General features: G+C 32.1%; 3 protein-coding genes and 1 pseudogene across 3 annotated transcripts; 1 reads left to right on the forward strand and 3 right to left on the reverse strand.

Annotated features, from left to right (window-relative positions):
- The first annotated feature begins 7074 nt into the window (after positions 1-7074).
- LOC132953035 (uncharacterized) lies at positions 7075-8160 on the forward strand. The gene has a single exon (XM_061025584.1). It carries the CDS (start codon positions 7075-7077, stop codon positions 8158-8160), a length of 1086 nt encoding a protein of 361 aa, XP_060881567.1.
- Positions 8161-8488: 328 nt separating this feature from the next.
- Positions 8489-10164, reverse strand: LOC132952315 (uncharacterized). Its single transcript, XM_061024590.1, has 2 exons — positions 8645-10164; positions 8489-8586 (listed from the first exon to the last, which is right to left on the reverse strand). Exons 1-2 carry the CDS (start codon positions 9248-9250, stop codon positions 8503-8505), a joined length of 690 nt encoding a protein of 229 aa, XP_060880573.1. The 5' UTR covers positions 9251-10164; the 3' UTR covers positions 8489-8502.
- LOC132952316 (uncharacterized) lies at positions 9505-10147 on the reverse strand (annotated as a pseudogene).
- Positions 10165-16099: 5935 nt separating the features above from the next.
- LOC132952327 (uncharacterized) lies at positions 16100-23176 on the reverse strand. The gene is made up of 7 exons (XM_061024606.1): positions 23023-23176; positions 21909-21938; positions 21078-21119; positions 20037-20075; positions 18661-18687; positions 18114-18149; positions 16100-16336 (listed from the first exon to the last, which is right to left on the reverse strand). The coding sequence occupies exons 1-7, from the start codon at positions 23096-23098 to the stop codon at positions 16284-16286; spliced, it is 303 nt and encodes a 100-aa protein (XP_060880589.1). The 5' UTR covers positions 23099-23176; the 3' UTR covers positions 16100-16283.
- Between the last annotated feature and the right edge of the window lie 48913 nt (positions 23177-72089).

Genomic DNA, 72089 nt, shown 5'->3' on the forward strand with positions numbered 1-72089 from the left:
CTACCTTTATCGAAAAAAAAAATATTTATAAGAATTAAATTTTTTGAGCGTTGGAAGTTAAAATTTATCAACATTGGATATTCACTGGATTTCTCATGTAGCAATTTTCTTACTTTGTTGTAATTCAAAAACAAATAACTGTAAATAAATGAAAATTTCACTGAAAGTTTATATTTTCCTTTTTTTTACACCATTACATTTTGAAAATATTTTGCCTCGTTTCAAGCTGTTTACAGACAATTTCAAATTAAAATATTTTTTTTTTAGATTCTGAGCGAAGCGATGAATGTATTGATTTTACAATGATGTGTGTTTTTTTTTTATTATTTTTTTTTTGTGTCTGTCGTCACCTTTTAGGACAGTAAAAGTGCTTGGATTTTCTTCAATAGTAACTTTTCTGATAGGAAAGTGAATCTAGGGGGGTCAAAAGTAAAAATTTCCCAGTAGTTTTCACATGCGACGTGAAAAACAAAAGAAAAATTAAGGAAAAACAAGAATTTTTACGCAAAATCTGTTTTCGAGAAAATCGATTTTGGTTTTTGGTGTAACTCTAAAACAAATGACCGTAGGGACATAAAATTTTGACTGAATGTTAATATTAGCATTTTCTATACACCATAAAATTTACAAAATATTTTGACTCTTTTTGAGCTGTTAAAGGCCATTGTCAGTTTTCAATTTGTATAGTTTTTTTTTCTATAAATATCAATAAAATTATCTGTTGAGTAATAAAGCTTGAAAATTTAATAGAAGGCTCCTAGGTTATTGTTTCAAAGGCAGATGAAAAAAATTAAAAATCCTTAGTCACAGTTTTTATTTATAAGCATTTAAAGTTCAAATTTTGACAAAATACGGAAAAATCACGAAAAATAGCAAATTATTTTGAGTTGAGAATTCATAAAAATTTTTCTTTTTAAATCTAAGATTTGAAAATATAATATAAGATTACTCATAGGTTTGTCCACCTTTATCAAAAAAAAAATGTCTACAATAAACTTAAATTAAATTTTTATGGGCGTCTGAAATTTATATTTTTACAACATTTGATATTCACTCGATTTCTCATGTAACAGTTTTCTTATTTTATTGTAATTAAAAAACGAATGACTGTAGATACTTGAAAATTTCACTGAATGTTTATATTAGCATTTTCTATACACGATAAAATTTTGAAAATATTTTGACTCTTTTTGAGCTGTTTACGGACGTTGTCAGTTTTCAATTTTTTTAGTTTTTTTTTCTATAAATATCAATAAAATTTTATTTCCTGGGTAAAAAAGCGTGAAAATTTAATATAAGGCTCCTGATATATCATTCTAATAGTAGTTAAAAAATATTAAAAATACATATGCACAATTTTTTTTTATAAGCATTTAAAGTTCAAATTTTGACAACATTTATCAAATTTAAAATTTATTAATTATTTTGTGTATAAAATGTTTAACTTTTATGGCTAAGGATTGAAAATTTAAAACAAGGCTCCACGTAAATAGGTTATATATAAATTACTTTATTCACAATAATATCATCAAATGTACTTGGTAATATCATAGGCTGACTGACAGTAGTGGCCCACTTGTAACCTACTGTACAGCAGAGCGACATCCACTTATCCACCTTTTTTACTATAAATGTCAATAAAGTTTTATTTATTGGGTTAAAAAGCGTGAAAAACGCAAGGCTCCTGATATATTGTTACAATAGTAGTCGGAAAATATTAAAAGTACATAAGTACAATTTTTTTTTAAGAATTTAAAGTTAGATTTTTGACAACATTTATTAAATTCAAATTAAAAAAGGTGGATAAGTGAATGTCACTCTGCTGTACAGTAGGTTACAAGTGGGTCACTGTAATGGATGGCGTTAAATTTGAATTCAATGATATAATATCATTGTATAAGAAAAACGATTCTGAGCGAAAACGGTCAGTCAGCCTATGATTTTACCAAGTATATTTGAGTGTATGTTTTCCTATCAGAAAAGTTACTATTGAAGAAAATCCAATCACTTTTACTGTCCTAAAAGGTGATGACAGACACAAAAAAAAAAAAAAAATAAAAAAAAAAACACATATCATTGTAAAATCAATTCATTCATCGCTTCGCTCAGAATCTAAAATGATTTTGTAGTTAAAAATTTATAAAATTTTCAAATTTTATAACTAAAGAACGAAAATTAAAAACAAGGCTATATCCTAATTCGATTAAGATTTAAATTTTTTTTTATAAAACCTTATCTTGTGGTATTAATAACATGATAAACCCATTCACTGATATATTATACACAACTATAACAGTCATAGTCGTCGCTAAATTATATATACCCCACCGTCCCCACCCCACAACCTCTTAAGAAACTCAGAGACGTTCGCCTATCAATCACCCCCTTCACCAATATATCATACCGCAACCACATAAAAAATAAAAAAATAAATTAATTAAACAATTAAACACTATGGATTAATCGTATATTAATCGACATTTAATTTTTTCAATCTATTGACTGTAGCCTGTAGGTAGTTACATCCAGTGGCGGATTGACCAGGGAGGCGAAGGGGCAATCGCATCCCGGGCCCTCGGGCCTCGATCATGTCATATTAGTAAAAATTATTTATAATACATAATATTAAATATAATGATAAGACACCGTTCATTTACTATACATAATATTTACATACAATAATGTTGTCACGGGCTTTTAAATTTGAAGAATTCTATAAATAAAATATTATTACATTATAATCACCATGGCTAAATATATAGGTATGATTGCAACGGGCATCGGGCAGTTGGGTCCCCGCCTGATAACAGCCAATTTTATCAGCATTATTAAAATTGAGTGATAAGCACTTGTCCAAATATGGTATGAGTGGTTATGCGGCGGTTACTCTGTGGTTAGGTTGCAACATTGTGATACGCAGGTGTCATGGCCGCCACTGGCAGTGAATTTAATCACTTCGATTTATTTGCTTTTTTTATAACAAAACCATACAACTTATTAATTGCTTGGCTAAATAAATCCAAAAATCACTGCCAGCCGAGATTCCTTTCCATGTTAAAACATGCAATAATTGTACATGCGCAGCCCATAACGAAAATGCGTCTCAATGCGATCATACCTATATATTTAGCCATGATAATCACTAATCAGTGCGCCCGAAACCGTCTCCAATAATATTCGTCTTATTTTTATCGTCGTTTGTGCAAACTACTATGTAGAGAAGAGAAGGTGATAACACTCCGCGAAAAAAGTGGCACAATTTTTGACGGCACAAATTTAGTTAACATGAATACCGGTAGGCACCGCCACATTACTCGAAGGCCGGTTTTATCAATTATTTGCTATTATGGTGCATTAAATATAGACCAAACTAATGCGTATTATATAAATATATTCACGAATTCAATAAAATAAACATATAGAGGTAGACTTTCCAGTAACAAATAGTATTTAAAATATAAATCCCTTCCCAATATTGTTCAAAATGTATTAGAATAATTGTAAGAACTATGACTGTCCATTTAAATGTCTACTATTGAATATTTAGTTACCAAACAATAAATATTATATTAAGTTTTAAAAATTATTTTAAAAGTTTAATAGGTAAATTAAATAATTAAAAATGCTAAATAAATGCTATAAATGATTTTTTATAAATTTTAAGTAGGTAATTACTTAATAGCATTACTCCACAATAATATAATAATTATATAGAGTATTATTATTATTTGATACCTAATAATAATAATTTATACACTTAGATAAATTATTTGTACATAAAATTATTTTAAGTAATTTTCAAGATACGGATACTAATACTTTAAATTTAAATAACCGATAATCGAATAGTAATCGACTTAAAAATCTATTGGCTATAGGTACATTTCAGTTTTTCGGCTTTCTCAACAATTTTAACCCATTGAAAATTAAACCTCAAAAAATCAAAACTACTATACTTATGCATATATAGATACTTCCAAACATATAAACATTAATATATTTATCGATACATATTATACGTTTAATATAATGTAGGGGAGACCACGTCCATAAAAGTTGACCCACTGACTTTACACGATCCAAACCTATACCAAAATGTAGCAAATAATTAGCAAATTTAGGATAAATAAAAAAATAAAATTATTTAGCAAAAATAGAATTTTTAAATGATAATTCCAAAAATAGATTTGTTACTATTTGCACTTGATCCACCTAAATCAAAAAAATTAACTAAAATAACTTTTACAAAAATAATTTGCTAATTTCTAGAATAAATTTGCTAAATTTTGGTATAGGTATGGATCATATCATGTAAAGTCGGTGGACAAAATTCACGGACGTGGGGAGACCCGGTACAATATTGCAATACGGGCAATATTAAGTTGTTCAATAACCAATACAAAAATCTCAAATAAATATAACAGTGGCCCCATGTATAACAATCAATGTTTTCTTATCAAAATTATGATAACAAAATAACCGTTTGAAAAAAAAAATTAATATCGTAAAACGGTAATATCGGTAAACGATGTATAGTCAATAGATTGAAAAGTCGATTAATATATACGATTAACCGATATAGTGTGTAATTATTTTATTATTTTATTTATTATATAATTATATTTTTTATGTGGTTGTGGTTGTGCAGGGCTGGCATTTGAAAAAAATTCTGTTTTATGTTATTTACAATTAAAACGTTACGCAATTTTTGAATTTATCGTTAGTAGTAAGTGGGTCCATAGAGGTGACACTCCACTCCACACAAACTCCACCGCCACACAAACTCCACCGCCACACATACTCCACCGCCACCGCCACTCCACCCGGGGCGACCACCACCACCACACCACCGTCACACACACTTCACCCGGACCGACCACCACCACCCCACCTGGCAGTTCACCACTCCACCACGGCAGACCGCCACTCAACCCGGACCGACCCCACTCCACCCCCGCCATACCACACAGCACAACCCTATCACGCGTTATCACAATACAATTAATATGTGTACGTCAGAAAGTAATTATTTAAAAAATATTCGTGTATAATGTTCTGCTGTCCACCCCCCCACTACCCCGGCAGACCACCACCGCCACTCCACCCATGCCGACACCACTACACCCCGGCAGACCACCACACCACACAGCACAACCCTATCACGCGTTATCACAATACAATTAATATGTGTACGGCAAAAAGTAATTATTTAAAAAATATTCGTGTATAATGTTGTACGTATATGATAATATAACGCAAAAATGTGTCCACCGACTGTTTACCTGCAAGGTCGCCGCTAAATGACCACTCCTTTCAGTCTTCACCCTGTTTTTGTATAATGTTTAATATAACGTAAACACACACATACTTTTGTCCGACGACTGTACCCTAACCTACAAGATCACCGCTGAATGACTATTGTTAAACCAAACATTTTAACACACAAGCGTATAACGTGTTACAGTCGTACTGACCTACATAATATTGTTCGTCTTAAAAAATGATCGCATCAGACAAGTGAGTAGAATCGGTATCTACCCTGAGTCTTTTGTAATACTCAGTGCAGACCAAGGACGATACGGTCATTTGATTACATGTGTCAACCCCTACCAGGGATGTTTACCCCTTCCAGGGTAAAAGAGTCTTTTTTATAATAATAATAATCACTAAAGACCCAGGACAAGTCAGTCTGTCAACTTGTACACTACCATTCAGACGTTATATTTTTAAAAATGTTTAAATGCAACGAGTGTTTATCCATTTTCTCTCGGAAAGATAATTTAACTAGGCATTTAAAGAGTCATAAAAAAAAAAAAAATTCAAATGTTCGGTTTGTGGTGTTTTATTTGTTCAAAATAACAGTCTTAAAAGACACACGAAAAATATGCATGGTAATCTACGAAAACATATGAAAAAAAATAACGGTAAGTACATGGTTATAACTTAAAAATATTTTGTACCCCATCGATCATTTTTAAGGAGTTGTGTTTAGGCAATACGTAGTTATTCAACCTGTATCATTTTTAAGGACCTTAGAAAATTATTTGTAAACATTTACGTAGTAGTAGTGTTCGGGGTGTATATTTTCTTTTTATTAATATTATTATTATTTTCCTAGATGATATAATGTTTGAAGACGACGAATCGTGCGCTAATGTCGACTTTCAATTATAACAGAGATCAGAAATATAATACTACAAACTGCGGACACTTGTGTTTAAAATTTTTATCATGTACACGTTGACGTTAAACGGGAACTCGAGCGAATTGTCATGCGATATTTTTCCACCACTAGAAGTAGAAAACACAGCACAAATATGTCTTTTGAGCTTACAGACAAATAATTCGATACCAAACATCGAACCCGGTTGCAATACTATCGGTTTCCGAAATATCATCAGTCAAAATGATTACGTTATCATACCTACGGGGTCGTATGAGTTTGATAATTTAGAGTCTTTTATACAAAAAAATGTGCTCGAATATGTCGATTGGTTTGAATTAAAAGCAAACAATACCACATTAAAGTGTATGCTCTCGTGTAGTCATGATGTGGACTTGGGCGTCGAGAATAGCATAGCGAAATTGTTGGGTTTCGGAAATGTTGTATACACCACGGGTCTTAATCATGAATCTGAAAGTACGGTCAAAATAATGAAAATCAATAGTATAAAAGTAGAGTGCAACTTGATTACTGGTTCATTTTGTGACGGAGCACCGAGCCAGATCATACACGAACTCTATCCAACTGTTCCACCAGGCTATAAAATCGTCAAGGTACCTAGACATCCAGTTTTTTATGGTCTCAACACGACTTCAATATCTAGAGTAAATATCGTATTAAAAGATCAGAACGATTGTCTAATAAATCTACGCGGCGAACCAATTACGATTCGCTTGCAAATAACGCGTGGGTATGGCACTCAAATTTAACATCAATATAAAAAGAGCTACAATCAAAAAACCCATCAGTATTGTATCTACAGTCAAGAAGTCAACATCCAAACCGAAAAAACCCGAAACCAAACTCACGAAAAATAATTAAAATTTTCTTCGTTCCTTGAAAATGTAATCATGGATGACTCGTATTTAGACGTAGCAGCCGGCTATGTCGACGAGTGTAAAATAACACAAAAGAATTATCATTCGTTCACCCCATATTCAAATATGTCTTTTTCTAATAACGATGAAATTAGAATAAGTGTTTTAAACATGGATTCTTACACTTTTCCGTGTGAGAGTTATCTGTACATCGAGGGAAAAGTAAATAAACCTACCGATGCTGTTGGAGACGTTAGTTTTTCGAATAATGGATTGGCGTTTTTATTCTCCGAAATGCGATACGAGATAAACGGAGTAGAAGTACAGAAAATAAAATCACCCGGAATTTCGTGTTGTTTGAAAGGTTACTGTTCATATACTCCAAACGACTTGAACGCGCTGGAGAATGCGGCTTGGGGGTCGTCGTTGGGTAGTAACGATAATAATAAAAATTTCATGGCCAACAATGTGTTTACCGGCTGCGTTCCACTGAAACATCTATTTGGATTTTTTGAAGATTACAAAAAAATATTACTTAATTGTAATCAACAATTGATTTTGAATCGCTCGTCAACCGATTTCGACACATTACACGTTATTGATAACTCTGAGAAAAATAAAAAAATTACCGTCGAACTGACTAAGATATTATGGAAGATGCCTATTATCAAAGTTAGTGATAAAGAAAAATTAAGACTGTTAAAAATATTGGATTCTCGTAAAACGTTATCGTGCGCGTTCAGAACCTGGGATCTCTGCGAATATCCAGTGCTACCTAAAAATACTTCACATTCGTGGACTGTAAAGTCTAGCAATTTACTCGAAAAACCTAGATTTGTATTGATAGGATTTCAAACGGATCGAAAAAATAATATAACACTCGATGCCGGTCGATTTGACCACTGTAGGTTGAAAAATCTTAAGGTATACTTAAATTCTGAAGCGTATCCGTACGAAGATTTCCGAGCAGACTTCCAAAACAAACAAACTTCGATACTGTATAAAGCTTACACAGATTTTCAAAAAGAGACTACTGCGAGCCGTTACTGTCAAAACATATTTATCAAAACCATGTACCAATCGTCGTTGTCGATCTATCGCATCAAAACGACAATGTGAAGTCGTCAACCGTGGACCTACGTATTGAATTTGAGACTGATATTACCATACCTGAAAAGACTGCAGCCTATTGTCTCATCTTACACGACCAAATTATAACTTATAACCCATTTAATGGTGGTGTAAGAAAATTGTAAATAGTTTGTAAAATAAAAATACTTTTTTTTAAATTTCATGGTTTTTCTTTTTATTATATAATAAAATATCATATTACAATAAAATATTACATTATGTTTTAATACAAAAATAATGACATAATAAAAAAAAAATAAAAAAAACAATATTGTAAATATAAAGTTTTATAAATTATTGTCAACAATATGAAAATTACATAATAAAATATTATAGATGAAAACTTAATCTGCGGGTTGCTTTTGCCCTTTTACGTGCTAGGAATTCCCTCGTCGTCAGCCTGTTGACTTCAGGCTAAAAAAAATTTGTTTTCTTTAGTGTAAAATAATATGTAAAAATAAAATTGTATTACCTTAGTTTCGATCGAAGAAGATAACCAACCCCTTGCCAATTGTTTGACTGCTTTAATCTTCAAATCTGCTATTAAACAAAGACCAGCGAACGGAAGTTGTTCTTTCAATTCTTGGACATCGATACGGGTCAAATAATCTTCAACATGGTTTATTTTTGTATCTTTGGGTAACGGCATTTCCTTTCCAAGATACATTGCAATTTTACTGGCCTGATTTAATGCAGTAGACCGTGTGTATACATTTTTCATCTGAATGACTTCTTCAATAGCATCACTTAATTGCAAGATCCTTGAAACATTCTCTTTAGTTAATTGCACATCTTGATCCTGTTGCAAACACTTTATTGAGAGAACGTTGTCACCGTTGTATTCTTCTATTGATATCAATTTAAACTCCTCCAACAGTAAATGAGATGGTAGTAAAAAATGTATGTTGTTAAGAGCTATATTTAGAGATTTATATAATTCAACACTCATTTTAACACACTGCAAGTTATTTGAGACGCATATAACGCAATTTAACAAAAAATCAGGATCTAATCCTATATTTATAAAAATATTGCTATCAACAAAAAATGTAGTACAATCGATCAGATTATTAGCCATTTTTGTTATGTACGTTCACGACTGTCTCGAAATAAGTTAGTAATAAGGCACACGCGACTCGTTTGACGGAAGACTCACGACTGTCTTGTGGTGTGATACCGGGGCGCTAATACCGCTAGTATTAATGGGGTGGGTGTATTTAGATAGGTGAATCTCAAGGTGGTCCCGCCCTTTTTATGGGCGGGAGTAAAAACATATATGATTTAGAGAAAAAAGATTTTTTTATTTTTTAAATATTATACAAACTGTATATATCAAAACAAATATTGAGAAAAACAATTGTTTTCGTCTGCTATAATATTGTCGGCTTCTATTGGTGTCATCGCTGAATAATATGTCTCGAAAAAATCCTAAAAAATTAATACAATTATATTCAAGGTTTCAAATGATTATAATATACTTTCTTTACTTTTAAATTTTTTGTTTCGTCTCTGGCGGGGGCGGGTCCATCGTATTCATCGTTCACCTGATTATAAAGTATATTTATTATTATTATTATTATTATTATTTATAAGATTACCGTCTTCTTTGACTGTTTGCTTGGCCGAGACATACAACTCTGAGTAAACGGAGGCGAGAAGAAATCTTCCGGACCGTAATTTTCTTCGACACCCTAATTAAATAGATATTTTAGTATAATTAAAATAAATAAAAATCACGCATTCATACTTTTCATGATTTATTAAGTTTCTCCATCCAACCGATTGCTAGTTGGTCAGTTGCAAGCAGTTTTATCTGATTTATAAAACTATATTTGTTCTTCAGTACATGTTTAGATATTAATTCAATTTGAATTCCTTTGATTATTGCTACAAATTCTTCGAGTGTCGCGTCTTTTTCAATATTATAATCATTTTTAAAATATTCCGTTATCTGATCAAGTTGTAATAGAATCATTGGCTAGGTTAGACGGGGTAGGGTGGGGGTTGATGGTGGCGGTGGTGGTCTGCCGGGGTAGTGGGGGGGTGGACAGCAGAACATTATACACGAATATTTTTTAAATAATTACTTTCTGACGTACACATATTAATTGTATTGTGATAACGCATGATAGGGTTGTGCTGTGTGGTCGCCCCGGGTGGAGTGGCGGTCGGTCTGGGTGGAGTGGTGGTGGTGGTCGGTCCGGGTGGAGTGGCGGTGGTCGTGGAGTATGTGTGGCGGTGGAGTTTGTGTGGAGTGGAGTGTCGCCTCTATGGACCCACTTACTACTATCGTTATTCAGAATTAAAACGTTATCCAAGTTTTGCGTTTATCATTATTTAAAACTAAAACGTATACAAGTTTTGCGTTTATCGTTATTTAAAATAGTGTTAATATCTATAAAATTGAAAAATAATAACTAATTCGGGTAGGTAATGGCCCGAATACGAAATATAATATAATCAATTCTTAGATTGTCGCATGAAATAAATGTTTCTACAAAACCAATAGATTTATACCAATAGAAAAAATAGATTTTAAAATATTTCGTTTTGCGTTATTTTTTGGTCAATGATATTCTATAAATTACGTTTTGTTTAATGTCTAATGATATATAATATATTTTGTTAATCGTTATGTTTTGTTTTGCGGTACTTAATTATTGTTTTTGATTATCGCTTTCCGCTATAATTACGTTTACAAATTTCAATCGTTTTTTGTCAAATACGTTATAATCATACGTAATGACAAAATAAATGTGTTGTACGGATAGGCCCATAAACAGCGCGATATACACCAGCTGTAAAACCCACCTTCGCTCAGGAAAAAATTAAAAACAAGTGGTAAATTATAACAGTGTTTCTTGGTTTTAGTGTACCTCAGTAAATTTCTTAAATAGATTTTCATAATCAGTATTTTAAAATTATTCGAAAATACATTAAAGCCCAAATTGAATTAAGCTGATGCATTCGAAAAGTCAAAATTGAAAACTTCCAGAACTTTTCCAAACCATTTAGAAAACTCTCCCAAAAAAACTAATGGAAAACAGAGAATTTTTACGCAAAGCCAGATTTAGACAAATTTGATTACATTTGATAAAATTCGATAGACACATGCAATATTCACCAAATATTTATATTTGCGTTTCTTATACATCTTACAATTTAGAAAATGTTTTGATTATCATCAAAAGACTTGAATGTTTAATAGGTTAGGTTTAAGTTTAATAGGTTCCTCATAAGCTTTTGTTAATGGAAATTTAAATATAATTTGAGCGTAAATCCACAAACATTTTTACGAGTGCCTGAACTTAGAATTTGGCAAAATTCTTTAAGATAACGAATATTTCCAAATCATTTTGAGTTAGAAGCTTATAAAAAAATATCTATTTATATCTAAGACTTAAAAATTGAATATAAGATTCCCCCAGTTTTTCTCAATTTACAAATAAAAAAGTTTACTGTATTTATATTGTAATGAAACGCAATTGGTTGGTATTAAATTGTTTTTATTTATTGATATATCATGTTTTGAACCAATGTGCTCATCATCTTCGTTTTGTATAATTCGAATGTTTTGTATAACAATAATTTATGAATTATATAATATATATAATTATGCCTTAGGGCTGACGGTATTTTTGGTATACCATAAATACCGGAATACTGGTATTTTAAAGTTATTTTGGTTAACGGTATACCATAAAAAACCGAACTGTTTCAGTATACTAAAACCGAAATGATTCGGTATACCTAAATACCGTTATGGTACGGTTACTGAAATAATAAATACAATTTAACTAGTATTGATATTTTTTACTTTTATTGTTTCACATTATATACTTTATTATATCCTATAATATATAATATTGCCATTGATAATAGAAAACAGCTTTAAAACCGTTCATTCGGTTTTTACGGTATAACGTTTACCAAAATACCGTCATCCCTAACCGTACAATATCGGTATTTAGGTGTACCAAATCATTTCTGTTTCGGTACCTATACCAAAACATTTTGGTTTTTTGGTTTACCGTTTCAAACCGGTATTGAAATCAATACCGTAATACCGAAAATTATTTTTAATACCATCAGCCCTAAATTATGTAGATGGATACACGATTTTATTATACGCAATAAAATTTTCAAAATGTTAATATCAATCTAAAAGCTATCACTTATTTCTACCATGAATTTATTCACACTGTTCCATGATAAGGTAGTATTGACTAGGTATTATAAGTTAGAAAATATAATATAAACTATTATTATAATAATCAAAATATTCATTAAAATTATAATAAATGCAAAGTTTTTTTTTTTATTTAAATATATTCAATCTGTTTACAAAATAAAAACAATAAGCAATAAGGAGAGCATAGAAAAATATATACAAAGATGAATCACGTGAAGAGGAGACCGTTCATTAACAGAACCTCAGATAAATGCAAAGTTAAAAAATTAATAAACCCATCTTAAAAATAATATTAAAATAAGTTACTTTAATACCGATATCAGAAACCATATCATGATTCATGACTTAATATATTGGTAGGTACTCGATATAGGCTGACAGACGTTCCTCGATCAGATTTATTTTTCATATACAATGATATAATTATACCTATCACTGAATTCAAATTTGACACGTCATCCACTGAATCACGTTCACCCCCCTCCTGACTGTATTCGGTGTAGTGGTGTAGTGGTGTAGTAGGACAACTTCTACGAATACATTTTTTCTGAAGCGGATATTTCCCCCATTTTTATTAAAAAAGTTTACAATTTAATATATTATGAATATAATATTATTCAATCTTTAATATAAAATTTTTTTTTATTGTATATGTTCTAATTTGGTCTAAATACAGACAAAAATTCTAAATATTTTCTTAAATATAATAAATTATAGTTATTTATTTTTTAACATTGTATACTTAAAATGACAATAACATTTCTAGGTATTAAAATAATAATAAAATAAATTATAATGTTTAAAACAAATATTATAAATTATAAATTCAGTCTTGTTAAGTATCCGAATACTTGTATTTAAATACTTTTCTAATACTTTTTGACCATTGTATTTTAAATTCTTAAAAATACTTTTTATTTGTATTTTTATTCTAGAATAGGTACCTATACTACCTAGTACCTACTACATACTTTTTTATTATCGTGGTCTACCTACTTCAAATTCCAATTGCTTATATTTCGGATTGTACTATTTTAAATTTTGTTTCTAGAATATTATTTTTAAATGATTCTTAACTTCTGATAATTTATAAATAAGGTTTCGTTAAAATACAAGCATTATTATTATTATGTTCCTAGTGCCCAACTAAAATATACTTAAATTTAAAACCATTTAAAAAATAATTGTATCTTTTTTTTATCTTTATCTTTATCTAGATAAATATGAGTTAAGTTATCTTTTATATCTATCTAGATACATTTGAGTTGCATTATATTTATCTTTATCTAGATAAAAAAGTACTTATCTAATCTGAACACTGCTACAGACTACAACCGGGGAAAGTCTACCTTAAGTGGAAGCCAGAGGTAGTACAAGCTACCCGACCCGTAACGACACGCCAGCACGAGAGTACCCCGTGTGGCGATTTGGCGGGGGAGTATTACACGGTACGCAGCGGCAACCAGTACAAAGTACAGGTACCGCAGCGACCAGTCTACATTTTCAACCGCCACCACTGGCTACGACAGCGCGACACAGTCGACTCTCCCACCGCGCCGCAAAGGCACAAGGCAGGACGGGAAGGCAAGTCAAGTCGCGCAAAGCAAGTACCTGCCGCCAGTGGCAACTCTCTCGTTTACCGACCGTCTTAACGACATCTTACCGCCAACGGCCATACCACGTTGAATACACCAGTTCTCGTTCGATCACCGAAGTTAAGCTCTCGACCACAACGTTGATACATAATATACTAAATACTCGACCACACAATACTTGTATTATAATACTATCACCGTCAGTAGTATACCGGTATTCTTATTACACCCGAATAAACGTCCCTCGTGGACTATTTATTCTAAAGTTGTGTTGTGTAATTTTTGTGAGTGTCGCCTTTATCTTGAGACTACAGACAGCGACCGACTTACCACGGACAGCACCTACAGCACTCCACCGCCGTAACCGTGTCACAGGTTTGTGAAGTGTATCTGTGTGTATAGACATATTGTATACAAAAACCAACTATGGTTGATTTAATGAAAAATGGTAGGAGGTCATAGGTATCAATTCTTTCCACCAAAGAGGGATTGACCATCGTTGTTTCACAGAAAAAAACGCATGATAATACAGCTTGTGTCTATTAATTGTTTTAAATAGTGTGCACAAAATATATCATATGTGTTGCACGGCGAATTGTATAGGCAAAAAAGGTACATTAGGAAAGTCTTCCATATTGTGTATAACTACATTTTAGCTAATCGCAAGGATTATACTCCAATCCGAAAAAGTTTTTACCACGCCAGTCACCACTATCACCCAAATTCACATTTCTTAGATCCATTCGAATTCGCGAAATAACCTTATTTTCTCAATGAAAAATGTATGATAGGTACACATTTTCAACAGTTACAGGGAGATTTTTAAAACGGTTAACGCCTAATTCAACTTTTACACCGATATTTTGGTGGGGAGAATTGACGTAGGTACAGTTTTCAATAATAAAATAAAATTACTAAAACTTTGAAACGGAGATCAAGTGTAAAATTCTGAATTCACCATAATTCTTAACTCGTTAAAATATGTAAAAAAAAAATCAAAATTAGTTATAGCCTTACAGGCGTTGAGTGCGTACAGTTAAGTACAGTGTTGTGCTTTGTGCGCATGCATATTAACGTAATATCTCAAACTTTATCTCTGCCCTAAGCAGGGGCTACCCGAAGGACCAGTCGATGATGCCTGAACACAATTTCTTAAATTGATGGCCTATGTCACCACTAACGCAATAGGCAGGCGTCGATCTGGACGACCTGGGCGGTCTCCCACACAACGTACGTATGAACGTTGCTGGCGGATCTACGCGGGGACGAATGACGGCACCGAACGTTGACAATAACCAGCTGGGCAGCCTCCCACACAACGTACGTATGTACGTTGCTGAAGGACTTACGCGGGGACGAATGACGGCACCGATGCTGACAATAACCAGATGTCCAGTTCGACGGCGATAATAATAATAATAATAATAATACACAAAAGACTTACGATTGAGTGTTGGAGATTGTAGTTTTAGTGAACATATCTCAGGATTTATAGCAACACACAATATAATAATCAGAATAATAAATATACAGTCGGCAACCGTGTGCACCATAAACTAGTATAAATAATTTTTGTTAGCTTTATTAGCGGATCATACATATAAATAAATACTAATACAGATCGCTGTATTAGTGGATCACAACATATTAAAAACCATGATCGTTTTTATTTTAGCGGACCAGCAACAACAAGAGACGAACTGACAAAAGAATAACAATAATAATAGTCGGGCGTTGGCCGCGTAGAGAAAAAAAAGCAAACTTTTAGAAAGATAACAAATATACCTATCTGGGGCAACATGCCGACAGATAATTCATATGACAACAACACAAAAAGAATAAATAAATATAACAATTTATTATAATAATTCACAATTAACGGAATGAGAGGTATGTATGAAGAGGAAGCTGATAGAGACAGGTCGTCGTCGTAAGCACAGAATTGCATAACGCGATGCGCTAATTGCTTGGCGCGAACAGTAAGGATATCTCTAAAATAATGATTTACGCAAATTGTTTTTCTGCGGCATTATTTTAACTCGTTATAATACGTATTACGTATGTTTCAAAAATAAAATTTAAAAAAACCGTGGGTAGGTAAAGTGAATTTATGCGTATTTTTATACAAAATTAACTGATGTAAAATTTAGTTTTATTTATTCATAGATTGTGAAATTTAAAGTTATACAAAGTAATATGTTAGTTACATGTGCACGTTTATAAAAAAAAATAGTAAGGTGTAATTTATTAAAGCTATTTTTCTTACATTCATTCATCATAATTATTAAAAGTAATCGCAAGTATAGAATAAAAAATAATTATTTTTATAGATTTACTGGAAGTCGTCCACAAAATAAATTTGGAGCACACGTGGGATCTAAAAATAAAAATAAATCAGTTTTACTTAATTTAACTCTTTTTTTTAGATATTGGGTATAGGGAGAGTCTTATATATTGGCCCGCCACCTAAATTGGACCACCTGAATTATACCTGGTTGTTAAACATAAATTATAATAAAAACATTTATACATATGTTTAATACCGTTGTATAACGTCTTTGGGGTTATAACATATTATTATTATTTACATTTTTTTTTAAATGCCCTGGGGCTTTATATTATTTAAACGACCCAATATGTTTGACAATTATACATATTTTACATACTAGATATAAATTATATATATATTATAAATTATTCATTGATGGAGTCACTTGACTTTTAACTAATATTTGGCAATTTTTGCACTGTGGAACTTCTTTATTTTTCCTTGGAGGTTCCACTATTATTATATTATGATAGCACAAGTGTTTAATATCATAAATGCCTTTGTTGTTTGCTTGTGGCCCCGAATCTACGAAGAATAATGGAAGCCTTGCAATAGTTCGAACACTAAGCTTATTGTTAGGGTCGACTTTTTTTTCAATTTGAATGTTCGTAACATTATGTACAAAATTTCCTAGCTCGGATAATTTGCTTTTAATGTCACAGGGGTCAGTTTCAGGATGTAATCCACGAATGACCTCCCGAAACTTTTTTTCTGTTTAAAGTTGGTATCTGTGATACTCAACTTTTTGCTCTTCTAATACTTTTATAGTTCGTCGAAACTGGAGTTCGTCACCTGTTAGTATCTAAATTTCACCATTAGTTAGTTAAAGTTTTCATTTGTTGCTCGTGTCCTTCGGCTTCTTAGAGTTTTAAATTAATCATTAATTGTTTAAAATCATTTACACCACATACTGTTTTTGGAGGTGGTTTATGGATTTTTACAGAAGTTTTAGCTACTTTTTTCGTCACTTTGATAGGTTTTTTAGGCGAGCTCAAAATTTCTTTGGAGTTTCCACTGTTCATTTCCTAAATCTGAAGTTGTAATTTATCATTGTTTAATCGCAATTCCGTTACCATATGTTTCAAGGTCGCATTGTCGTTTTGTATTTGTGTCCAAATACTAGCATCAACTGTTATGTTATGCGGTGGATAAGAACTGACGTCCATATTTGTGTAATTTGGTCAGTTTGAGCGTGACCCACTTAAAATATATTTGTTTATAAAAAACTTACCATCCGTCCGACAGGCCGTGGTTTGCATTGTAAACATTAGCAAAAAAATTGTAATAGCTTAGTCAGCACTATTTCGCGAACTGCGAAAGCGAAACATACGTGTTGCTTGTACGGTGTATAAAACGCAACTATTATTTACATGAAGACTAAAATTAAAAGAGACCGAACTCATACGGCCGTCCACTTAAAAAAAACGTCTCGTAATTAGTAACACGATGAAGTGGCTGCATTGCAGTCTCTAAGGTTTCTACTTTAACCCGTGTAGTATAGAAAGCAGTTCAATGAAAAATATAATTGGTCTAAATAAAGTAACCGGTTGCCTAATTTGGATCAATTTGTAAACATTTTACACTTGACAAATAAAATAACTGTCAAACAGTTGTTCACATGCTTGGATATCGTTTAAGTGCAGTTGAATAATTATACATTTAAATAACTCTAATACTCCCAAATATCAAAAGTGGTCCAACCTAGGTAAATCTCTCCTAATTATAGAACAAATTATTGGTATACTTAGTGCGTATTTGAATGAACTATAAAATATTCTATTAATTGTCAGATTTATGGAATTAAATTAACAAGTCTATTAATTACTTAATATTTGATCACTCAAGTAATATTTTACAACGTCTGAAAAAATTTACAATAGCTTCGGTATAGGTACCTATTTATTGTTATTTTATTAGCATAATATTTTCTATTTAGGTTCAAAGGCGTAACCAGGATTTTACAATGGGAGGAACGGGGTTAAACAAAGTAAATCAGGATTTGATATTCGTTACCTTATACTATAGGCCGTTATTACAATATCCCGTAACCGTAATAACCTATGCAAAATAATTTATAATACGCTAATTGTTTCTTTTAAACGGTTTTCAGAAATATCATGGTTTGTACTTTGCTTTTTATTATATAATATTTATACCATAACACGTCCAATAGTATGGGTGGGGGGGGGGGTCTGAAGCATCCTTAGCCCCACTCTCTGGGTACGCCACTGTTTCGATGCACATCAATATATAATATACATGCATTATATACGCTTTATAATTTAAATATTTATTGTATCGAAAAACAATACTTTAAACAATAATCATAATCATTGTCTAAATAATATTGACTATAATAATTATTTACTCACCAGTGCATGTAGGGCATTGTCTTTGGGCTATTCGAGTAATATAAGTGATAGAATATAAATAAAATAGATTATACTAATGTCTAACATATCACATTTCTACTAATTATAATAGTAAGTAAGAACATATGTAATCAATGATAACCATTAAAAGAAACTAAAAATTATGCGTGGTTACCCTTAAGCTACATAACAAGATGAAAAAAAACACCCTCCAATGCCCAAAGAATTTAATCATGTATCTGTATATGCCCAGCAACGGGGGAAAAAGATCGAAGAACTACTCGGGAATAACCGAGAAAGAAGTATTACCAACTTTGAATTTGATTGATAGTGCCTACTAATCGGGGTGATAGGCCACTACATACACGCACCTGACCGACTAGTACTACACGCCTTCCCATGCGATGACGACACTATGGCGATGATGGGAGGTGACGTACATGGGATTCAGGACAATGCAAGTTAGTTACGAGGATCAGGAGCCCTGTGGTCGATCCGGTTTGGTAGGTTCGGAAAGGCTTCGGTCAAGAATAGGATAACTCCATTTTTATCAAAAACCCGTTTTTAATGGTAGAAATATCTATATTTTGGTATCAAAATCAGAAAAATCGATTTATTAATCCCAAAGAAATTACAAAATCAATTATTTCCCGCCAATAGTGGTAAATGAGATAATGGTATTTCTTTTGCTCGTCCTGAACAATTGATAAAAATGGAGTTATCTCGTTCTTACACGGAGCCCTTATTATAATAGATGGGAGCTTACTGATGAACTTAAGGCACAAGGTAAATTATACATATAACAGCTGTCGGGAAGTGGTGGTTTCTTGAGGTGACAGAAGTTCGAGGGTGACGCTGGTCTCGATGTCCAGATGGCCTCCCAGACAACGCGTACCTGTTGCTGGTGGACTTACGCGTTGCCATTCTCGTACGGATGACGTGAATTCGAGGACAGCGACCCACAGTAATCGGGAAACGCTGGCTAAGTTGATCAGATGGAATGAGGTTATATAAGATGGCAATAACTTATAAGACCGGGTACTGGATCAGAGAGTTCTTGATTTGCCCTCACAACAATTAGGTATAATTATTGAAATAATAATAATAAATTTATGATTTCTTATCTGTTTTATTGATATATTTTACTAGATGACACGAAAATGCGGAAAAGGTCTTTGTGATTATGCAAGTAGTATAATATTATCAGGTAGGCAATCCACCTGTGGTACATCGCGGAAATCACGTGGTGCGTACGTCTAATTTAACTCTAATAGTATTGAGAAATGCAAAAAAAAATGAAGAATAATACCAAATGTGACATGTATATTACAGCTAGATATAAAATATAAAGAATGCATAATAACTGTAATAATTACATCGCACAGTCCAATTAGGTCTATTCAGGTATTGGGTACCTTAAAATGTAGTTATAATTTAATTATGATAACTCAGTTATTGTAAAAAATCCTGATTTCAGCCCGTTGCAAGGAATGCATATGAATCACCCAAAATGAGGGAAATTTAAGTTTGATAGTTACCTTAATAGTATATGTCCTTGTGTCTCTTTCTATTTACCTTAGAAGGTGAACTATGTTGGTGAAAAAAAAATAAGGAAGAAGACGCCAAAACTTGAAATAAATATAAATCACTAATTTACTTTTTTTGGGGCCAGTTACATTAAATTGGGCCACTAAAAGTTATTAGGTATCAGATAAATTCATGATGTGTTCCTCGCATTATGCTGAAATCGTTGATTTTTCAATTTACCAATGTATTATTTTTATATTTAGGTAGACAAAATATGTAGAATATTTTAAGTATATGAAGTATATTAAACACTGAATGACATACCTGTGGTGGCAAACATTTCCAATTTTATGAGTAAATTCTCCCGGGTCAATAAAATGTTTACTTGAAGAAAATGTGTAAGCTCTCACGAGCTTATTTAAAATTATGTCATAAAACATAAACTATACAAACCAGAAAATAGCGACTTAAGTTTATTTTAAATCTGTATGTTCATATCATAGTAAAAATTTATTTTCAATGTTAATTTAATTTGAAATTAATTTAAATTATTATTATCTTTATTATTTACTAGAATTTAAACAATTTACTTTTTTTAATGAAACTCAATTAATGTGTAACAAATTTTAAATTGTATGCTCATATTATTATAAACATTACTTTATTATGACATAACAATGTTATTACTGCTTAGTTATTATAGACTCCACAGAGTTTAGATGTACCCTTCAGGTAGTACTTAATTAGACCCGGGAAATTTAAGATATGTGCCCATCGGGTAGTAATGGATTAGACTAGAGAAAGTTTACAGGTCATTAAAATCGGGAGAATTTATAATCACCCTGACATACTATTAAAAATAATTAATTTCTAAGATCTAAATTAAATACCATCCTGTGAAAGATATATAAAATTGTCCGTAAGCATTCCATCTGTAATGATAATATAATATTTTAAAAAACAACGAACATTAACAATATTTTTTAAATTATCAACTGGTTTATGTATTATAAATTTGTTATGTATTTGATATTTTAATGTTTATATAACTATCAAATTATATATGTGTAAAAGTTAAATTATTAATAGACATATATAAATATGTTATACCTACGCTAAATATAATATACTGATATTATCTTATACAGGTAGGTATTTAGTTACAAATATTAATTTATTAAAAAAGTTTATTTAAAAAAAAAAACTGTATTATTTAACCGTTAATATTTTTATTATTGAATCCTGTAGTTACGGGCAATAGTATTATTATGACGTATTATTGAATTATATTTATATATTAGTTTAATCATTTGTACGTTTATTGATTTGCTTTGTATATTATTGTTTAATATTTTTAATTTTATTTATTTGTCCGAAGAGAAATTGTCCCGTTTGGGGAGTGTACGTTCTATGATAAGGATGAGAAGGCACGGTGGGGGGGGGGGGGGTGACGTCCTGAAGTCGCAAATACTGTTTCTAAGTACACATGTTTGAAAAAAATATTTACAACCAATGATTGCAACTATTACAATAAAATATAAATTTATTTATTTATTTATAAATCATATTTACATAAAATTAAAGTACCTATCGAACTTACTTTTATATTAACAACAATTATAATACAGTAGAAAGTGATCACATTATTAATAAGGTACTCACTGTATAAGGTAATGTGAAATGTGTAGGTATGTTGTTAAATAAAATATAATAATACTTACCGATGCAGTTTTTTCGAGTATATTGTGGATCTAAAATAATTTATAGTTAATAAAACATGTTATATTTAAAAAATGATGGTTGGCTTTGAATAGAACAAAAAAACCAGCTTTCAATGTATTAGGTTTACTTAACATATTTAAATTTGTGTACAGCAAAACGAATTTTGCTATATTATTTTATTTTATTACTAGATTGATATATCCAAATATTATGTATAATAATATTATCTAGGTCAACTTATATGCTTTTATTGATATTTAAATATTAACGGGAGTATTTTAATATTGCAATAATTTGGAATATTATAACTAGCTTAAAAATTAAATAGCAATGGAATCCATTCGAGATACTTATAGTCACCTAGATTCTGACCTTAATGTTCGGCAATGTGTAAATCGGAGTTAACAATAGATAATTAGTTTTGCTGAACTTAAATTTTCTGTCGTAGGTGCCTACGCTTGTAACTAATCAAGGAAATGAATGCGGGTGAGTCATTATCTAAGTATGTTATAAAGTAAAATATTATAATAACTCATATAAATACAATAAATATAATTATTATTATCATTATTATTTAAAATATAATATATTATAAAATTTATGAAACTCTTATGTTGTTCAATTTTCTTTAAAATTATAAAATATACACAGTTTTATACTGTGGATACAATAAATTGGTGGTTATTGTTTAGATCGGGATATGATATTATTAAGAAAACATTATAACAATTAATTTACGTCTAAATATTATTATTAAAAATAATCATAGCTGCATATAACTTAGTTTCTAAGACAGACCATTGTACCTAAATTACAACTTTATGAGGGTATCAATTAACTCTACAGTTGGTTGATATAAACTATGTTAATCAACCAAAAATACTAAATGTAATCATAATACTGTCTTTGCTTATAGATTAAAAATAATTTAATTCTGTTAGAAAATTGATTCTCTTAATTAATATTATTTGATTTTTTTTTTTTTTTTAGTATAACAGTTTATGAATTTTGAATTATGATTACAAGTTTGTAATTTATACCTATGATTTTACATTAATATTAATCTGTGTTGTATCATGTAAAGTAAAAAAAAAAAATATATAAAGTACTTACTACCACTAACGTATATTATACAACCTATAAGATTTAACATAACAAATATAGTCAACATATTAATATTTTTGACCATGTTTGTAGGTACAATAAATGAATATTTTTCAAAGTTTTGAAAATAAGAATAATATAAAATATTTTCTTGCTTTGGTATTTATAAGGTTATTCAGTAAACAAAACACGATGACATGACGTGTATTCATAAGGAATTGAGTAAACGAATCTATAAAATATTACGTAATGATAAAATAAATGTGTTTTACGGATAGGCGATATATAGCAGCTGTAAAACCCACCTTCGCTCAGGAAAAAATTAAAAACAAGTGGTATATTATAACAGTGTTTCTTGGTTTTAGTGTACCTTAGTAAATTTCTTATATAGATTTTCATAATCAGTATTTTAAAATTACCTGAAAACACATTAAAGCCGAAATACCATAATAACTTAAGTTAATACAATCTGGCTGCGTTACCTCACATTGACAGTGTAGTAAACCCAAAAGTCATTATATTATTTTAAATAAAATGAGTAAAATAATAAATTATACATAGTATAATTTATGAGTAGAAACGTAGGTATTAATATAATCCTAAATAACAGGAAACATAGAGCAAAGGTGAAAACAACAAGTTGTTTTACCGAGTAACAAAATAGTGCAATTCAACAATATTAGGGATGTATTAATACCCACAGCTATAATACGATATTAAACAATATCACGTAGAATAAATTATACATTTAGTATAATTTATAATGGGTAATGTAGGTAGTGATATGCAATGTAAAATAGGCCTAAATAACAGGAAGCGTGGATCAGAGGTGAAAACAACAAGTTGTCTTACCTAGTCCCATCATAATGCAATTTGACATTACTAGGGAAGTAATATTAGAATATAGATATCACGCCACCAATACGTCATTGTTAGAACCCGCATAAATACGGGTAGAGCACCTACTATTACTTAGAAGATAGTCAGCCCTCGTCGTAGGTCTATCAAGCTTACGACAGTGCTTATAGTTATTATGTAATTCAAACTTGTAATAATAAAGTGTTATGTAATTGTCATATTTAAAAAGTCTAAAAAGTGTTATTAATTATTTACCTATCTTTCTCAACCACGACTCAAGACGACAACGGACGTGCTACGTCGTTTAAATAATTATTGTATTAGTGTTCAACGTGTCCTTCACGGCGATCACTACACAAATTTGGTGTCAGGTGTGGGGTTTTTCGATATCGAATGAAAAAAGTTGATTTTTCCATATAAGTAATTCGAGACCCACCGACGAACCACGTTCAACGTCATCAATAGTTTCACGAATCTATTATAATACCTGCGCGCAGTAATTGCGTGTTACAGGTCAAAGCCGATGAGAAAATACGGTCTAATTTAGTAGCGATTAAAAAATATGCTATAAACGACGATGTTATAATAGCAAATAGTTTAAGCCCGGTGCGCGACAACACCATAATAAGTAATATAATTAACATATCCGAACAATCATTTATTATTGACGAATTAACCACGAGTAATTTGAAATGGGAGCCATATACGGATAAGATTCTTTTTATTAATGGGGATCACGTGCCGGTAGATAGGAGTCACCCGGGTCGAATAACATTATTAAACGATTCAATTAAAACTGATCATTTGAATAAGGAAGAAAAACAAAACATTATAAGCATTTGTAATGAGTATTCTGATATTTTCCATCTAGAGGGGGACCTATTGATTGCAACGGACGTTGTAACCCATAAAATTAATACACCACGGTTAACGAAACATGAGATTACGACCCAAATGAAATTCACGAACGAAAACAAATTTATTGTAGTTAATAAAGATAATCGAATAACCGTATTGTATAAATTAAAAGAAACACATTTAACCGAATTAACGGGGAACAGTTTTTTCTAGCTATAGACGAACTAAAAACATTTAGCGAAACGAATGGAATAAATCAATTTTCCATTACTCGTTTTGAGGGGTTAACGACACTTACCAACTTTGAGCGTATTAGAACCATGTTCAGGTACGTGTTCAAGGGAACCGAGGTATGTATAAAAATCTATACCGAGCAAAGCTGGACCGCAGAAGAGCGGGAGCGTATCATATATGAATATCATAGCACTCCGATTGGGGGGCAATCTGGTGTATCACGGACTGTGAAACGGTTACAGATAAACTACAATTGGAAAAAGTTAAAAAAAGACGTTAAAAAATATATTAGGAATTGTGACATATGTCAAAAGAATAAGTCGCATATCAGAACGAAACAACCTATGATTATCACCTCGACGGTAACAAAACCGTTCGAACGTATATGTGTAGACATAGTGGGTCCATTACCACCCACGACAGGGGGAAACACGTACACCTTAACACTACAAGATGAATTATCACGGTACTCGCTAGCAATGGCGGTAGTCACCACTGATGCATCTACGGTAGCGCAAGCATTCGTAGAACATTTTGTGGGCATTTTCGGAATTCCGACTTCGATACTCACCGACTGTGGTACTAAGTTTTTATCGGATATTTTCAAAAATATGTGCAAGCTATTAGATATAGAAAAATCTAAAACGACGCCGTGGCACCCCCAGACGAATGGGTTTCTCGAACGGAGTCACGCCACTTTGAAATCATATTTACGTAGTTTTGTGAACAAGGACAACGATTGGGATAGGTTGCTAACATACGCGATGTTTTTCTATAACACAACAATTCATACGTCAACCTCGTTTACACCGTACGAATTAGTATTCGATCGGAAACCGAATATTCCGTCGTCATTTCATAGGGAACCCGAAGCACAATACAATTATGATAATAACGTACTCGATTTAAAACAAATTATGCAGGAAGCGCATAAACTGGCACGCGCCAATTTAGTTAAAAAGAAAGAAAATAATAAGCATTACTACGATAAAAATTCACACGCAATTAATATACAAGTAGGGGACAAAGTCCTAGTAAAAGAGCATAACAAACGTAACACGTTGAGTATAAATTGGACGGGGCCATACGAAGTACTCGCAGTACACGATAACGAAAACATTACTATTAACAAAGGTCGTAAGGGTTACCGTATACATATTATAAACAATGTTAAATTGTTTTATGAAACCGAACTATGAGGAAAGCTATTCAATTTTTTTGCATAAAGTAGTAATAGATATATACATATTAGTAGATATAGGTATATATATATAGACATGTTTATAAACATAAAATACACATAGACAATACAAATACGTGTATCTAGTTTTATTTTAATTATTATTTTTTTTGTTTTATGTCCAATCCAGTCAGATTATTATGCAGTTAATAATTGGCTGTACACTGGTGATGTCACAGTTACGATTCTCAGACAATCAATTGCCACCAAGATCCGGTATCTATTACGAAAATATAGGTCCAATTAAAATTATTACTAACACATGGGATTTGGTATTTTTTCTTGACACATCATGTTATACTGAACAATGGGACGTAATTGAAGACCATATGCACAAATTACAAACCCTATGTACCGAACTCGACGCGTACGGCACTACGTTAGGAGCATCAATAGGGTGTGAACCTTTATTAAGCCATGCGTTATTATTAAATAAAAAAATACTACAGCGTAAGCAATTACTACTAGACTCCGTCGAACTTAGGCGTCGCCGGGGGGTAATGCAATACGTTGCACAAGCAGCACAGGTACTATATGGGTTGTGCAATTGGGCATGCATAAAGAAATTTGAGTCCTCTATAGGTAAACTACGAGAAACAAAGGGGGGCCCAATAAACCTAGTAGACGAAAATCTTAGAATTTTAAAACTACAAGCGGAAACGTTCGAAGAACAATTAGGGTCACTAAAACTAACAACAGCGAATTTAGTTAGTTTAACCAATGTCACTTTCCCGGAAATTAAATCGAATAAGCGATTCATAATAGTTAATCAGGCATTGGTAATACAAATGATGCGGGTAAACACATTCGTCGAGATATTACAAAGTGCTAGGTCAGGACAAATACATCCGAGTTTAATAAGTGCGAAAGATTTACTAGAATAGTTTAATAACATTAAACTTATTCTACCTAGTGGGACCAATATGCCACTCGAGGTGCAATATAGCAATGTTTACGATTTAGTAAAGCTTGCAGATTTGACGGTATATTCTAATAATAATAACTGTTCGATCCGTTTGATAACAGAGTTGCCGCCGTCGGTGGTCACGCTCGGCTGACCGCCGCATCAACCATGTTCGTGTGCGCTGCGCGCTGGCAGCCGCAAGGTTGGCAATACTATCGGTGACCGTTACCGGTGCTCGGCGCAGGCGAGCTCGGTCGTCCGCGCCACACTCTCCGTCTTAACGGTTTTTCGACAGCTCGTCGATACGTTTGTGCTCGGCTCGCTCGCCCGTCGGCCATCTTTTCCCGTTTGAAAGTGCGACGAAAAACGTGGTTTACCATCTAAAGGTTGTTCGGCCGATCAGCCGTTTTATTGTGTTTGTTCTTTTTATTGTTTGTCGTCGTTCAGTTCTGAACCTCATAGTCGGTAGATACACCGCGTATCCGTGTACGCAGCCAAACACTCGTTGCTCCACCAAACGTCGGTGCACGCGTTCGTACCGGTGTTTAAACCTCCAGAATAGCAGCTCCGCAACTCCATGACAGCAGCTCCGCCATCGTAGTTCATCAGCTCAAGACATCTGCCAGGGAGGCAGCTCAGTCGGTGTTCCCCGTCCCCCCTGAATTTAATATTGTATGTAAAAGAATTGTTTGTACCTACTGCTCGTGTTGTACAATAATACACATAATATTGATAGTTAAAACACTTGTTATCATTTGTTATAATAATTGCCCTACTCTACAACAACCCTGAGGACCTTGTACCAGGCGATATCCGATCTTAAGGATCGTCGGGTCAACAATAACATTGTTTTTATTTTAAAGATTCCACTAGTGTATCAACAAGTTTATATAATTTAATACCACTTCCAGTGTGTATTACATATAAGAAAAAGAAATGTATGTATATTAAACCTAAGCACGATTTTTTAGCTGTAACAAAATCAAAGGAGCTCTACTCGACTTATGACAATTTTAATCCCACCATTTGTAAACCTGTCCACGAATTTTTGGTATGTCCCGAAACGCACCCTTTACATTCTAGGAGTATGAGACCAGTGTGTGAAATACTCCTAATGCAGGAGCCGCGAAAGGTACCAGACAATTGTGAGATACGACATATCGAAATGGCAACAACAGTGTTCCACAAATTAAAACAAAAAAACGAGTGGTTATATGTTACAAATAACGATTCATTATTCGTCACCTGTGATGGAGACCAAGAATCAAAGAACCACATATTAGAAGGAGCCGGGATAATTTCATTAAACGAAACATGCCGGTGTTATGCGAACCGAGACGTTCTCATTCCAGGACGCATAGCAGGAAAATCTCAGTTTACTGATTTCATGCCAACATCGGTCATCAGAGACAGAGAGGAAGACAACAGCCAGAGGCAGTATGCCAAAACAATGGAGGCACATCATGTAAAAACAAACCAAATGCACGACATGAACGCAATAACTTATACTAAAGAACAAATCACGAACCAACGACAACATGAAGACCGTTACGATCAAATCGAACCAAAAATATATATATATGTCGTAATTGGGGAGCTTCTATAATGATTATTATAACAATAAACATTATAATCGTCTGGTTTGTCAGACAGGAAACGACAAAAACACCACCACCCAGACCATGGGAGTGCCCTATCATGATGGAAAATAAATGGACACAAACTCCAACACCAGAATCAACAGCGGAGGTCACCAACACAACACCAGAAACAGTAGAAGTTGTTCCAGAGGAAGTGAGCGTAGTGTCCAACCTAATCTATCCCAAATTAAAATTCAACATGAATTAATGGGGGGGGGGGAATTTCTATAATATATTTTATTTTATTTATTTTCTTTTTTTGGAAAGTCAGAGACTTTCATCTTAGAGGGGAGAGATGTAGTAAACCCAAAAGCCATTATATTATTTTAAATAAAATGAGTAAAATAATAAATTATACATAGTATAATTTATGAGTAGAAACGTAGGTATTAATATAATCCTAAATAACAGGAAACATAGAGCAAAGGTGAAAACAACAAGTTGTTTTACCGAGTAACAAAATAGTGCAATTCAACAATATTAGGGATGTATTAATACCCACAGCTATAATACGATATTAAACAATATCACGTAGAATAAATTATACATTTAGTATAATTTATAATGGGTAATGTAGGTAGTGATATGCAATGTAAAATAGGCCTAAATAACAGGAAGCGTGGATCAGAGGTGAAAACAACAAGTTGTCTTACCTAGTCCCATCATAATGCAATTTGACATTACTAGGGAAGTAATATTAGAATATAGATATCACGCCACCAATACGTCATTGTTAGAACCCGCATAAATACGGGTAGAGCACCTACTATTACTTAGAAGATAGTCAGCCCTCGTCGTAGGTCTATCAAGCTTACGGACAGTGCTTATAGTTATTATGTAATTCAAACTTGTAATAATAAAGTGTTATGTAATTGTCATATTTAAAAAGTCTAAAAAGTGTTATTAATTATTTACCTATCTTTCTCAACCACGACTCAAGACGACAACGGACGTGCTACGTCGTTTAAATAATTATTGTATTAGTGTTCAACGTGTCCTTCACGGCGATCACTACACAAATTTGGTGTCAGGTGTGGGGTTTTTCGATATCGAATGAAAAAAGTTGATTTTTCCATATAAGTAATTCGAGACCCACCGACGAACCACGTTCAACGTCATCAATAGTTTCACGAATCTATTATAATACCTGCGCGCAGTAATTGCGTGTTACAGGTCAAAGCCGATGAGAAAATACGGTCTAATTTAGTAGCGATTAAAAAATATGCTATAAACGACGATGTTATAATAGCAAATAGTTTAAGCCCGGTGCGCGACAACACCATAATAAGTAATATAATTAACATATCCGAACAATCATTTATTATTGACGAATTAACCACGAGTAATTTGAAATGGGAGCCATATACGGATAAGATTCTTTTTATTAATGGGGATCACGTGCCGGTAGATAGGAGTCACCCGGGTCGAATAACATTATTAAACGATTCAATTAAAACTGATCATTTGAATAAGGAAGAAAAACAAAACATTATAAGCATTTGTAATGAGTATTCTGATATTTTCCATCTAGAGGGGGACCTATTGATTGCAACGGACGTTGTAACCCATAAAATTAATACACCACGGTTAACGAAACATGAGATTACGACCCAAATGAAATTCACGAACGAAAACAAATTTATTGTAGTTAATAAAGATAATCGAATAACCGTATTGTATAAATTAAAAGAAACACATTTAACCGAATTAACGGGGAACAGTTTTTTCTAGCTATAGACGAACTAAAAACATTTAGCGAAACGAATGGAATAAATCAATTTTCCATTACTCGTTTTGAGGGGTTAACGACACTTACCAACTTTGAGCGTATTAGAACCATGTTCAGGTACGTGTTCAAGGGAACCGAGGTATGTATAAAAATCTATACCGAGCAAAGCTGGACCGCAGAAGAGCGGGAGCGTATCATATATGAATATCATAGCACTCCGATTGGGGGGCAATCTGGTGTATCACGGACTGTGAAACGGTTACAGATAAACTACAATTGGAAAAAGTTAAAAAAAGACGTTAAAAAATATATTAGGAATTGTGACATATGTCAAAAGAATAAGTCGCATATCAGAACGAAACAACCTATGATTATCACCTCGACGGTAACAAAACCGTTCGAACGTATATGTGTAGACATAGTGGGTCCATTACCACCCACGACAGGGGGAAACACGTACACCTTAACACTACAAGATGAATTATCACGGTACTCGCTAGCAATGGCGGTAGTCACCACTGATGCATCTACGGTAGCGCAAGCATTCGTAGAACATTTTGTGGGCATTTTCGGAATTCCGACTTCGATACTCACCGACTGTGGTACTAAGTTTTTATCGGATATTTTCAAAAATATGTGCAAGCTATTAGATATAGAAAAATCTAAAACGACGCCGTGGCACCCCCAGACGAATGGGTTTCTCGAACGGAGTCACGCCACTTTGAAATCATATTTACGTAGTTTTGTGGACAAGGACAACGATTGGGATAGGTTGCTAACATACGCGATGTTTTTCTATAACACAACAATTCATACGTCAACCTCGTTTACACCGTACGAATTAGTATTCGATCGGAAACCGAATATTCCGTCGTCATTTCATAGGGAACCCGAAGCACAATACAATTATGATAATAACGTACTCGATTTAAAACAAATTATGCAGGAAGCGCATAAACTGGCACGCGCCAATTTAGTTAAAAAGAAAGAAAATAATAAGCATTACTACGATAAAAATTCACACGCAATTAATATACAAGTAGGGGACAAAGTCCTAGTAAAAGAGCATAACAAACGTAACACGTTGAGTATAAATTGGACGGGGCCATACGAAGTACTCGCAGTACACGATAACGAAAACATTACTATTAACAAAGGTCGTAAGGGTTACCGTATACATATTATAAACAATGTTAAATTGTTTTATGAAACCGAACTATGAGGAAAGCTATTCAATTTTTTTGCATAAAGTAGTAATAGATATATACATATTAGTAGATATAGGTATATATATATAGACATGTTTATAAACATAAAATACACATAGACAATACAAATACGTGTATCTAGTTTTATTTTAATTATTATTTTTTTTGTTTTATGTCCAATCCAGTCAGATTATTATGCAGTTAATAATTGGCTGTACACTGGTGATGTCACAGTTACGATTCTCAGACAATCAATTGCCACCAAGATCCGGTATCTATTACGAAAATATAGGTCCAATTAAAATTATTACTAACACATGGGATTTGGTATTTTTTCTTGACACATCATGTTATACTGAACAATGGGACGTAATTGAAGACCATATGCACAAATTACAAACCCTATGTACCGAACTCGACGCGTACGGCACTACGTTAGGAGCATCAATAGGGTGTGAACCTTTATTAAGCCATGCGTTATTATTAAATAAAAAAATACTACAGCGTAAGCAATTACTACTAGACTCCGTCGAACTTAGGCGTCGCCGGGGGGTAATGCAATACGTTGCACAAGCAGCACAGGTACTATATGGGTTGTGCAATTGGGCATGCATAAAGAAATTTGAGTCCTCTATAGGTAAACTACGAGAAACAAAGGGGGGCCCAATAAACCTAGTAGACGAAAATCTTAGAATTTTAAAACTACAAGCGGAAACGTTCGAAGAACAATTAGGGTCACTAAAACTAACAACAGCGAATTTAGTTAGTTTAACCAATGTCACTTTCCCGGAAATTAAATCGAATAAGCGATTCATAATAGTTAATCAGGCATTGGTAATACAAATGATGCGGGTAAACACATTCGTCGAGATATTACAAAGTGCTAGGTCAGGACAAATACATCCGAGTTTAATAAGTGCGAAAGATTTACTAGAATAGTTTAATAACATTAAACTTATTCTACCTAGTGGGACCAATATGCCACTCGAGGTGCAATATAGCAATGTTTACGATTTAGTAAAGCTTGCAGATTTGACGGTATATTCTAATAATAATAACTGTTCGATCCGTTTGATAACAGAGTTGCCGCCGTCGGTGGTCACGCTCGGCTGACCGCCGCATCAACCATGTTCGTGTGCGCTGCGCGCTGGCAGCCGCAAGGTTGGCAATACTATCGGTGACCGTTACCGGTGCTCGGCGCAGGCGAGCTCGGTCGTCCGCGCCACACTCTCCGTCTTAACGGTTTTTCGACAGCTCGTCGATACGTTTGTGCTCGGCTCGCTCGCCCGTCGGCCATCTTTTCCCGTTTGAAAGTGCGACGAAAAACGTGGTTTACCATCTAAAGGTTGTTCGGCCGATCAGCCGTTTTATTGTGTTTGTTCTTTTTATTGTTTGTCGTCGTTCAGTTCTGAACCTCATAGTCGGTAGATACACCGCGTATCCGTGTACGCAGCCAAACACTCGTTGCTCCACCAAACGTCGGTGCACGCGTTCGTACCGGTGTTTAAACCTCCAGAATAGCAGCTCCGCAACTCCATGACAGCAGCTCCGCCATCGTAGTTCATCAGCTCAAGACATCTGCCAGGGAGGCAGCTCAGTCGGTGTTCCCCGTCCCCCCTGAATTTAATATTGTATGTAAAAGAATTGTTTGTACCTACTGCTCGTGTTGTACAATAATACACATAATATTGATAGTTAAAACACTTGTTATCATTTGTTATAATAATTGCCCTACTCTACAACAACCCTGAGGACCTTGTACCAGGCGATATCCGATCTTAAGGATCGTCGGGTCAACAATAACATTGTTTTTATTTTAAAGATTCCACTAGTGTATCAACAAGTTTATATAATTTAATACCACTTCCAGTGTGTATTACATATAAGAAAAAGAAATGTATGTATATTAAACCTAAGCACGATTTTTTAGCTGTAACAAAATCAAAGGAGCTCTACTCGACTTATGACAATTTTAATCCCACCATTTGTAAACCTGTCCACGAATTTTTGGTATGTCCCGAAACGCACCCTTTACATTCTAGGAGTATGAGACCAGTGTGTGAAATACTCCTAATGCAGGAGCCGCGAAAGGTACCAGACAATTGTGAGATACGACATATCGAAATGGCAACAACAGTGTTCCACAAATTAAAACAAAAAAACGAGTGGTTATATGTTACAAATAACGATTCATTATTCGTCACCTGTGATGGAGACCAAGAATCAAAGAACCACATATTAGAAGGAGCCGGGATAATTTCATTAAACGAAACATGCCGGTGTTATGCGAACCGAGACGTTCTCATTCCAGGACGCATAGCAGGAAAATCTCAGTTTACTGATTTCATGCCAACATCGGTCATCAGAGACAGAGAGGAAGACAACAGCCAGAGGCAGTATGCCAAAACAATGGAGGCACATCATGTAAAAACAAACCAAATGCACGACATGAACGCAATAACTTATACTAAAGAACAAATCACGAACCAACGACAACATGAAGACCGTTACGATCAAATCGAACCAAAAATATATATATATGTCGTAATTGGGGAGCTTCTATAATGATTATTATAACAATAAACATTATAATCGTCTGGTTTGTCAGACAGGAAACGACAAAAACACCACCACCCAGACCATGGGAGTGCCCTATCATGATGGAAAATAAATGGACACAAACTCCAACACCAGAATCAACAGCGGAGGTCACCAACACAACACCAGAAACAGTAGAAGTTGTTCCAGAGGAAGTGAGCGTAGTGTCCAACCTAATCTATCCCAAATTAAAATTCAACATGAATTAATGGGGGGGGGGGGGAATTTCTATAATATATTTTATTTTATTTATTTTCTTTTTTTGGAAAGTCAGAGACTTTCATCTTAGAGGGGAGAGATGTAGTAAACCCAAAAGCCATTATATTATTTTAAATAAAATGAGTAAAATAATAAATTATACATAGTATAATTTATGAGTAGAAACGTAGGTATTAATATAATCCTAAATAACAGGAAACATAGAGCAAAGGTGAAAACAACAAGTTGTTTTACCGAGTAACAAAATAGTGCAATTCAACAATATTAGGGATGTATTAATACCCACAGCTATAATACGATATTAAACAATATCACGTAGAATAAATTATACATTTAGTATAATTTATAATGGGTAATGTAGGTAGTGATATGCAATGTAAAATAGGCCTAAATAACAGGAAGCGTGGATCAGAGGTGAAAACAACAAGTTGTCTTACCTAGTCCCATCATAATGCAATTTGACATTACTAGGGAAGTAATATTAGAATATAGATATCACGCCACCAATACGTCATTGTTAGAACCCGCATAAATACGGGTAGAGCACCTACTATTACTTAGAAGATAGTCAGCCCTCGTCGTAGGTCTATCAAGCTTACGACAGTGCTTATAGTTATTATGTAATTCAAACTTGTAATAATAAAGTGTTATGTAATTGTCATATTTAAAAAGTCTAAAAAGTGTTATTAATTATTTACCTATCTTTCTCAACCACGACTCAAGACGACAACGGACGTGCTACGTCGTTTAAATAATTATTGTATTAGTGTTCAACGTGTCCTTCACGGCGATCACTACAACAGGCAAAACATTTAAAAAATATTTTCAACTTTTTCTAATTTTATTTTACTGTCCACATAATGAAACCCTTATTTTTAAATAATAACCTCTTAGTGTATAGGTATAAAAATGAAAAAAAAAAACAATTTTTAAATTCTGAAATTGAAATATATTATTATTAAATAAATATTAAAAATTGTTTAAATATATTGTAGCGATCATATTATCCAAAAAAATAAAAATTGAAATAATAAATAAATTAAAAATTGTTTATTATATCTTGTTAGTTGTTACTCAAATTTATTTCATATTTTGTCATCTATTCTTAAGACAAATACTTTTTTCAAAAATACATATAATTATGTTCATGATCATGACGTATCAAAAATGATTTTTATTTTAGATTGGTCTATAGTCTATACTACCCAATTTGGATTTGCATTTCAGATTGTGATTCAAGGGATAAATGTATTGAATTTACAATGATGAGTGTTTTTTTTGTGTCTGCGTACACAATAAGTGGTTGATATAATTTTTTTACTTCTGTATGTTTTCGGGGTGGAAAGTGAATTTAGCTGATGCATTCGAAAAGTCAAAATTGAAAATATCCAAAACTTTTCCAAACCATTGAGAAAACTCTCCCAAAAAAACTTATTGAAAATAGAGATTTTCACGCAAAGCCAGATTTAGATAAAGTTGATTAAGTTCGATAAAATTCGATAAAATCAAATTTGATAAAAAAAAAATAACTTTAGAAATGCATAATATGCAATATTCACTAAATATTTATATTTGCGTTTCTTATACATCTTACAATTTAAAAAATGTTTTGAGTATTTTTGGTTTATTTAAACCTAGCCTTATAATGGGCATAATATGTACATTTCGATTTTTATTAATTTTTTTTTAAAAAATTTCAATAAAAAATTTTTACATAGTCAAAAGATATGAATGTTTAATAGGTTAGGTTTAAGTTTAATAGGTTCCTCATAAGGTTTTGTTAATGGAAATATAAATATAAGTTGAGCGTAAATCCGCAAACATTTTTTACGAGTGCCTGAACTTAGAATTTGGCAAAACCCTTTAAGATCATGAAAATGTCCAAATTATTTTTGATTAGAAGCTTGTAAAAACATTTCTATCACAGATTTAAGAAGAGTCAGAAGGGAAATAAATAAAAAGGACCCGCGTCTTGCGATGCATATAAATCATGCTTTTGAAAGGGAGGGGGGACAAAGGGAAAGTTATACTTTACAAATATATTGCAAATTATGAGGTCGTTTCGTGGCTTTACAAATCCTGTCCATCTATCTTGAAACGTTTTTTTTTTTATATGAAGAGCAATTGAACTGTATGCAAAGTTGTGTAAAACTGTTAAAAACTTATCTTAATTTTTCCGTTACCCGGAAAAAAATTCTGATTGTTCAACTTCTTTTGGGTGTAATATGATGTTGAAGCAATATCTTTTTTAGTGTATTATATTATATTTTAATGTATAGCCAGGAGATTCGCAGCAGCATATTATCAGGTAGGCAATCTACCTGTGTAAGATAAGGACCCCGTCATGGGCAGGACCGTATTTAGGAATTTTTCGCCCCCGGGCACAATATTTATGGCGCCCCTTTCCAACACAATTTTTTTAATACCATAGAAGTGGTGGCTAAATTTTTTTTTTTCGGGGGGGGGGGGGGCATAAAATTAATTCTTTAATCTTTTTTTATGTTTCCCTTTCTCATTGACAATTTAATTTGCAGTTAGTTTTTAGCAATTTGAACTAGGTAGGTACCTATGCATTCCAATATTATATTTTTAATAGTAGGTAAACCATACAATAAAAACATAAGTAACTAATTTATAACTTAGGTCAAAGGTACTAATATAATAATATTTATTGTTTATTTTACAATTTTTTTCTTGATTAAATATCAGCAAAATGATCTATAATATCCTCATATTTAATTTGTTTTGTTATTTCTGATTCAATATTTAATATTGCAAGTGAGTTTAATCTCTCTTTAGAAATTGTTGACCTTAGGTATGTTTTTATTCGGCGTAAAGTTGAAAATGACCGTTCAGCGGTACAGTTTGAACAGGGAGTACATAAAAACATGTGTAAAGCAATACTCACATACGGGTAAATGTCTTCTAAACCTTCTATTTTTAACATAGAACTCATATCAATTATAGTTGATGGAGAATTTTTCATACTTTGAATATAACTTATATATTTATACATATTATATACATTATTATAATAATTTCAATTATTACAAAATTAGTTCTAAACAGTCTGTTTAATTCACTAATATACTATTATTCAACTGTGTGAAATGTAAAATATTTAAAATAATTACCTACTCTGTATGAGTATAACTTTAAATTAAAAATAAAATACTATAAAATACATACCCTGGTATTTCTAACACTTCAGAGTAATTAATATCATGTTCTTCACTTGTAACAACAGCTTCAACTGAGGGAGGCTCACTATATAATCAAATTCAACATTAAATTATAATTACTATTACTATAATCTATTATAATATATTTATATCACAAAACATAAACGAAAACTTACTTTATATTGTGATCAACATTGTCCAAGCTACCATGGTTCTCACTATGCTTTTCTCTTTGTTTAAACTTGCTATTTATTTTGTTTGTTTTTTTTATAACTTCATTAAGTTTTTCCTTCTTTTTTTTTTGCCTCCTTACGATTGCAGGCACCACTAGCTTTGACTCTTTTTAGCGCCATTAAAGTATAATTTCAACTAAAAAATTGTTATGACACAATTAAACTTACCTAGTCTTACTTATTAATTATTATTTACCTACTTGCTACTATGGCTAAATTACTGCATTCAATTCATATGTATAAAGTATGATATGAAATGACACAAATGTATTTTAGTAGGTAAGTAAAGTACTACATTATGCAATTGCAACAACTTCTGAATCTTATGTATTAAATATTATAATTTATAATAAACTAAATCAACTTACCTTATAATAAATGAGAATAAAATTCAAAGTACCAATTCAAACTGTCAAACATATACGGAAACATATACTTATACAACAATAAATAATAATAAAAGTATAGAACGATTTGCTTCATATGGTGACAAAATAAAATAAATTATCAATATCTTTATTCACCAGTCAACATTCAACAACACAAAATTATTATTATCTACATTTAAACATTTTACATATTTCTTAGAAACCCGAACAGTCGTCATCGACTATTTGTAAAAATAGTTTTATTTTGATAATTCCCACAATCGACAATCCTGATTTGCCAATAGATACGGGCTAACGCAGTTATACTATACGACGTCTAGTTTAAACTAGTAAACATAAGCCCACTAATGTTAATATTAGGTACCTACCTACTTGGTTAATAACTTTTATTTTTCTTTATTTAAAATGATAAAATATAGGTAGGTAAAACAAAATGTATACATATGTGAACTTAAAAAATAAATAATAATAAAATGTATCATTTTTTAGAAATCTTCCTCTTAAAAAAAAAAAATTATTTTTTGTTTATTTTATCTGAGATAATGCCGCCCCCAAAGTGTGCCGCCCCCGGGCAATTGCCCACCGGTGCCCCCCCCTTAAAACCGGCCCTGGTCATGGGCGTAACTAGGATTGAATAGTTACAGGGGCTAGAGTCCAACAAAACCAAAGTGTAAAATAACCCATGGGGGGCAAAGCCTCCCCATCCCCCTTATAAGATTCACTGTAACTTAGTTGTTACAAAAAGTCCGCTAAAACCAAAATTTAATATAAACCATAGTTTTTTTATGTCATCTTTGTTCTTAGCACTAGGTACTTAATTTTAGATTCTGAGTGGAACGATGAATGTATTGATTTTACAATGATGTGTGTTTTTTTTTTTTATTTGTGTGTTTACACGATAAGTAGTCGAAATAATGATTGGATTTTCAACTTCAGTATCTTGTTCGATGGGAAAGTGAATATCGTTGGTGCACAGGGGAGGTAAAAATTGAAAATTTCCAATAGTTTTCAAAAGTGCCGGGAACAACAACATAAAAATTAAAGAAAAACGGGAAATTTTTACGCAAAATCGGATTTCCACAAAATCGATTTTCGTTTTTGGTGTAACTCTACAACAAATGAACGTATACACATGCAATTTTCACAGGTTATTTATATTAGCATTTTCTATACACGATAAAATTTTCAAAATATTTTCAGGAACATTTTCAGTTTCTAATCTTATTAGTCTTTTTTTCTATGAGTGTCAATAAAACTTTATTTGTTGGGTAAAAAAGTTTGAAAATTTAATACAAGGCTTCTACTAAATTGTTACAATGACATTTAAAAAATATTAAAAATTCTTAGTCACAGTTTTATTTTATAAGCATTTAAAGTTCAAAAATTGACAAAGTATGGAAAAATCACGAAAATTACCAAATTATTTTGAGTTAAGAATTCATAAAAATTCTCTTTTTAAATATAAGATTTTAAAATGTAATTCAAGATTCTTTATAAGATTATCTACTTTTATCAAAAAAAAAAAATATTTCTAAGAAAGTCAAATTAAATTTTTACGATCGTTTGAAGTTCATATTTTCACAATATTGAATTTTCACTTGATTTCTCATGTAGTGGTTTTGTTATTTTATTGTTATTCAAAAACGAATAACTGTAGATATATGAACATTTTACTGAATGTTTATATTTTCATTTGCTATACACCATACAATTTTAAAAATATTTTGACTTTTTTTAAGCTGCTTATGGACATTGTCAGTTTTCAATTTTTTTTGTTTTTTTTCCTATAAATATCAATAACATTTTATTTGTAGGGTAAAAAAGCGTGAAAATTTAATACCAGGCTCCTAACATATTTTTACAAAAGAAGTTGAAAAACATTAAAAATACATAGGCACAATTTTTTTTATAAGGATTTTGACAAAATGTATGAAATTTAAAATTTAATAATTATTTTGTAGTTAAAAATTTATAAAATTTTCAAATTTTATAGCCAAGGATTGAAAATTTAAAACAAGGTTCCACGTAAATAGGTTATATATAAATTACTTTATTCACAATAATATCATCAAATATATTAGTGATACCATAGGCTGACTGACCGTTTACGCTCAGAATCGTTTTTCTTATACAATGATTTTATTGAATATTATTGAATTCAAATTTAACACCATCTATTACAGTGACCCACTTGTAACCTACTGTACAGCAGAGCGACATCCACTTACCCACCTTTTTCGAATTTGAATATACTGAACATTTTGATAATTGTATACAATAAAATCTAACGTATTTACGTATAGCGTATACTTACTCAAAAATAAAAATAACGGCTGTGACAGTCTGTAATAGTACCTACCCCTACTTTGCAGGCTGCACAGATAGTGTCACAGACGCACAGTAAATTGAGAACTGCTGATTGGAAAATAAACTGATTATATAATAGTATTCAACCACTGTACGAAAGGGCGATACAACTAATATAGGTAATACGAATACGGGACACGGGCACCAGTATTTAAAGGTAATAAAATAATAATATATTAATATTATATATAATAGGGGCGTTATATAGGTAAGCTTGAAGCTAATATGCAATAAGCAGATAATCTATAACTGTATTACCTTAAACACATAAACACATTTCTTCCGCGAAAACTATGACCAATTACGATAAATTCCTACACTGTACACAATTTAAATTATATTAAATCATATTTTATAATATAACTAGCTCTTCAGGCGTCGCTGGGGGAGACCCCCAAACCCCCCGGGGTTGGCAAAGAGTGTTGTCGATGTCGGAAGTCGCATTGGTCTCGCGGAGGTCTGTGAAAAAATTACTGCTAAGGATTTTGGATTTATGATAAGATTGGTGGATAGGTGATAAGTAACGTGGATTAATGATAAGAATTTTGGATGACTGATAAGGATGTTGGATTAATGATAAAAATGGTGGATTTGTGATAAGGATGGTGGATTAGTTAACCGGACAGCTGTAAGTTTTTTACTGCCGTCAAAAACGCCAAATCAAGTATTAAAATTCAAATATTTCAGACGGTCCAACTAATCATATAGCCACCTCGATTTATTTGGGGTCTAGCAGGTCAGTCACCTACCTCAACATTGGACTTATATGTCTCGGCAACAGGTATGCAACGTTCATTACTGCCGCAGAAACCGCAAATTAAGTAATAAATTACGTGAAAAAAAAATGTAAAACATTTCGGGCGTCCATGCAAATCATACAGCCACCGTATTTTTTTGAGTGTCTAGCAGGTCAGTCACCTCGAATGACGTTCGCCGTAGTAATAAGGGTAGGCTATCCGACTTCGTCGGATAGCAGACAATGTGCGACGGCTGGGTCACATCGTCAGGTATGTAATCCGACTGCGTCGAATCGTGGACAGCGTTCATTACTGTCACCGAGAACACCAAAATTAATTACATGAAAAAAAATTCAAAACATTTCGGGGGGAAATGAAAATCATATAGCCACTGTCTTTTTATTGGTGTCTAGCAGGTCAGTCACCTCGAATGACGTTCGCCGTAGTAATAAGGGTAGACTACTGGGCGGACAATGTACGACGGCCGGGTCACGTCATCAGGTATGCAATCCGACTGCGTCGAATCGCGGACAGCGTTCATTAATGTCGCAGAAAACGCAAAATTAAGTAATAAATTACGTAAAAAAAAATTAAAAAGATTTCGGGCTTTTATGCAAATCATATAGCTACCGTCTTTTTAGGGTGTCTAGCAGGTCAGTCACCTCAGTGGTGCGGCTGTGCGGGTAGGCAATCCGACTTCGTCGGAAGCGGACAATGTGTGACGGTCGGGTCACGTCGTCAGGTATGCAATTCGACTGCGTCGAATCGCGGACAGCGTTCATTAGTGTCACCAAAAACACAATATTAAGTAATAAATTCAAAACATTTCGGGCGCATATATTCAAGCCTGTATAAGATAGTAATAGTGACACGACGGCGGAGCTCTCCGCGATGTCAATCGGCCCCCGGGACTCGTCGAGATTGAAGTGCAGCCGCGAGTGGCCTATACATCTAGGAGGGAACGCGAATAAGGTTTCAACGGGACTGTACGGATTGTGATATTTTGAAAAAAATCGTAAAATTTTCGTTATTTGCGAATAATATGATAAGGCGGAAGTAATAACAAAAATTAAATATCGAAAAAAATCAGGATTATCACGGCCGCCGCAAATTAACGACAATCCCGGCGGCTGGCATCGAAACCACGACCCGGAAGTCGTTTTATACGCCTAAACATACCTACCTACCTATCGAGTTGAAAACTGACGTCAAATCTATGACTCTTAAACCGTATTGCGCAAAAAAATCTATCCCTCCGACGCATATATTCAAGCCTGTATATAGTAATAACGACGTGACGCCGCTAAATTAATTATTGTTGTTTATCAATTACTTATTTAAAAACTATATTTACTAAACGTACCTACATAAGCATTATCAATCAGTATAGGCATATCATTATACAATTTAACTACCAGACTTTACTGAAATATATGAAGATCTATTTGTTTATTAATATTGTAATATAATACTGCAGGTATCTGCAGCATTATAATTTTTAATGTCCTCAACCAATCAAGTCACCTAAAAACTGTAATGAATTAAGTGGGTACTATATAGTTATATTGTACTATTGTCTATTCAAGTAAAGAACCATAAAATCCAGCCCTTGTTAAATAATATATTAGGTAGGTTGCTCAATAAATGTGTAGATAATAAAATGGTATTAATTAAATATCAATTATTAAATACTTTAACAGCATAGTCATATCATAATACAATTATTTAACTGCCAGGATTTAATTAAATACATATTAAGTTATATTTTGTCTATTAATATACATAATTTGACTCACATAAAAACTGTAATATTTTAAGTACCTACTACGTAGTATATTATATATTTAATATTTAGCCACATAATTGTTTGACATGGGCTCAAAACATATCTATATAGTATAGTCATATCATTATACAATACCTCAACCAATAAACTCACTTGAACTGTAGTATATTAAGCACAACATAGTATACATGTACATTAGTTATGTTACTATTGTCTATTCGAGTAATTTATTTATTATGTATTAAATAGTTGATTTCATATAATACTCATAATTAAACCTACCTATATAAGTTGTTTCAAATAGCATATTATAGTCATATAATCATACAATTTAATTTCCAGACTTTAATTAAATACATACATTTTTATTTTCTTTCTTAATATTGTATTATTTAAAATCTGTATCATCATTTGTATGGTACAACAAATTTTACTCACCTAAAATCTGTAATGAATTAAGTGGGTACTACATAGTATACATGTAGGTTAGTTATTATTAGATAATAAAAGCAGTAGCTGTGTATATTTTTTATTTATTAGTTTGATTTTATGCTAATGATTGAACCCATCAAACAATGCTTAATAAATGTAGCTAATTATTTATCAAATAGTTTAATTGATTACTTAATACTCATAACTAAACCTACCTACATAAGTAATATCAAATAGTATAGCCATATCATTATACAATTTAACTGCCAGAATTTAATTAAATACATGAAGATCTATTAGTTTATAATTATTGTATTATATAGTATCTGCAGCAGTTTTGTATCATAAATTATATTACCTCAAACAATCAACTGCCCTAAAAACTGTAATATATTAAGTACCTACTGCATAGTATAGGTATTACATATTTAATATTTAACCACATAGGTAATTGAGCCCAATAAATATTGCTCAATAAATGTAGACAATAAAAGCAATAGCTGTGTATATCAATTTGTTATTTACCTTTAAATTAACTGTTTATTAATTTGATTTTATGCTCTTTACTATGTAGTAGGTACATAATATATTGCAGTTTTTAGGTGAGTCAGATCTGGTAATCATAAATTTAAAGTTAAATTTATTGTATAATGATATGGCTATACTTTTTGATATTACTTATGTAGGTAGGTATTGTATATTTAATAATGAGCATAAAATTAAATTAATAAATAGATAATTAAAAGGTAAATAACAAATAATTGATTTTCACAGCTATTGCTTTTATTGTCTACATTTATTGGGTTAGATATTAAATATATAATACCTTTACTACGTAGTAGGTACCAGGTACCTACTTAATATATTACAGTTTTTAGGTGAGTCAAATTTGGTAAACAAAAGTTTAGTGTGGCATACAAAATATACCTACCCGTAGTAAAGTCATACACTCTGCGTTGAAGTATTCAAACGTTTGTCACATCCATCGTGGAGCTAGGATATTATTATATAATTTAACTAACCCAACCACCGTATCAACTCTTAACGTTTAGACATTTATTTATTAAGTATGCATGTACCTACAGTACCTTCTGTTGCTATATCGTGTATCAAATATATAAAGTCTGCAGGCGCCCAATCGAAAAAAAATAAGAATTAACCACCTCGTGTCATTAGAGTTCCGAAAACAGGAGGCTCTTTAACTTTAATTCCGGTATTGGCGGGACTTTCAGCGCTCGGAACGCTGGCCGGCGGTGTTGCTAACATCGTTAGAAGTATTCGAGGCATTAGATCGGCTCATCCGTGCATTTAGGTAAAGGCGTGAATCTAAGCCCGTATAAAAGCGCGGGCTCGTATACTATTGAGCGAAAATTTATGGCTATTGCATCGCGGAAATGTGCCGGCAGCGGGTCTGGGAAAAAAATGACCGAAAAAACGCAAAAAACCGACCGCAGGTATATAAAAAAAAGAAATTGCAAAAAATTAAATCTAATAAAAAATTGTCGACGTCAAAAAACTAATTCTACCCAATCGTGCCCTTTACGATTTCGAACTTTAAAACTTTTTGGAGGGTATGATCGGTTAGAAACAAGTGTGTTGATGAAGTGAGAATTTGTCACTTGAACCGGGGTGGTCATCTATCTAGTAGTGGTAGTAGCACCGGCCGATGCTTGACTTCAGATCACGTTTTGTGAATCAAGCCTTACCATCAGGCAACCAAATAATATATTATCATTATTACTCAAATATGTCGTAATGGATTAAAATCGGGGATAGCATTTGAAAACAAAATAATTTTTCTTTATTTTGAATCAAAACGTTATTTAACCTTAGTGGTTATCATTGTTTAGAATTAAATCGTCTTGATTTTTTTATATTTTTTATGGGCGTTATATCTGTATTGGTTGTCTGCGTCATATTAATGCAGAACTTTGAACATTTTACGCGATTTGGTCTTTTACACTCTACAGTTGTGTTCGTATGGGTTAATATAATATGTAGAGACATTTTTTTGGTGTGAGAGTTTTGAGTTTTTTTTTATTGATCATGATGCCCAGCCATTAGCTATTTGTTTTTGTTTGTAGGGGAGGAATTGTAGGCCGGTAACCACGTGTGTTTTAGTTTGGCAGAATTTTCCAGTGGGCGCCCGAAGGTATCTGCCATGCCCGGGTGCGAGATGGCGGCACTTCTCTCGGGACACCAGTATTAGTCCGAAGAAAAATGCAGCCCGCGAACGGGTTCGAACCTGCGCTGGTGTACGTCGCAACGACGCCTTAATCCTCTCATTCACTCCGTGTCCCTTACAATGTATTATATATGTATTATATTACTTACTGTTTTTAATTATTTTATTTTTGAACCACGGCAACATATGTTAAAGGGAAAAGGTTATTAGGTGCCCTAGTTTAACTATAGGGGGGGGAGGGTACTGTTGGTTCGGAACACGAGTATATGGGGCAAGGATTCGATTCTAAACACCTGAGTGGTCGCCCATCGGGGAACTATAGTGACGCCGTCCGATGATTGACCTCAGCACAAGTTAGTAACTGCTGCAGACTACCGTGCCACACTAGGCCCTACTGTTTTTTACTATTTGCAGCATTAATTATTCAACCATGAATAGTTTCTTCTCAATGAGCCCGGGACTAGAAAGTAGAGGACATGAAAACTCGTAGTTTTCATCTTTATCTTATCAACTGTAGTGTGGTTTATTTTCAATACGCTTAGCATACTGGTAAACCAAACTTTTTCCACGCATAGACATTTAAGGAAAACAAATTACCAGACTACAGTGTTACTCACAACCTTACGAAAATGATTGACCTAAAATGTATGAATTTCTAATTAGTAATTACCACATTCTTAATATTTAATACTAAATATATAGGCAAATATATTCATAATTTAATGAATATTATATCATATTTAAATATTATATAAGCTTTAAAATTATAAAAGATATAAAAAATCAAGGATTACAGAAAAATTAAATCTATACTTCAATTTAAAATAAATATTTAGTAAAAATTAACTTATATAATATTTATATTACGAATGTGGACCTCTCCTTCTCCTTTTAAATTACTAAATAAAACTGAGCAAGAAGGTCTTAGGCTGAAGGTTGAATTAATTTTTGCTGAAAACATTGCATTTGATCATATCATTGTGTGTATAAAATGTATATGTAAATGTGAAAATTAAATGAAAATGAAAACTATTATTATTACTATTTAATTACTATGATATTAATCATATTCAATAATCGAAATTACAGGCCTGTGATAACTTAAATATGATACGTATGTTTGTGATGTAATTTTTTCCAAATGTCTTGAAAATACTGCATGGATATTGAGGTCAACTCTCGTTGTAGATTCTGCTGGATCGTTCATCATATTAGGTATGTAAATTAAATGTGTCCATAAGGAAAGTTTTAAAATTTTCCGATTTCTTATCATTAAAATCGATGTCAACTCACCAAATTGTTATAATTTATAAATGCAGGCGTGACAAAAAATATATTACCTACGTACAATTCCATACTTATATATATACATTATATACTTATAACATATATATTTTATTAATTATTATAACAACTATAAATGTATAATATACGTAGTGTAGTGATGTATTATCAATAAATTATATTATCAATATACGCAATAGATATGTATAATCAATCTATCGCGGACCGTCACTACAAATTACCGCTCCCGCTTTTTATTTTTTGTTCAATCCTACCGATCGATTTAATAATGCCATAATATTTCAGAAAACTGATCTAAATTTGTTAGAATGTCTATTTTAGATTGGTCAGTCCACATTTTAAGATTTCTGATTTAACTTCTGAATAAATCCCGAATAATCAACGTTTGAAAATTCCGAAATTTCAAAATATTCAAGCTAAATTTTTAGAGGTTGGAGGGATGAAATTGGGAAAATTGGACTGACCACTCTCAAGTAGACATAATAAAGATTTCAAATCTGTTTCAAAAAGTATTATCGCATTACTAGATCGAACAGCATGATGGAATAAAAATTGGATGTTTTGGCTAAAATAACTGTATAATATATTATATTATTATAAATATTATAGTATTTCGTCAGGTACATTTATTCCCTGTTAGCCCCGCATCGTGCCGTAAAAAACTTCGTTTCAATAATTGTATATAAATCTTAGTGCCATATTATTGGATAATTGGATATTTGGTATTGTTATTGTATATACATATTATAAATATTTTATAATATGTGCGATGCACTTTAATACTGTTAAAGAATAAAGGGCTCAACCGATTAAATCATAAAAAATAAAAAATAAATATATCATGAACAACATTTCCGGCAAAAATTTAATCAAACTACGTTATACTTAATAGTTAAAAAAAGTATTACTTTAATGGCAATACAAAAATTCATATCATTGGCTGACCTACATACTATGTATACACAAATGTCTTAAAATGTGGCTCAAACTACAAATGTAAAATTTAACCAGCACTTACAAAATGCAATAGAGAATTAGTTAAATGTGCACAGGATTGAATTGTGGGGCCCCAATAAGGTATATAGTTATCAATTTAGTCGGAAGGAGTTACTGAAATATTCATCACAATATTATAATTATTAATTAATATTTTTTATTCTATTAATTTACTTTCGGCGACATAGGGCATTGGGTGGTTGAATAGTATTCTTTAAAACTTTTTGGAGGGTATGATCGGTTAGAAACAAGTGTGTTGATGAAGTGAGAATTTGTCACTTGAACCGGGGTGGTCATCTATCTAGTAGTGGTAGTAGCACCGGCCGATGCTTGACTTCAGATCACGTTTTGTGAATCAAGCCTTACCATCAGGCAACCAAATAATATATTATCATTATTACTCAAATATGTCGTAATGGATTAAAATCGGGGATAGCATTTGAAAACAAAATAATTTTTCTTTATTTTGAATCAAAACGTTATTTAACCTTAGTGGTTATCATTGTTTAGAATTAAATCGTCTTGATTTTTTTATATTTTTTATGGGCGTTATATCTGTATTGGTTGTCTGCGTCATATTAATGCAGAACTTTGAACATTTTACGCGATTTGGTCTTTTACACTCTACAGTTGTGTTCGTATGGGTTAATATAATATGTAGAGACATTTTTTTGGTGTGAGAGTTTTGAGTTTTTTTTTATTGATCATGATGCCCAGCCATTAGCTATTTGTTTTTGTTTGTAGGGGAGGAATTGTAGGCCGGTAACCACGTGTGTTTTAGTTTGGCAGAATTTTCCAGTGGGCGCCCGAAGGTATCTGCCATGCCCGGGTGCGAGATGGCGGCACTTCTCTCGGGACACCAGTATTAGTCCGAAGAAAAATGCAGCCCGCGAACGGGTTCGAACCTGCGCTGGTGTACGTCGCAACGACGCCTTAATCCTCTCATTCACTCCGTGTCCCTTACAATGTATTATATATGTATTATATTACTTACTGTTTTTAATTATTTTATTTTTGAACCACGGCAACATATGTTAAAGGGAAAAGGTTATTAGGTGCCCTAGTTTAACTATAGGGGGGGGAGGGTACTGTTGGTTCGGAACACGAGTATATGGGGCAAGGATTCGATTCTAAACACCTGAGTGGTCGCCCATCGGGGAACTATAGTGACGCCGTCCGATGATTGACCTCAGCACAAGTTAGTAACTGCTGCAGACTACCGTGCCACACTAGGCCCTACTGTTTTTTACTATTTGCAGCATTAATTATTCAACCATGAATAGTTTCTTCTCAATGAGCCCGGGACTAGAAAGTAGAGGACATGAAAACTCGTAGTTTTCATCTTTATCTTATCAACTGTAGTGTGGTTTATTTTCAATACGCTTAGCATACTGGTAAACCAAACTTTTTCCACGCATAGACATTTAAGGAAAACAAATTACCAGACTACAGTGTTACTCACAACCTTACGAAAATGATTGACCTAAAATGTATGAATTTCTAATTAGTAATTACCACATTCTTAATATTTAATACTAAATATATAGGCAAATATATTCATAATTTAATGAATATTATATCATATTTAAATATTATATAAGCTTTAAAATTATAAAAGATATAAAAAATCAAGGATTACAGAAAAATTAAATCTATACTTCAATTTAAAATAAATATTTAGTAAAAATTAACTTATATAATATTTATATTACGAATGTGGACCTCTCCTTCTCCTTTTAAATTACTAAATAAAACTGAGCAAGAAGGTCTTAGGCTGAAGGTTGAATTAATTTTTGCTGAAAACATTGCATTTGATCATATCATTGTGTGTATAAAATGTATATGTAAATGTGAAAATTAAATGAAAATGAAAACTATTATTATTACTATTTAATTACTATGATATTAATCATATTCAATAATCGAAATTACAGGCCTGTGATAACTTAAATATGATACGTATGTTTGTGATGTAATTTTTTCCAAATGTCTTGAAAATACTGCATGGATATTGAGGTCAACTCTCGTTGTAGATTCTGCTGGATCGTTCATCATATTAGGTATGTAAATTAAATGTGTCCATAAGGAAAGTTTTAAAATTTTCCGATTTCTTATCATTAAAATCGATGTCAACTCACCAAATTGTTATAATTTATAAATGCAGGCGTGACAAAAAATATATTACCTACGTACAATTCCATACTTATATATATACATTATATACTTATAACATATTTATTTTATTAATTATTATAACAACTATAAATGTATAATATACGTAGTGTAGTGATGTATTATCAATAAATTATATTATCAATATACGCAATAGATATGTATAATCAATCTATCGCGGACCGTCACTACAAATTACCGCTCCCGCTTTTTATTTTTTGTTCAATCCTACCGATCGATTTAATAATGCCATAATATTTCAGAAAACTGATCTAAATTTGTTAGAATGTCTATTTTAGATTGGTCAGTCCACATTTTAAGATTTCTGATTTAACTTCTGAATAAATCCCGAATAATCAACGTTTGAAAATTCCGAAATTTCAAAATATTCAAGCTAAATTTTTAGAGGTTGGAGGGATGAAATTGGGAAAATTGGACTGACCACTCTCAAGTAGACATAATAAAGATTTCAAATCTGTTTCAAAAAGTATTATCGCATTACTAGATCGAACAGCATGATGGAATAAAAATTGGATGTTTTGGCTAAAATAACTGTATAATATATTATATTATTATAAATATTATAGTATTTCGTCAGGTACATTTATTCCCTGTTAGCCCCGCATCGTGCCGTAAAAAACTTCGTTTCAATAATTGTATATAAATCTTAGTGCCATATTATTGGATAATTGGATATTTGGTATTGTTATTGTATATACATATTATAAATATTTTATAATATGTGCGATGCACTTTAATACTGTTAAAGAATAAAGGGCTCAACCGATTAAATCATAAAAAATAAAAAATAAATATATCATGAACAACATTTCCGGCAAAAATTTAATCAAACTACGTTATACTTAATAGTTAAAAAAAGTATTACTTTAATGGCAATACAAAAATTCATATCATTGGCTGACCTACATACTATGTATACACAAATGTCTTAAAATGTGGCTCAAACTACAAATGTAAAATTTAACCAGCACTTACAAAATGCAATAGAGAATTAGTTAAATGTGCACAGGATTGAATTGTGGGGCCCCAATAAGGTATATAGTTATCAATTTAGTCGGAAGGAGTTACTGAAATATTCATCACAATATTATAATTATTAATTAATATTTTTTATTCTATTAATTTACTTTCGGCGACATAGGGCATTGGGTGGTTGAATAGTATTCTTTAAAACTTTTTGGAGGGTATGATCGGTTAGAAACAAGTGTGTTGATGAAGTGAGAATTTGTCACTTGAACCGGGGTGGTCATTTATCTAGTAGTGGTAGTAGCACCGGCCGATGCTTGACTTCAGATCACGTTTTGTGAATCAAGCCTTACCATCAGGCAACCAAATAATATATTATCATTATTACTCAAATATGTCGTAATGGATTAAAATCGGGGATAGCATTTGAAAACAAAATAATTTTTCTTTATTTTGAATCAAAACGTTATTTAACCTTAGTGGTTATCATTGTTTAGAATTAAATCGTCTTGATTTTTTTATATTTTTTATGGGCGTTATATCTGTATTGGTTGTCTGCGTCATATTAATGCAGAACTTTGAACATTTTACGCGATTTGGTCTTTTACACTCTACAGTTGTGTTCGTATGGGTTAATATAATATGTAGAGACATTTTTTTGGTGTGAGAGTTTTGAGTTTTTTTTTATTGATCATGATGCCCAGCCATTAGCTATTTGTTTTTGTTTGTAGGGGAGGAATTGTAGGCCGGTAACCACGTGTGTTTTAGTTTGGCAGAATTTTCCAGTGGGCGCCCGAAGGTATCTGCCATGCCCGGGTGCGAGATGGCGGCACTTCTCTCGGGACACCAGTATTAGTCCGAAGAAAAATGCAGCCCGCGAACGGGTTCGAACCTGCGCTGGTGTACGTCGCAACGACGCCTTAATCCTCTCATTCACTCCGTGTCCCTTACAATGTATTATATATGTATTATATTACTTACTGTTTTTAATTATTTTATTTTTGAACCACGGCAACATATGTTAAAGGGAAAAGGTTATTAGGTGCCCTAGTTTAACTATAGGGGGGGAGGGTACTGTTGGTTCGGAACACGAGTATATGGGGCAAGGATTCGATTCTAAACACCTGAGTGGTCGCCCATCGGGGAACTATAGTGACGCCGTCCGATGATTGACCTCAGCACAAGTTAGTAACTGCTGCAGACTACCGTGCCACACTAGGCCCTACTGTTTTTTACTATTTGCAGCATTAATTATTCAACCATGAATAGTTTCTTCTCAATGAGCCCGGGACTAGAAAGTAGAGGACATGAAAACTCGTAGTTTTCATCTTTATCTTATCAACTGTAGTGTGGTTTATTTTCAATACGCTTAGCATACTGGTAAACCAAACTTTTTCCACGCATAGACATTTAAGGAAAACAAATTACCAGACTACAGTGTTACTCACAACCTTACGAAAATGATTGACCTAAAATGTATGAATTTCTAATTAGTAATTACCACATTCTTAATATTTAATACTAAATATATAGGCAAATATATTCATAATTTAATGAATATTATATCATATTTAAATATTATATAAGCTTTAAAATTATAAAAGATATAAAAAATCAAGGATTACAGAAAAATTAAATCTATACTTCAATTTAAAATAAATATTTAGTAAAAATTAACTTATATAATATTTATATTACGAATGTGGACCTCTCCTTCTCCTTTTAAATTACTAAATAAAACTGAGCAAGAAGGTCTTACAATACCAAATATCCAATTATCCAAAAATATGGCACTAAGATTTATATACAATTATTGAAACGAGGTTTTTTACGGCACGATGCGGGGCTAACAGGGAATAAATGTACCTGACGAAATACTATAATATTTATAATAATATAATATATTATACAGTTATTTTAGCCAAAACATCCAATTTTTATTCCATCATGCTGTTCGATCTAGTAATGCGATAATACTTTTTGAAACAGATTTGAAATCTTTATTATGTCTACTTGAGATTAATAGTTTTCATTTTCATTTAATTTTCACATTCACATATACATTTTATACACACAATGATATGTTCAAATGCAATGTTTTCAGCAAAAATTAATTCAACCTTCAGCCTAAGACCTTCTTGCTCAGTTTTATTTAGTAATTTAAAAGGAGAAGGAGAGGTCCACATTCGTAATATAATAATTATATAAGTTAATTTTTACTAAATATTTATTTTAAATTGAAGTATAGATTTAATTTTTCTGTAATCCTTGATTTTTTATATCTTTTATAATTTTAAAGCTTATATAATATTTAAATATGATATAATATTCATTAAATTATGAATATATTTGCCTATATATTTAGTATTAAATATTAAGAATGTGGTAATTACTAATTAGAAATTCATACATTTTAGGTCAATCATTTTCGTAAGGTTGTGAGTAACACTGTAGTCTGGTAATTTGTTTTCCTTAAATGTCTATGCGTGGAAAAAGTTTGGTTTACCAGTATGCTAAGCGTATTGAAAATAAACCACACTACAGTTGATAAGATAAAGATGAAAACTACGAGTTTTCATGTCCTCTACTTTCTAGTCCCGGGCTCATTGAGAAGAAACTATTCATGGTTGAATAATTAATGCTGCAAATAGTAAAAAACAGTAGGGCCTAGTGTGGCACGGTAGTCTGCAGCAGTTACTAACTTGTGCTGAGGTCAATCATCGGACGGCGTCACTATAGTTCCCCGATGGGCGACCACTCAGGTGTTTAGAATCGAATCCTTGCCCCATATACTCGTGTTCCGAACCAACAGTACCCTCCCCCCCTATAGTTAAACTAGGGCACCTAATAACCTTTTCCCTTTAACATATGTTGCCGTGGTTCAAAAATAAAATAATTAAAAACAGTAAGTAATATAATACATATATAATACATTGTAAGGGACACGGAGTGAATGAGAGGATTAAGGCGTCGTTGCGACGTACACCAGCGCAGGTTCGAACCCGTTCGCGGGCTGCATTTTTCTTCGGACTAATACTGGTGTCCCGAGAGAAGTGCCGCCATCTCGCACCCGGGCATGGCAGATACCTTCGGGCGCCCACTGGAAAATTCTGCCAAACTAAAACACACGTGGTTACCGGCCTACAATTCCTCCCCTACAAACAAAAACAAATAGCTAATGGCTGGGCATCATGATCAATAAAAAAAAACTCAAAACTCTCACACCAAAAAAATGTCTCTACATATTATATTAACCCATACGAACACAACTGTAGAGTGTAAAAGACCAAATCGCGTAAAATGTTCAAAGTTCTGCATTAATATGACGCAGACAACCAATACAGATATAACGCCCATAAAAAATATAAAAAAATCAAGACGATTTAATTCTAAACAATGATAACCACTAAGGTTAAATAACGTTTTGATTCAAAATAAAGAAAAATTATTTTGTTTTCAAATGCTATCCCCGATTTTAATCCATTACGACATATTTGAGTAATAATGATAATATATTATTTGGTTGCCTGATGGTAAGGCTTGATTCACAAAACGTGATCTGAAGTCAAGCATCGGCCGGTGCTACTACCACTACTAGATAGATGACCACCCCGGTTCAAGTGACAAATTCTCACTTCATCAACACACTTGTTTCTAACCGATCATACCCTCCAAAAAGTTTTAAAGAATACTATTCAACCACCCAATGCCCTATGTCGCCGAAAGTAAATTAATAGAATAAAAAATATTAATTAATAATTATAATATTGTGATGAATATTTCAGTAACTCCTTCCGACTAAATTGATAACTATATACCTTATTGGGGCCCCACAATTCAATCCTGTGCACATTTAACTAATTCTCTATTGCATTTTGTAAGTGCTGGTTAAATTTTACATTTGTAGTTTGAGCCACATTTTAAGACATTTGTGTATACATAGTATGTAGGTCAGCCAATGATATGAATTTTTGTATTGCCATTAAAGTAATACTTTTTTTAACTATTAAGTATAACGTAGTTTGATTAAATTTTTGCCGGAAATGTTGTTCATGATATATTTATTTTTTATTTTTTATGATTTAATCGGTTGAGCCCTTTATTCTTTAACAGTATTAAAGTGCATCGCACATATTATAAAATATTTATAATATGTATATACAATAACAATACCAAATATCCAATTATCCAATAATATGGCACTAAGATTTATATACAATTATTGAAACGAAGTTTTTTACGGCACGATGCGGGGCTAACAGGGAATAAATGTACCTGACGAAATACTATAATATTTATAATAATATAATATATTATACAGTTATTTTAGCCAAAACATCCAATTTTTATTCCATCATGCTGTTCGATCTAGTAATGCGATAATACTTTTTGAAACAGATTTGAAATCTTTATTATGTCTACTTGAGATTAATAGTTTTCATTTTCATTTAATTTTCACATTCACATATACATTTTATACACACAATGATATGTTCAAATGCAATGTTTTCAGCAAAAATTAATTCAACCTTCAGCCTAAGACCTTCTTGCTCAGTTTTATTTAGTAATTTAAAAGGAGAAGGAGAGGTCCACATTCGTAATATAAATATTATATAAGTTAATTTTTACTAAATATTTATTTTAAATTGAAGTATAGATTTAATTTTTCTGTAATCCTTGATTTTTTATATCTTTTATAATTTTAAAGCTTATATAATATTTAAATATGATATAATATTCATTAAATTATGAATATATTTGCCTATATATTTAGTATTAAATATTAAGAATGTGGTAATTACTAATTAGAAATTCATACATTTTAGGTCAATCATTTTCGTAAGGTTGTGAGTAACACTGTAGTCTGGTAATTTGTTTTCCTTAAATGTCTATGCGTGGAAAAAGTTTGGTTTACCAGTATGCTAAGCGTATTGAAAATAAACCACACTACAGTTGATAAGATAAAGATGAAAACTACGAGTTTTCATGTCCTCTACTTTCTAGTCCCGGGCTCATTGAGAAGAAACTATTCATGGTTGAATAATTAATGCTGCAAATAGTAAAAAACAGTAGGGCCTAGTGTGGCACGGTAGTCTGCAGCAGTTACTAACTTGTGCTGAGGTCAATCATCGGACGGCGTCACTATAGTTCCCCGATGGGCGACCACTCAGGTGTTTAGAATCGAATCCTTGCCCCATATACTCGTGTTCCGAACCAACAGTACCCTCCCCCCCTATAGTTAAACTAGGGCACCTAATAACCTTTTCCCTTTAACATATGTTGCCGTGGTTCAAAAATAAAATAATTAAAAACAGTAAGTAATATAATACATATATAATACATTGTAAGGGACACGGAGTGAATGAGAGGATTAAGGCGTCGTTGCGACGTACACCAGCGCAGGTTCGAACCCGTTCGCGGGCTGCATTTTTCTTCGGACTAATACTGGTGTCCCGAGAGAAGTGCCGCCATCTCGCACCCGGGCATGGCAGATACCTTCGGGCGCCCACTGGAAAATTCTGCCAAACTAAAACACACGTGGTTACCGGCCTACAATTCCTCCCCTACAAACAAAAACAAATAGCTAATGGCTGGGCATCATGATCAATAAAAAAAAACTCAAAACTCTCACACCAAAAAAATGTCTCTACATATTATATTAACCCATACGAACACAACTGTAGAGTGTAAAAGACCAAATCGCGTAAAATGTTCAAAGTTCTGCATTAATATGACGCAGACAACCAATACAGATATAACGCCCATAAAAAATATAAAAAAATCAAGACGATTTAATTCTAAACAATGATAACCACTAAGGTTAAATAACGTTTTGATTCAAAATAAAGAAAAATTATTTTGTTTTCAAATGCTATCCCCGATTTTAATCCATTACGACATATTTGAGTAATAATGATAATATATTATTTGGTTGCCTGATGGTAAGGCTTGATTCACAAAACGTGATCTGAAGTCAAGCATCGGCCGGTGCTACTACCACTACTAGATAGATGACCACCCCGGTTCAAGTGACAAATTCTCACTTCATCAACACACTTGTTTCTAACCGATCATACCCTCCAAAAAGTTTTAAAGAATACTATTCAACCACCCAATGCCCTATGTCGCCGAAAGTAAATTAATAGAATAAAAAATATTAATTAATAATTATAATATTGTGATGAATATTTCAGTAACTCCTTCCGACTAAATTGATAACTATATACCTTATTGGGGCCCCACAATTCAATCCTGTGCACATTTAACTAATTCTCTATTGCATTTTGTAAGTGCTGGTTAAATTTTACATTTGTAGTTTGAGCCACATTTTAAGACATTTGTGTATACATAGTATGTAGGTCAGCCAATGATATGAATTTTTGTATTGCCATTAAAGTAATACTTTTTTTAACTATTAAGTATAACGTTAGTTTGATTAAATTTTTGCCGGAAATGTTGTTCATGATATATTTATTTTTTATTTTTTATGATTTAATCGGTTGAGCCCTTTATTCTTTAACAGTATTAAAGTGCATCGCACATATTATAAAATATTTATAATATGTATATACAATAACAATACCAAATATCCAATTATCCAATAATATGGCACTAAGATTTATATACAATTATTGAAACGAAGTTTTTTACGGCACGATGCGGGGCTAACAGGGAATAAATGTACCTGACGAAATACTATAATATTTATAATAATATAATATATTATACAGTTATTTTAGCCAAAACATCCAATTTTTATTCCATCATGCTGTTCGATCTAGTAATGCGATAATACTTTTTGAAACAGATTTGGAATCTTTATTATGTCTACTTGAGAGTGGTCAGTCCAATTTTCCCAATTTCATCCCTCCAACCTCTAAAAATTTAGCTTGAATATTTTGAAATTTCGGAATTTTCAAACGTTGATTATTCGGGATTTATTCAGAAGTTAAATCAGAAATCTTAAAATGTGGACTGACCAATCTAAAATAGACATTCTAACAAATTTAGATCAGTTTTCTGAAATATTATGGCATTATTAAATCGATCGGTAGGATTGAACAAAAAATAAAAAGCGGGAGCGGTAATTTGTAGTGACGGTCCGCGATAGATTGATTATACATATCTATTGCGTATATTGATAATATAATTTATTGATAATACATCACTACACTACGTATATTATACATTTATAGTTGTTATAATAATTAATAAAATATATATGTTATAAGTATATAATGTATATATATAAGTATGGAATTGTACGTAGGTAATATATTTTTTGTCACGCCTGCATTTATAAATTATAACAATTTGGTGAGTTGACATCGATTTTAATGATAAGAAATCGGAAAATTTTAAAACTTTCCTTATGGACACATTTAATTTACATACCTAATATGATGAACGATCCAGCAGAATCTACAACGAGAGTTGACCTCAATATCCATGCAGTATTTTCAAGACATTTGGAAAAAATTACATCACAAACATACGTATCATATTTAAGTTATCACAGGCCTGTAATTTCGATTATTGAATATGATTAATATCATAGTAATTAAATAGTAATAATAATAGTTTTCATTTTCATTTAATTTTCACATTTACATATACATTTTATACACACAATGATATGATCAAATGCAATGTTTTCAGCAAAAATTAATTCAACCTTCAGCCTAAGACCTTCTTGCTCAGTTTTATTTAGTAATTTAAAAGGAGAAGGAGAGGTCCACATTCGTAATATAAATATTATATAAGTTAATTTTTACTAAATATTTATTTTAAATTGAAGTATAGATTTAATTTTTCTGTAATCCTTGATTTTTTATATCTTTTATAATTTTAAAGCTTATATAATATTTAAATATGATATAATATTCATTAAATTATGAATATATTTGCCTATATATTTAGTATTAAATATTAAGAATGTGGTAATTACTAATTAGAAATTCATACATTTTAGGTCAATCATTTTCGTAAGGTTGTGAGTAACACTGTAGTCTGGTAATTTGTTTTCCTTAAATGTCTATGCGTGGAAAAAGTTTGGTTTACCAGTATGCTAAGCGTATTGAAAATAAACCACACTACAGTTGATAAGATAAAGATGAAAACTACGAGTTTTCATGTCCTCTACTTTCTAGTCCCGGGCTCATTGAGAAGAAACTATTCATGGTTGAATAATTAATGCTGCAAATAGTAAAAAACAGTAGGGCCTAGTGTGGCACGGTAGTCTGCAGCAGTTACTAACTTGTGCTGAGGTCAATCATCGGACGGCGTCACTATAGTTCCCCGATGGGCGACCACTCAGGTGTTTAGAATCGAATCCTTGCCCCATATACTCGTGTTCCGAACCAACAGTACCCTCCCCCCCTATAGTTAAACTAGGGCACCTAATAACCTTTTCCCTTTAACATATGTTGCCGTGGTTCAAAAATAAAATAATTAAAAACAGTAAGTAATATAATACATATATAATACATTGTAAGGGACACGGAGTGAATGAGAGGATTAAGGCGTCGTTGCGACGTACACCAGCGCAGGTTCGAACCCGTTCGCGGGCTGCATTTTTCTTCGGACTAATACTGGTGTCCCGAGAGAAGTGCCGCCATCTCGCACCCGGGCATGGCAGATACCTTCGGGCGCCCACTGGAAAATTCTGCCAAACTAAAACACACGTGGTTACCGGCCTACAATTCCTCCCCTACAAACAAAAACAAATAGCTAATGGCTGGGCATCATGATCAATAAAAAAAAACTCAAAACTCAAAACTCTCACACCAAAAAAATGTCTCTACATATTATATTAACCCATACGAACACAACTGTAGAGTGTAAAAGACCAAATCGCGTAAAATGTTCAAAGTTCTGCATTAATATGACGCAGACAACCAATACAGATATAACGCCCATAAAAAATATAAAAAAATCAAGACGATTTAATTCTAAACAATGATAACCACTAAGGTTAAATAACGTTTTGATTCAAAATAAAGAAAAATTATTTTGTTTTCAAATGCTATCCCCGATTTTAATCCATTACGACATATTTGAGTAATAATAATATATTATTTGGTTGCCTGATGGTAAGGCTTGATTCACAAAACGTGATCTGAAGTCAAGCATCGGCCGGTGCTACTACCACTACTAGATAGATGACCACTCCGGTTCAAGTGACAAATTCTCACTTCATCAACACACTTGTTTCTAACCGATCATATCCTCCCAAAAGTTTTAAAGAATACTATTCAACCACCCAATGCCCTATGTCGCCGAAAGTAAATTAATAGAATAAAAAATATTAATTAATAATTATAATATTGTGATGAATATTTCAGTAACTCCTTCCGACTAAATTGATAACTATATACCTTATTGGGGCCCCACAATTCAATCCTGTGCACATTTAACTAATTCTCTATTGCATTTTGTAAGTGCTGGTTAAATTTTACATTTGTAGTTTGAGCCACATTTTAAGACATTTGTGTATACATAGTATGTAGGTCAGCCAATGATATGAATTTTTGTATTGCCATTAAAGTAATACTTTTTTTAACTATTAAGTATAACGTAGTTTGATTAAATTTTTGCCGGAAATGTTTTTGTCGCAATTAAATTATGAATATATTTGCCTATATATTTATTATTAAATATTAAGAATGTGGTAATTACTAATTAGAATTTCATACATTTTAGGTCAATCATTTTCGTAAGGTTGTGAGTAACACTGTAGTCTGGTAATTTGTTTTCCTTAAATGTCTATGCGTGGAAAAAGTTTGGTTTACCAGTATGCTAAGCGTATTGAAAATAAACCACACTACAGTTGATAAAATAAAGATGAAAACTACGAGTTTTCATGTCCTCTACTTTCTAGTCCCGGGCTCATTGAGAAGAAACTATTCATGGTTGAATAATTAATGCTGCAAATAGTAAAAAACAGTAGGGCCTAGTGTGGCACGGTAGTCTGCAGCAGTTACTAACTTGTGCTGAGGTCAATCATCGGACGGCGTCACTATAGTTCCCCGATGGGCGACCACTCAGGTGTTTAGAATCGAATCCTTGCCCCATATACTCGTGTTCCAAACCAACAGTACCCTCCCCCCCTATAGTTAAACTAGGGCACCTAATAACCTTTTCCCTTTAACATATGTTGCCGTGGTTCAAAAATAAAATAATTAAAAACAGTAAGTAATATAATACATATATAATACATTGTAAGGGACACGGAGTGAATGAGAGGATTAAGGCGTCGTTGCGACGTACACCAGCGCAGGTTCGAACCCGTTCGCGGGCTGCATTTTTCTTCGGACTAATACTGGTGTCCCGAGAGAAGTGCCGCCATCTCGCACCCGGGCATGGCAGATACCTTCGGGCGCCCACTGGAAAATTCTGCCAAACTAAAACACACGTGGTTACCGGCCTACAATTCCTCCCCTACAAACAAAAACAAATAGCTAATGGCTGGGCATCATGATCAATAAAAAAAAACTCAAAACTCAAAACTCTCACACCAAAAAAATGTCTCTACATATTATATTAACCCATACGAACACAACTGTAGAGTGTAAAAGACCAAATCGCGTAAAATGTTCAAAGTTCTGCATTAATATGACGCAGACAACCAATACAGATATAACGCCCATAAAAAATATAAAAAAATCAAGACGATTTAATTCTAAACAATGATAACCACTAAGGTTAAATAACGTTTTGATTCAAAATAAAGAAAAATTATTTTGTTTTCAAATGCTATCCCCGATTTTAATCCATTACGACATATTTGAGTAATAATAATATATTATTTGGTTGCCTGATGGTAAGGCTTGATTCACAAAACGTGATCTGAAGTCAAGCATCGGCCGGTGCTACTACCACTACTAGATAGATGACCACTCCGGTTCAAGTGACAAATTCTCACTTCATCAACACACTTGTTTCTAACCGATCATATCCTCCCAAAAGTTTTAAAGAATACTATTCAACCACCCAATGCCCTATGTCGCCGAAAGTAAATTAATAGAATAAAAAATATTAATTAATAATTATAATATTGTGATGAATATTTCAGTAACTCCTTCCGACTAAATTGATAACTATATACCTTATTGGGGCCCCACAATTCAATCCTGTGCACATTTAACTAATTCTCTATTGCATTTTGTAAGTGCTGGTTAAATTTTACATTTGTAGTTTGAGCCACATTTTAAGACATTTGTGTATACATAGTATGTAGGTCAGCCAATGATATGAATTTTTGTATTGCCATTAAAGTAATACTTTTTTTAACTATTAAGTATAACGTAGTTTGATTACATTTTTGCCGGAAATGTTGTTCATGATATATTTATTTTTTATTTTTTATGATTTAATCGGTTGAGCCCTTTATTCTTTAACAGTATTAAAGTGCATCGCACATATTATAAAATATTTATAATATGTATATACAATAACAATACCAAATATCCAATTATCCAATAATATGGCACTAAGATTTATATACAATTATTGAAACGAAGTTTTTTACGGCACGATGTGGGGCTAACAGGGAAAAAATGTACCTGACGAAATACTATAATATTTATAATAATATAATATATTATACAGTTATTTTAGCCAAAACATCCAATTTTTATTCCATCATGCTGTTCGATCTAGTAATGCGATAATACTTTTTGAAACAGATTTGAAATCTTTATTATGTCTACTTGAGATTGGTCAGTCCAATTTTCCCAATTTCATCCCTCCAACCTCTAAAAATTTAGCTTGAATATTTTGAAATTTCGGAATTTTCAAACGTTGATTATTCGGGATTTATTCAGAAGTTAAATCAGAAATCTTAAAACGTGGACTGACCAATCTAAAATAGACATTCTAACAAATTTAGATCAGTTTTCTGAAATATTATGGCATTATTAAATCGATCGGTAGGATTGAACAAAAAATAAAAAGCGGGAGCGGTAATTTGTAGTGACGGTCCGCGATAGATTGATTATACATATCTATTGCGTATATTGATAATATAATTTATTGATAATACATCACTACACTACGTATATTATACATTTATAGTTGTTATAATAATTAATAAAATATATATGTTATAAGTATATAATGTATATATATAAGTATGGAATTGTACGTAGGTAATATATTTTTTGTCACGCCTGCATTTATAAATTATAACAATTTGTAAGTATTATCGCATTACTAGATCGAACAGCATGATGGAATAAAAATTGGATGTTTTGGCTAAAATAACTGTTTAATATATTATCTATATAAAAATGTATATAAAAATGGAGACAAAAAATTCGAAATTGCATCAGTTGAGAACGGCTGGGCCGATTTTGCTAAAATTTTTTTTAAATGATAGAGAGTGTCGGGGAGCGGGTTTATAGCATAAATTATGGACCTAACTGATGTGAGTTAGAGATTTAGAGACAAAAACTGAGTTACACCGGTGGCGCCATCTAGCAGAAAAAAATATAAATAATATAAAAATAATAATAATAATAAATAAATAATACAAATATCGATAATAGCTGGGCTTGAAATCGATTAATATCGATAAAAATCGAAATAAATAATATAATTTTATATTCTGGTTGATATAAATTTTTTGTTTTAGACACTCATAACTCTAAGCATAAAAATTCTCACCAAAAAACAATAGTCGTTTTTGATTGAATAAGTTCTTAGATAACATTAAACGATAATGTTTCAAAATAAAATGAATAATGTGCCAACTATTATATTTGTTTACTCTACAGTTATGAGTGTCTAAAATAAAAAATGTATATCAAACAGAATATAAAAATAAATATTTTTTTTTCGATTTTTATCGATATTAATCGATTTCAAGCCCAGCTATTATCGATATTTGTATTATTTATTTATATTATATATTATTACTAGCTGATCCCGCTAGCACTTCGTTGCCCGTTAAATGTACCAATTGTATAAGACTCAAACTTTGTTCAATTCGTTATTTAATATTCGGTGTATGGTGTATGGTGTTCACAATTTGTCCTAACTTTTCTGTTGCCAGGAATAAAAATTCTGATTCGCAGCAGTATTTTATCAGGTAGGCAATCTACCTGCGGTAGATCGCGGACCCCGTGCTGTTTGTACGTAAGTGTAAGATTTAACTCTAAAGTATAAAAATTGTTCCAAGTTTGTCATTTTTACTTAATTCCACCCACGGAGGATTAATATAATCAATTAATACAAAAGCCTAACGCAACCGTTCTAAAATCCGATGAATAAAAAAAAAACAAATTTAACACTTTTTAAATTAGCCTATCTTCTTTCCAGAGGTCTAATCTACACACAACCATTAATTTTTATCTATACCAACAACTCTCAGCATGCCTACTACTACTCCTGCTGGAAAAGCCTGAGTGCGTCGTCGATTATGGTAAGCGTTATAATAGAATCATAAATGATTTATGCCACCGTGTTATTTTAAAATCGAAATTAATAATATAATGTGTTATCGATAAAGTGTTGAGTATCCGACATCCGAGACATATCTATATATCTGCTCGTCGTTCGGTTTATTTTCGGTTCGGTATTAAGCAGGTCGGTGGCGCGGCGGTGACACGGAAGGGGAAATTTGGGCGGCCACGTCTAGCCACCGCGAACCTCACCCACCGTTAAATTAACTATTTTATCCTCGTTTTACCCTTTAAAACGCGAATTTTGAAAAGTCCTTTCATAGTGCGCCTATACACACGACTTCATGTTATTTTAATACATTTCAATTTTCAATATGTAGAAAAAACCGTTCATGAAGTATGTAGGTAGGTGTGCGTATACGAAGACGCGTTATTATTCAAAAATAATAAGTAAAACACCTGAAAATAAAAAAACGCTAAAGACGTATCACAACTTCACAGCATGTGCCGAATACTACAATAATAAGTAAAACAGTTCGCAAGCCGTGAGTGTCGTTATACAAATGAAATATAAACGCTACGCGTATGTTGGTCAGTGGTGCGAGCGTAGGACAGCATGACATAGAGTACAGCATGCCTACCCCCACTTCTACTCCTGTTGGGAAAGCCTGTGTGCGTCGTCGATTATTGCGGCAAGCGTTATAATAGAATCATAAATGACACGACATGCCACCATGTTAATTTAAAATCGAAATTAATAATATCGTTGCCCGTTAAATGTACCAACTCTATATGACTCAAACTTTGTTCAATTCGTTATTTAATATTCGGTGTATGGTGTTCGAAATGTATCTTATCTTTCTGTTTCCTGGAATAAAAATTCTGATTCGTAGCAGTATATTGTCAGGTAGGCAATTTACCTGTGGTAGGTCGCGGACCCAGTGCTGTTTGTACGTAAGTGTAGGATTTAACTCTAAATTATCGAAGTTATACCAAGTTAATTTTGATATTATAATATAATTCGAATTGATGCCAGCTTGTACCTGATCCGCCCGAATAACCAATGGCAACCAATAATAAATAATTACTAATTTCTACTGTAGAGTGTAACCAATGGCAACTATTAATAAATAAAAATAAAATTTCCAATTTCCATCTTGAACCTTAATATCCCTGTTTGAGCAGCTATTTAAAATGCAAATTTCGAAAAATCCTTTCTTAGTGCACCTTTACATAGTAATAAATACATATTTTACTGAAAATTTCATATCCATAGCTTCAGCAGTTCCGGCTAGGCGATGATGAATCACCCAGGACAAGTCTTTTTATATATATAGATTATTATTATTTTATAAAGCTGTAGAGTTTGTTAGTTTGTTTGAACACGCTAATCTCAGAAACTACTGGTTCGAATTGGAAAATTAATTTTTTGTTGGATAGTCCATTTATCGAGGAAGGCTATAGAACACCACACTACGATAAATTAATAGAAGCCTGGGGAAGTGATCAAACAGGGATTTTGAGACTTACGGTGGAAATGTTTGTTTATATATATGGTCGTTATTGGTTATAGAAGAAATAATTAATAGATAAAATATTTGTTTTTTTTTTAAAAAGGGTTAATTTTTTTTTAAAGAAATGATTATTTTTAGAAATGGTTGAATTTTAAGAAAGGATAAATTTTTAGATAGGGTTCAATTTTAGGGGAAAATGTCAAAAATTTACTTTTTACTTTTTTAAAAAGGGCTAAATTTCCTTTTTACTTTTTACTTTTTTTATCAAAGTTATACCAAGTAAAAACGACAAACTTGGTATGACTTTGATACCTTAGAGTTAATTCATACACTTACGTACAAACAGCACGGGGTCCGCGATCTACCGCAGGTAGATTGCCTACCTGATAATAACTGCTGCGAATTAGAATTTTTATCTCGGGCAGCAGAAAATTTAAGATAAATAAAGAATATCAAACACCGAATATTTAATATCGCATTGAACAAAGTTTGAGTCATATAAAAGTTTGTACATTTAACGGGTAACGAAGTGCACGGTATCAGCTAGTATTATTATAAATATTATAGTATTTCGTCGGGAACATTTTTTCCCTGTTAGCCCCGCATCGTGCAGTAAAAAACTTCGTTTCAATAATTGTATATAAATCTTAGTGCCATATTATTGGATAATTGGATATTTGGTATTGTTATTGTATATACATATTATAAATATTTTATAATATGTGCGATGCACTTTAATACTGTTAAAGAATAAAGGGCTCAACCGATTAAATCATAAAAAATAAAAAATAAATATATCATGAACAACATTTCCGGCAAAAATTTAATCAAACTACGTTATACTTAATAGTTAAAAAAAGTATTACTTTAATGGCAATACAAAAATTCATATCATTGGCTGACCTACATACTATGTATACACAAATGTCTTAAAATGTGGCTCAAACTACAAAAGTAAAATTTAACCAGCACTTACAAAATGCAATAGAGAATTAGTTAAATGTGCACAGGATTGAATTGTGGGGCCCCAATAAGGTATATAGTTATCAATTTAGTCGGAAGGAGTTACTGAAATATTCATCACAATATTATAATTATTAATTAATATTTTTTATTCTATTAATTTACTTTCGGCGACATAGGGCATTGGGTGGTTGAATAGTATTCTTTAAAACTTTTGGGAGGGTATGATCGGTTAGAAACAAGTGTGTTGATGAAGTGAGAATTTGTCACTTGAACCGGGGTGGTCATCTATCTAGTAGTGGTAGTAGCACCGGCCGATGCTTGACTTCAGATCACGTTTTGTGAATCAAGCCTTACCATCAGGCAACCAAATAATATATTATCATTATTACTCAAATATGTCGTAATGGATTAAAATCGGGGATAGCATTTGAAAACAAAATAATTTTTCTTTATTTTGAATCAAAACGTTATTTAACCTTAGTGGTTATCATTGTTTAGAATTAAATCGTCTTGATTTTTTTATATTTTTTATGGGCGTTATATCTGTATTGGTTGTCTGCGTCATATTAATGCAGAACTTTGAACATTTTACGCGATTTGGTCTTTTACACTCTACAGTTGTGTTCGTATGGGTTAATATAATATGTAGAGACATTTTTTTGGTGTGAGAGTTTTGAGTTTTGAGTTTTTTTTTATTGATCATGATGCCCAGCCATTAGCTATTTGTTTTTGTTTGTAGGGGAGGAATTGTAGGCCGGTAACCACGTGTGTTTTAGTTTGGCAGAATTTTCCAGTGGGCGCCCGAAGGTATCTGCCATGCCCGGGTGCGAGATGGCGGCACTTCTCTCGGGATTATATTTTGTAAACAAAATTAACTGATGTAGAATGTAGTTTTATTTATTCATAGATAGTGAAATTTTAAGTTATACAAAGTAATATGTTAATTATGTGCACGCTTACATAAAGAAAAATAATAATGTGTAATTTATTGAAACTATGGTATGAACCACATAATAAAGAAATAATAAACCTAGTATAGAAAAATTACGGTTTATCATATAAATCAATGTTATTGGTACAATATCAAATAATAATTTATTATCTTTATAGATACATACATTTTAGGTATATAAATCATAACAATAATTATAAATATAATTTTATCGAATGAAGTAATAATTTTCTCACATTCCACCATCACATAATTAAAAGTACATGCAAGAATAGAATAAAAAAATTTTATGTAATCTTTTGAAATTGTTTGCAAAACATATGTGGAGAATCCCATGCACCTAAAAAATAAAAACAAATCAGTTTTACTTAAATTACCTCTTTTTAGTTTGGATATAGGGGAGAATCTATGGGATTAAGCATTTATTCAAAGTATATGAAGTTAGCCCCCCAACATTGTTTGATTTTTAAAGGATGAATTGCAATTTCTAAGTTAATGTACTACATTTGTAAGTAAATATAAGTTTATATTTAAAATTTGTAAGTTCATGGGTACTAAGTTATTAACGGTCATAAGGTCGGCCCAATGAACTTATAAAATCCGAAAATCTACTTACTCACAAATGAGGACTACAACTTACAATTCGTCCTGTGAAATTTAGACAAGGTTGTGGGGCTACTGTGAAGTTAATTTTGGCCATAACTTAGTTAAGAAAAAAATAATCTTCCATATTTAAATAAGTGATACAGTAAAGTTATCAGCATGTTTGCGTTTTTTTGGAAATATATGCATTATTTTGAACAATGGCTTTCTTTAGCTAGATTTTATAGCTTGTACGATTGCGCATTTATACATGTGCATATGTGTTTAATTTATAAAAAAATTAAATTATACAATCCGTTGACACTATACCTAATTAGTTTATACTTATATAATATCTATGTTCACAGTAACTCTGAGCCCGATACCATTGACACACCACACAAATGTGTTTTCTGGAACAATCGTTCTATACCGACTTGTATCGTTACACTCAAATTTGTTTCTTAAGAATGTTGAATGCTTATGAAATATACACATTTGCACATGTATGTACATGTACTAATCGTACAAGCTAAAAAATCAAAAAAGAGTCATGGTTCAAAAAAATGTATATATTTTCCAAAAATCGTAAGAAACTAGAATGATCCGTATACTACGCTGGTTAATGTAGCAACCCTAGCGTACACCGGTGCACACGAATTGCGTACCATTTATGATAAACGAACCATTTATGTTACTTTTTCACCTACTAAATAACTTTACTATAATACACCGATATAATGTAGGTACCTATACTAGGTTCTCTTATACAGTGCCTCGCCTGTAATCCATTCTTATACCGATTGGGAAGTCCGTAGTATTTTTATTGAAAATATCTACAAACCACTAAAAATAAGTTTTCATTTAATAATACTATGTTATGGATACATTTTTAGTTTATTATTATGATGGGATGTAATTCGTTCAAAAAGATTCGTTTACCTGTACGCAATTCGTGTGCGCCTTCGTACACCGCGAAGCCTGAGGCTGTTGTAATGATATGCTCACACACCATTATAATAAACTAAAATTTTACAGAATAATAAACAACGGCCAGACTGTCGCTTATAGAAATCGGTCGCATCAAATAAAACCATTAACAACGACAACTAAGATATCGACACGCACTCATAACAATATTACGTAGGATGTGTGTGACCTTATTTTATGCTGACGCCAAAGAATAATCTAGTTCCCAGGCCCACAATAATTTAGTGACAAAGCCACCCACCACTCTCTGGTCAGCATCCTCGCGTCCGTCCCTTAAACCAGTGCATGAGCACCAACCACCAGAGTAACAACCTCTCAAGTACCAAAGAAACCGATTTCAACGAGCGACAACTGGACTTCTTATGCAAGCAATAATCAGTGCGTTCGTTAATTCAATTTGTGTATTTGAAGTAGTACTTTATTTTATCTAAAACCTAAAACTCCTACAATATTGTCTACGAACAACTGCGAATCAGGTAAGGCATATGATATAATATTTTATGTCGATTGCAGTCAATACAGTCTATGTGCTTTTTTCCATAAAATTATATTGTACGGTGTATTTGATATAATTCTCGAATACACGATCTCGAGAGCCCTCCGAACACCTGGAGGAAGGTAATATCGTAATTTTACAATTCTAACTTTTACTATTTTAATATAACTATCGACAGGAGTCATATTTATATTAATTAATATTTTATCTTATTTCTACGTTATTACAAAGTGGCGCCCAACACAAGTTCAGTTTATTCAGATAAATAAACTGAGAATTGATCAAATACATTTTACAAAATTATATTCGTTGTATAAGATTATAATATTTTAATATTAATTTTAAGAATTAATGAAAAAATTAATTATCAATACAAAAAAATATTAAAAATAAAACTTAGAAAAACAATAATAACAAAAAGTGATTTATTTATTAATAAAACATACTAATTTACGATTTACGATTTAACATAGGTATCATCATTTATTATAAAAGCAAAACCAATTAATTTATACTCATTAAAATAAAAAATTTACTTATTTAGTAATAAATATATTAATTAAATCTATTAAATTAGTTGCAGAAATATTACAATTAAATAATGGTACATTATTTATTATAAATCTATTTTTTAAAAATAATACAAATAGGTAATTAAATATGGGAGACAATAAAAAACCTTACTTTGAACCCGGAAAATTCATGGGAAATAATTCTGAAAACGTCGATTCTTTCTTAAAAAATTATCAAAGAGCTGCACTTATTAACGGATGGTCCAAATCTGAAAAAAGTCTATATATTCCCGTATTTTTAGAAGGCACTGCTCTCATATTTTATGACAATATTATGGATACCGTTGAAAACATTAATTTGTCCGATCTAGAAAAAAAATTTAGACTAGAATTTGAACCCATTGCCCAAACTCATATGCTTCGAATAACGCTTGAAAAACGCAAACAGAAACCCGATGAACAAAGTGTGTCTTACATTAATGAAGTAGAGTCATTGTGTAGGCGAATTGACAAAGATATGTCACAAGGAGAAATGGTACGAAGTATAATGAAAGGTTTAAAACCCACAATATTGAGATGTATAGGAATATTAGGAAATGAAACACTTGATGAACTAAAAAAAAACGTTCGCAAATATGAACTTATAGAGTTTATGACAGCAGATAGTATAGATAAAAACCCATATGAAATTGAAACAAAGATAATTGAAAATAAAATCCAGCAAATAAATACAAACTACAAACTAAAAACCAACAAAAATAGTAAATTACGAGAGGAAATAGAAAATTTAAAAGAAACTATAGGTCAGTTAAAACTATCTCAGATAAACAATGATAATAATTATCGAAACAATTTTACTAAATACGACTCAATTTTGAGATATAACGAAAATAACAGTAATTATATCAATAATAATAATAATTCAGCACACACAAAACAATGCTCGATATGCTCGAAGAATCACCACACTGAATATGAATGTTACTTTAAAAACAAAACTAATATAATATGTCAATTATGCAATAAATTTGGACATTCCGCGATCACTTGTCGTTCAAGTTCAACTAACAACAAGCCAAAAAAATTAAATACAAGGTTAAATTCTTCTAATAATTGCTCATCTTTAAATACAGAAATACGGAAACAAAATATAAATAAAATTAACTGTACACCCGATGCTATTTATATTGAAGCTCAATTTAATAATATTACCTTACCAATAACAATTGACACGGGGGCAAACATATGTTGTATTAGACAAGAACTACTACCCAGTAATTATACAATAACGCCGAGTACACTACAGCTATCAGGACCAGATAATGAACTACTATGCGTGGTAGGTATAACCAAAATTAAAATCAAAATCGACAATAATTATTTCAATATTGACGCTCACGTA

This window comes from Metopolophium dirhodum, chromosome 9 (genome assembly GCF_019925205.1).
Source record: "Metopolophium dirhodum isolate CAU chromosome 9, ASM1992520v1, whole genome shotgun sequence".
In the NCBI taxonomy this organism is placed as follows: domain Eukaryota; kingdom Metazoa; phylum Arthropoda; class Insecta; order Hemiptera; family Aphididae; genus Metopolophium; species Metopolophium dirhodum.

Bases quoted from the DNA above. Each gene is read 5' to 3' on its own strand.
- LOC132953035 (XM_061025584.1), top strand. From the start codon at position 7,075: ATGGATGACTCGTATTTAGACGTAGCAGCCGGCTATGTCGACGAGTGT.
- LOC132952315 (XM_061024590.1), bottom strand. From the start codon at position 9,250: ATGGCTAATAATCTGATCGATTGTACTACATTTTTTGTTGATAGCAAT. The intron at 8,587-8,644 runs GTAATACAATTT...AATTTTTTTTAG, and splicing joins CTTCTTCGATCGAAACTAAG to CCTGAAGTCAACAGGCTGAC.
- LOC132952327 (XM_061024606.1), bottom strand. From the start codon at position 23,098: ATGGTCAAAAATATTAATATGTTGACTATATTTGTTATGTTAAATCTT. The intron at 18,688-20,036 runs GTAATTATTACA...TTACTCGAATAG, and splicing joins ACCTAATTGGACTGTGCGAT to CCCAAAGACAATGCCCTACA. The intron at 18,150-18,660 runs GTGAGTAAATAA...AAATTTTTTCAG, and splicing joins ACAATGCCCTACATGCACTG to ACGTTGTAAAATATTACTTG.